The sequence below is a fragment of the Gorilla gorilla genome, chromosome 19, assembly GCF_029281585.2.
Source record: "Gorilla gorilla gorilla isolate KB3781 chromosome 19, NHGRI_mGorGor1-v2.1_pri, whole genome shotgun sequence".
Classification (NCBI taxonomy): domain Eukaryota; kingdom Metazoa; phylum Chordata; class Mammalia; order Primates; family Hominidae; genus Gorilla; species Gorilla gorilla.
In genome coordinates this window covers 113,722,647-113,794,735 of record NC_073243.2, presented here as the reverse complement: position 1 = coordinate 113,794,735, position 72,089 = coordinate 113,722,647, and positions in this window count along the sequence as shown.

Sequence of the window (72,089 nt, the reverse complement as noted above, 5' to 3'; positions counted from 1 at the left end):
CTATCTGTATATAAATGGAAATATCTACACTGCTATCTCAATAAACATGGAAATAACTACACCGAAATCTCTATAAACATGGAAACAACTACACCGCCATCTCAATGAACATGGACATATCTACACCGACATTTGTATGAACATGGACATATCTACACCGCCCTCTGTATCAACATGGAAATATCTACACCGCTTCTGTATGAACATGCATATATCTGCACCGCTATCTGTATATCAACGGAAATATCTACACTGCCATCTCTATAAACATGGAAATAACTACACTGTTATCTGTATAAACATGGAAATATCTACACCGCCATCTCTATGAACATGGAAATATCTACACCGCCATTTGTATGAGCATGGAAATATCTACACCGTCATCTCTATGAACATGGAAATATGTACACCGCCATGTCTATGAACATGGAAATATCTACACCGCCATCTGTATCAACATGGAAATATCTACACCGCTATCTGTATGAACGTGGAAATATCTACACCGCTATCTGAATGAACATGCATATATCTACACCGCTATCTGTATATTAATGGAAATATGTACACTGCTTTCTCTATAAACATGGAAATAACTACACTGCTATCTGTATAAACATGGAAATATCAACACCGCCAACTCTATGAACATGGAAATATCTACACCGCCATTTCTATGAACATCGAAATATCTACACCGCCATCTGTATGAACATGCAAATATCTTCACCACCATCTGTATGAACATGGATATACCTACACTGGCATCTGGATGAACATGGAAATATCTACACCGCTATCTGCGTGAACATGGAAATATCTACAGAACTATCTGCATATACGTGGAAATATCTACACAACTTTTTCTATATACATGGAAATAACTACACCACTATCTCTATAATATTCGAAATATCAGCACGGCCATCTATATGAACATGGAAATATCTACACCGCCATCTGTAGGATCATGGAAACATCTACACCGCCATCTGTAATTAGATGGAAATATCTACACCGCTATCTGTATAAACAAGAAAATATGTACATCGTTATCTGTATAAACTTGGAAATATCTGCACGGCTATCAGTATAAACATGGAAATATCTACAACGCTGTCTCTATAAACTTGGAAATATCTGCACCGCTATCTGTATGAACATGGAAATATCTACACTGCTATTTGTATAAAATTGGTATTATCTACACCGCCATCTCTATAAACATGGAAATATCTACACCGCTAACTGTATGAACATGGAAATAACTACACTGCTATCTGTATGAACATGGAAACTTCTACACCCCTATCTGTATGAACATGGAAATATCTACACAGCTGTCTGTATGAACATAGACATATCTACACAGCTATCTGTATATAAATGGAAATATCTACACTGCTATCTCTATAAACATGGAAATAACTACAACGCCATCTCTATAAACATGGAAATAACTACACCGCCATCTCTATGAACATGGACATATCTACATCGCCATTTGTATGAACATGGAAATATCTACACCGCCCTCTGTATGAACATGAAAATATATACAACGAAATCCGTAAGAACATGGAAATATCTACACCGCCATCTCTATGAACATGGAAATATCTACACCGCCATCTCTACAAACATGGAAATATCTACTTCGCCGTCTGTATGAACTTGTAAATATCTTCACCGCCATCTGTATGAACATGGAAATATCTACACCGCTATCTGTCTGAACATGGAAATATCTACACCGGTAACTGTATGAACATGGAAATATCTACACCGCTGTCTGTATGAACATAAAAATATCTACACAGCTATATGTATATAAATGGAAATATCTACACTGCTATCTCTATAAACATGGCAATAACTACAATGCCATCTCTATAAACATTTAAATAACTACACCGCCATCTCTATGAACATGGAAATATCTACACCGCCATTTGTATGAACATGGAAATATCTACACCGCCATCTGTATGAACATGGAAATATCTACACCGCCATTTGTATGAACATGGAAATATCTACACCGCTATCTGCATGAACATGGAAGTATCTATACCGCCGTCTGCATCAACATGGATATATCTACACCGCCATCTGGATGAACATGGAAATAGCTACACCGCTACATGTATGAACGTGGAAATATCTACGCCACTATCTGTATGAACATGGAAAAATATACACCGCTATCTGTAAGAACATGGAACTATCTACACCGCTATCTGTATGAACATGGAAATATCTACACAGCTAACTGCATATACATGGAAATATCTACACAGCTTTCTCTATAAACAAGGAAATAACTACACCGCTATCTCTATAAACATGGAAATATCTACACCGCCATTTGTATGAACATGGAAATATCTACACTGGCATCTCTATATACATGGAAATATCTACACCGCGATCTGTATAAACATGGAAATATCTATACCGCTATCTGTATAAACATGGAAATATTTACAACGCTGTCTCTATAAACATGGAAATATCTACACCGCTATCTCTGTAAACATGGAAATATCTACACAGCTATGGGTATCAACATGGAAGTATCTACACCGCTATCTGTGTAAACATGGAAATATCTAAACTGCCCTCTGTATCAACATGGAAATATCTACACCGCCATCTCTATAAACATGGAAATATCTACACCGCCATCTGTATGAACATGGAAATATCTACAATGCCATCCGTATGAACATGGAAATATCTACACCGCTGTCTCTATGAACATGGAAATACCTACACCGCCGTCTCTGTCAACATGGAAATATCTACATCGCCATCATTATGAACTTGTAAATATCTTCACCGCCATCGATATGAACATGGAAATATCTACACCTCTATCTGTCTGAACATGGAAGTATCTACACCGCTGACTGTATGAACATGGAAATATCTACAACGCTATCTGTATGAATATGGAAATATCTACACCGCTATCTCTATGAACATGGAAGTATCTACACCGCTACCTGTATGAACATGCAAATATCTACACAGCTATCTGTATATCAATGGAAATACCTACACTGCTATCTCTATAAACATAGAAATAACTACACTGCTATCTGTATAAACATGGAAATATCTACACTGTCATCTCTATGAACATTGAAATATCTACACCGCCATTTCTATGAACATGGAAATATCTACACCGCCATCTCTATGAACATGGAAATTTCTACACCGCCATGTCTATGAACATGGAAATATCTACACCGGCATCTGTATCAACATGGAAATATCTACACCGCTATCTGTATGAACATGGAAATATCTACACTGATATCTGTATGAACATGGAAATATCTACACCGCTATCTGTATGAACATGGACATATCTACACCGACATTTGTATGAACATGGACATATCTACACCGCCCTCTGTATGAACATGGAAATATCATCAACGCAATCTGCTTGAACATGGAAATATCTACACCGCCATCTACATGAACATGGAAATATCTCCACAGCTAACTGCATATACATGGAAATATTTACACTGATTTCTCTATAAACAAGGAAATAACTACACCGCTATCTCTGTAAACATGGAAATATCTACACCGCCATTTGTATGAACATGGAAATATCTACACTGCCATCTCTAGGAACATGGAAATATCTACACCGCCATCTGTATAAACATGGAAATATCTATACCGCTATCTATATATACATGGAAATATCTACAACGCTGTCTCTATAAACATGGAAATATCTACACCGCTATCTGTATAAACTTGGAAATATGTACAACGCTATGTGTATCAACATGGAAATATCTACACCGCTATCTGTGTAAACATGGAAATATCTAAACCGCCCTCTGTATAAACATGGAAATATCTAAAACGCCATCTTCATAAACATGGAAATATCTACACCGCCATCTGTATGAACATGGAAATATCTACTCTGCCATCGGTATAAACATGGCACTATCTACACCGCCATCTGAATAAAGATTTAAATATCTACACAGCTATCTGTATAAACATGGAAATATCTACACCGCTATCTGTATAAACATGGAAATATCTAGTTCGCTATCTCTATAGAGATGGAAATATCTACACCGCTATGCCTATTAACATGGAAATAACAACACCACAATCTCTATAAACATGGAAATATCTACACCGCCATCTGTATGAACATGGAAATATCTACACCGCCATCTGTATAAACATGGAAATATCCACACAGCCATGTGTATAAACATGGAAATATCTACACCGCTATCTGTATAAACAGGGAAATATCTCCACCTCCATCTCTATAAACATGGAAATATCTACACTGCCATCTGTATGAACATGGAAATACTTACACCGCCATCTGTATAAAGATGGAAATATCTACACCGCCATCTGTATAAACATGGAAATATCCACACCGCTATCTGTATCAGGATGGAAATATGTACACCACCATCTGAATTAACATGGAAATATCTACACCGCTATCTGTATAAACGTGGAAATGTCTACACCGCTATCTCTATAAACATGGAAATATCTACTCCGATATGCGTTCTAACATGGAAATAACTACACAGCTATCTCCATAAAGGTGGAAATATCTACACTACCATCTATATAAAGATGGAAATATCTACACCGCCATCTGTATAAACATGGAAATATCTACACCGACACCTATATAAACATGGAAATATCTACACTGCCATCTGTATAAAGATGGAAATATCTACACAGCTATCTGTATAAACATGGAAATATCTACACCGCTATCTTTATAAACATGGAAATATCTACACCGCTATCTGTATAAACACGGAAATATCTGCACTGCCATCTGTATAAACATGGAAATATCTACACCACCATCTGTCTGAACATGGAAATATCTACACCGCTGTCTATTTAAATGTGGAAATGTGTAAATCGCTATCTGTATAAACATGGAAATATCTACACCGCTATCTGTATAAACATGGAAATATCTGCACCACAATCTCTACAAACATGGAAATATCTACACCGCCATCTGTATAAACATGGAAATATCTACACCGCCATCTCTAAAAACATGGAAATAACTACACCGCCATCTGTATGAACATGGAAATATCTACACCGCCATCAGTATGAACATGCAAATATCTCCACTGCCATCTGTATAAACATGGCACTATCTACACCGCCATCTGAATAAAGATTTAAATATCTACACCGCTATCTGTATAAACATGGAAATATCTACATCGCTATCTCTATAGACATGGAAATATCTAAACCGCTATGCCTATTAACATGGAAATAACTACACCGCTATCTCTATAAAAATGGAAATATCTACACCGCCATAGGTATAAACATGGAAATATCTACACTGCCATGTGAATAAACATGGATACATCTACACCGGTATCTGTACAAACATGGAAATATCTACACCTCCATCTCTATAAACATGGAAATATCTACACTGCCATCTGTATGAACATGGAAATATTTACACCGCCATCTGTATAAAGATGGAAATATCTACACCGCCATCTGTATAAACATGGAAATATCTACACCGCTATCTGTATCAGGATGGAAATATCTACACCACCGTCTGTATTAACATGGAAATATCTACACAGCTATCTGTATAAACGTGGAAATGTCTACACCGCTATCTCTATAAACATGGAAATATCTACTCCGATATCTGTATAAACAAGGAAATATCTACACCTCTATCTCTATAAACATGGAAATATCTACACCGTTATGCATATTAACATGGAAATAACAACACAGCTGTCTCTATAAAGGTGGAAATATCTACACTACCATCTCTATAAACATGGAAATATCTACACCGCCATCTGTATAAAGATGGAAATATCCACACAGATATCTGTATAAACATGGATATATCTACACTGCCATCTGTATAAACAAGGAAATATCTACACCGCCATCTATATAAACATGGAAATATCTACACCACCATCTGCATAAACATGGAAATATCTACCCCACCATCTCTATAAACATGGAAATATCTACACAGCTATCTGTATAAACATGGAAATATCTACACCGCTATCTGTATGAACATCGAAATATCTACACCGCCATGTCTATGAACATGGAAGTATCTACACCGCCATCTGTATGAACATGGAAATATGTACACTGCCATCTGTATAAAGAATGAAATATCTACACCGCCGTCTGTGTAAGGATGGAAATATCTACACCGCCATCTGTCTGAACATGGAAATATCTACACCGCCGTCTGTATAAAGATGGAATTATCTACACAGCTATCTGTATGAACATGGAAATATCTACACCGCCATCTGTATAAACATGGAAATATCTACACCGCCATCTCTAAAAACATGGAAATAACTACACCGCCATCTGTATGAACATGGAAATATCTACACCGCCATCAGTATGAACATGCAAATATCTCCACTGCCATCTGTATAAACATGGCACTATCTACACCGCCATCTGAATAAAGATTTAAATATCTACACCGCTATCTGTATAAACATGGAAATATCTACATCGCTATCTCTATAGACATGGAAATATCTACACCACTATGCCTATTAACATGGAAATAACTACACCGCTATCTGTATAAAAATGGAAATATCTACACCGCCATAGGTATAAACATGGAAATATCTACACTGCCATGTGAATAAACATGGATACATCTACACCGGTATCTGTACAAACATGGAAATATCTACACCTCCATCTCTATAAACATGGAAATATCTACACTGCCATCTGTATGAACATGGAAATATTTACACCGCCATCTGTATAAAGATGGAAATATCTACACCGCCATCTGTATAAACATGGAAATATCTACACCGCTATCTGTATCAGGATGGAAATATCTACACCACCGTCTGTATTAACATGGATATATCTACACAGCTATCTGTATAAACGTGGAAAAGTCTACACCGCTATCTCTATAAACATGGAAATATCTACACCGATATCTGTATAAGCAAGGAAATATCTAAACCTCTATCTCTATAAACATGGAAATATCTACACCGTTATGCGTACTAACATGGAAATAACTACACAGCTATCTCTATCAAGGTGGAAATATCTACACCGCCATCTCTATAAAGATGGAAATATCTACACCGCCATCTCTATAAACATGGAAATATCTACACCGCCTTCTGTATAAGCATGGAAATATCTACACCGCCATCTGTATAAGGATGGAAATATCTACACCGCCATTTGTCTGAACATGGAAATATCTACACCGCCATCTGTATAAAGATGGAAATATCTACACAGCTATCTGTATGAACATGGAAATACCTACACCGACATCTGTATAAACATGGAAATATCTACACTGGCATCTGTACAAACATGGAAATATCTACACCGCCATCTCTATAAACATGGAAATATCTACACCACCATCTGTTTGAGCATGGAAATATCTACACCGCCATCTGTATAAAGATGGAAATATCTACACAGCTATCTGTATAAACATGGAAATATCTACACCGCTATCTTTATAAACATGGAAATATCTACACCGCTATCTCTATAAACACGGAAATATCTGCACTGCCATCTGTATAAGCATGGAAATATCTACACCACCATCTGTCTGAACATGGAAATATCTACACCGCTATCTATTTAAATGTGGAAATGTCTAAATCGCTATCTGTATAAACATTGAAATATCTACACCGCTATCTGTATAAACATGGAAATATCTACACTGTCATCTGTATAAACTTGGAAATATCTACACCGCCATCTCTATAAAAATGGAAATATCTACACCGCCATCTGTTTGAGCATGCAAATATCTACACCGCCATCTGTATAAAGATGGAAATAACTACACCGCCATCTGTATGAACATGGAAATATCTACACCGCTATCTGTATAAACATGGAAATATCTACACCACAATCTCTATAAACATGGAAATATCTACACCGCCATCTGAATAAACATGGAAATATCTACACCGCCATCCCTAAAAACCTGGAAATAACTACACCGCCATCTGTATGAACATGGAAATGTCTACACCGCCATCTGTATAAACATGGAAATATCTACAATGCCATCTGTATAAACATGGCACTATCTACACCGCCATCTGTATAAGGTTTTAAATATCTACACAGCTATCTGTATAAACATGGAAATATCTACACCGCTATCTGTATAAACATGGAAAAATCTTCATCACTATCTCTATAGAGATGGAAATATCTACACCGCTATGCCTATTTACATGGAAATAACTACAGCGCTATCTCTATAAACATGGAAATATCTACACTGCCATCTGTATGAACATGAAAATATCTACACCGCCATCTGTATAAACATGGAAATATCTACAGAGCCATGTGTATAAACATGGATATATCTACACAGCTATCCGTATTAACATGGAAATACCTACACCTCCATCTCTATAAACATGGAAATATCTACACTGCCATCTGTATGAACATGGAAATATTTACACCGCCATCTGTATAAAGATGGAAATATCTACACCGCCATCTGTATAAACATGGAAATATCTACACCGCTATCTGTGTCAGGATGGAAATATCTACAACACCATCTGCATTAACATGGAAATATCTACACCGCTATCTGTATAAACGTGGAAATGTCTACACCGCTATCTCTATAAACATGGAAATATCTACACCGATATCTGTATAAGCAAGGAAATATCTACACCTCTATCTCTATAAACATGGAAATATCTACAAAGTTATGTGTATTAACATGGAAATAACTACACAGCTATCTCTATAAAGGTGGAAATGTCTAAACCGCCATCTCTATAAACATGGAAATATCTACACCGCCATCTGTATAAACATGGAAATATCTTCACCGCCATCTGTATAAAGGTGGAAATATCTACACAGCTATCTGTATAAAAATGGATATATCTACACCGCCATCTGTATAAACAAGGAAATATCTACAGCGCCATCAATATAAACATGGAAATATCTCCACCACCATCTGCATAAACATGGAAATATCTACACCGCCATCTCTATAAACATGGAAATATCTACCCCGCTATCTGTATAAACATGGAAATATCTACACTGCCGTCTATAAATACATGGAAATATCTTCACCACCATCTGTAAAGACATGGAAATACCTACACCGCCATCTCTATAAACATGGAAATATCTATACCGCCATCTGTATGAACATGGAAATCTCTACACCGCCATCTCTATAAACATGGAAATATCTACACAGCTATCTGTATAAACATGGAAATATCTACACCGCTATCGGTATTAACATCGAAATATCTACACCACCATGTCTATGAACATGGAAATATCTACACCGCCCTCTGTATGAACATGGAAATATCTACACTGCCATCTGTATAAAGATGGAAATATCTACACCGCCATCTGTGTAAACATGGAAATATCTACACCGTCATCTTTATAAACATGGAAATATCTACACTGCCTTCTGTATAAGCATGGAAATATCTACAGCGCCATGTGTATAAACATGGAAATATCTACACCGCTATCTGAATAAACGTGGAAATATCTTCACCGCCATCTCTATAAACATGGAATTATCTACACCGCCATCTGTATGAACATGGAAATATCTAAACCGCCAAATGTATAAACATGCAAATATCTACAGCGCCATCTGTATAAGGATGGAAACATCTACACAGCTATCTGTAAACATGGATATATCTACACTGCCGTCTGAATAAACAAGGAAATATCTACACCGCCTTCTATATAAACATGGAAATATCTACACCACCATCTGCATAAACATGGAAATATCTACACCGCCATCTCTATAAACATGGAAATATCTACCCCGCTATCTGTATAAACATGGAAATATCTACACCGCCGTCTCTAAAAACATGGAAATATCTACACCGCCATCTCTATAAACATGGAAATATCTACACCGCCATCTGTATGAACATGGAAATATCTACACTGCCATCTGTATAAAGATGGAAACGTCTTCACCGCCGTCTGTATAAACATGGAAATACCTACACCGCTATCTGTATAACGATGGAAATATCTACACCACCATCTGTATGAACATTTAAATATCTACAGCGCTGTCTGTATAAACGTGGAAATGTCTACACCGCTACCTCTGTAAACTTGGAAATATCTACACCACTATCTGTATAAACTAGGAAATATCTACACCTCTGTCTGTATGAACATGGAAATATATACTCCGCTATGCCTATTAATATGGAAATAACTACACCTGTATCTCTATAAACATGGAAATATCTACTCCGCCATCTGTATGAACATGGAAATATCTACACCGCCATCTCTATAAACATGGAAATATCAACACCGCCATCTGTATGAACATGGAAATATCTACACAGCCATCTGTATAAACATGGTAGTATCTACTCCACTATCTGTATAAACATGGAAATATCTACACCACCATCTCTATAGTCATGGAAATACCTACACCACAAGCTGTATAAACACGGAAATAACGACACCGCGATCTCTTTAGTCATGGAAATACCTACACCACCAGCTTTATAAACACGGAAATATCTACACCGCGATCTCTATAAAGATGGAAATAACTACACCGCCATCTGAATGAACATGGAAATATCTACACCGCCATCTGTATAAGAATGAAAATATATACACCACCATCTGTATGAACATGCAAATATCTACACCGCCATCTGTATAAACATGGAAATATCCACACAGCCATGTGTATAAACATGGAAATATCTACACCGCCATCTGTATAAACATGGAAATATCTACACCGCCATCTGTATAAACATGGAAATATCTACACCGCCATCTGTATAAAGATGGAAATTTCTACACAGCCATCTGTATAAACATGGAAATATCTACACGGCCATCTGTATGAACATGGAAATATCTGCACTGCTATCTGTATCAAGATGGAAACGTCATCACCGCCGTCTGTATAAACATGGAAATATCTACACCGATAACAGTATAAGGATGGAAATATCTACACCACCGTCTGCATGAACATGTAAATATCTACACCGCTGTCTGTATAAACATGGAAATGTCTACACCGCTATCTCTGTAAACATGGAAATATCTACACCACTATCAGTATAAACAAGGAAATATCTACACCTCTGTCTCTATAAACATGGAAATATCTACACCGCCATCTGTATGAACATGGAAATATCTACACCGCCATCTGTATAAACATGGAAATATCTACACCGCCATCTGTATGAACATGGAAATATCTACACCGCCATCTGTATAAACATGCAAATATCTACACAGCCATGTGTATAAACATGGAAGTATCTACTCCACTATCTGTATAAACATGGAAATATCTACACCGCCATCTCTATAGACATGGAAATAACTACACCACCAGCTGTATAAACACGGAAATATCTACACCGCGATCTGTATAAAGATGGAAATAACTACACCGCCATCTGTATGAACATGGAAATATCTACACCGCCATGTGTATAAGGATGGAAATATCTACAACGCCATCTGTATGAACATGGAAATATCTACACCGCCATCTGTATAAACATGGAAATATCTACACCGCAATCTGTATAATCATGGAAATATCTACACCGCCATCTGTATGAACATGGAAATATCTACACCGCCACCTGTATAAACGTGGAAATATCTTCACAGCCATGTGTATAAACATGGAAATATCTACTCCACTATCTGTATAAACATGGAAATATCTACACCGCCATATCTATACACATGGAAATACCTACATCACCAGCTGTATAAACACGGAAATATCTACACCGCGATCTCTATAAAGATGGAAATAACTACACCGCCATCTGTATGAACATGGAAATATCTACACCGCCATCTGTATAAGGATGGAAATATCTACACCGCCATCTGTATGAACATTGAAATATGTACACAGCCATCTGTATGAACATGGAAATATCTACCCTGCCATCGGTATAAACATGGCACTATCTACACCGCCATCTGTTTAAAGATTTAAATATCTACACAGCTATCTGTATAAACATGGAAATATCTACACCACTATCTGTATAAACATGGAAATATCTACATCGCTATCTCTATTAACATGGAAATATCTACACCACTATCTCTATAAACATGGAAATATCTACACCGCCATCTGTATGAACATTGAAATATCTACACCGCCATCTGTATAAACATGGAAATATCTACACAGCCATGTGTATAAACATGGAAATTTCTACACCGCTATCTGTATAAACATGGAAATGTCTACACCTCCTTCTCTATAAACATGGAAATATCTACACTGCCATCTGTATGAACATGGAAATATTTCCACCGCCATCTGTATAAAGATGGAAATATCCACACTGCCTTCTGTATAAACATGGAAATATATACACGGCTATCTCTATCAGGATTGAAATATCTACACCACCATCTGTATTAACATGGAAATATCTACACCGCTATCTGTATAAACGTGGAAATGTCTACACTGCTATCTCTATAAACATGGAAATATCTACACCGATATATGTATAAGCAAGGAAATATCTACACCTCTATCTCTATAAACATGGAAATATCTACACCGTTATGCGTTCTAACATGGAAATAACTAAACAGCTATCTCCACAAAGGTGGAAATATCTACACTGCCATCTCTAAAAACATGGAAATATCTACACCGCCATCTGTATAAACATAGAAATAACTACACTGCCATCTGTATAGACATGGAAATATCTACACCGCCATCTGTATAAAGATGGAAATATCTACACAGCTATCTGTATAAATATGGATATATCTACACCGTCATCTGCATAAACAAGGAAATATCTACACCGCCATCTATATAAACATGGAAATATCTACACCACCATCTGCATAAACATGGAAATATCCACACCGCCATCTCTATAAACAAGGAAATATCTACCCCGCTATCTGTATAAACATGGAAATATCTACACCGCCGTCTCTAAAATCATGGAAATATCTACACCACCATGTGTATAAACATGGAAATATGTACACCACCATCTCTATAAACATGGAATTATCTACACCGCCATCTGTATGAACATGGAAATCTCTACACCGCCATCTCTATAAACATGGAAATATCTACACAGCTATCTGTATAAACATGGAAATATCTACACCGCTATCTGTATTAGCATTGAAATATGTATACCGCCATGTATATGAACATGGAAATATCTACACCGCCATCTGTATTAACATGGAAATATCTACACGGCCATCTGTACAAAGATGGAAATATCTACACCGCCATCTGTGTAAACATGGAAATATCTACCCTGCGATCTTTATAAGCATGGAAATATCTACACCGCCTTCTGTATAAGCATGGAAATATCTACACCAACATGTGTATAAACATGGAAATATCTACACCGCTATCTGAATAAACATGGAAATAACTACACCGCCATCTCTATAAACATGGAATTATCTACACCGCCATCTGTATGAACATGGAAATATTTACACCGCCAACTGTATAAAGATGGAAATATCTACACCGCCATCTGTATAAACATGGAAATATCTACACCGCCATCTCTATAAACATGGAAATATCTACACCGCCATCTGTATGAACATGGAAATATCTACACCGCCATCTGTATAAGGACGGAAATATCAACACCACCATCTGTATGAACATGGAAATATCTACACCGCCATCTGTATGAACATGGAAATATCTACACCGCCATCTGTATAAGGATGGAAATATCAACACCACCATCTGTATGAACATGGAAATATCTACACCGCCATCTGTATAAAGATGGAAATATCTACACAGCTATGTGTATGAACATGGAAATACCTACACCGCTATCTGTATAAACATGGAAATATCTACACCGCCATCTGTATAAACATGGAAATATCTACACCGCCATCTCTATAAGCATGGAAATATCTACACAGCCATCTGTATGTACATGGAAATATCTGCACAGCCATCTGTTTAAAATGGAAATATCTACACCGCTAGCTGTATAAACATGGAAATACCTACACCGCTATCTGTATAAATATGGAAATATCTACACCACAATCCATACAAACATGGAAATATCTACACGGCCATCTGTATAAACAAGGAAATATCTACACCGCCATCTCTAAACACATGGAAATATCTGCACAGCCATCTGTTTAAAATGGAAATATCTACACCGCCATCTGTATAAACATGGAAATATCTACACCACCATCTGTATAAACACGGCACTATCTACACCGACATCTGTATAAAGATTTAAATATCTACACAGCTATCTGAATAAACATGGAAATATCTACACCGCTATCTGCATAAACATGGAAATATCTATATCGCTATATCTATAGACATGGAAATATCTACACCGCTATGCCTATTAACATGGAAATAACTACACCGCTAACTATATAAACATCGAAATACCTAAACCGCCATCAGTAAGAACATGGAAATATCTACACTGCCATCTGTATGAACATGGAAATATCTACACAGCCATGTGTATAAACATGGAAACATCTACACTGTCATCTGTAAAAACATGGAAATATCTACACCGCCATCACTATAAACATGGAAATATCTACACCGCCATCTGTATGAACATGGAAATATCTACACAGCCATCTGTATAAAGATGGAAATATCTACACCGCCATCTGTATAAACATGGAAATATCTGCACCGCCATCTGTATAAACATGGCACAATCTACACCGCCATCTGTATATTTAAATATCTACACAGCTATCTGTACAAACATGGAAATATCTACACCGCTATCTGTATAAACATGGAAATATCTACATCGCTATATCTATAGACATGGAAATATCTACACCGCTATGCCCATTAACATTGAAATAACTACACCGCTATCTCTATAAACATGGAAATATCTACACCGCCATCTGTATAAACATGGAAATATCTACACAGCCACGTGTATAAACATGGAAATATCTACACCACTATCTGTATAAATATGGAAATATCCACACCGCCATCTCTATAGACATGGAAATACCTACACCACCAGCTGTATAAACACGGAAATATCTACACCGCGATCTCTATAAAGATGGAAATAACTACACCGCCATCTGTATGAACATGGAAATACATACACCGCCATATGCATAAGGATGGAATTATCTACTCCGCCATCTGAATGAACATGGAAATATCTACACCGCCATCTGTATAAAGATAGAAATATCTACACAGCTATCTGTATGAACATGGAAATACCTACACCGCTATCTGTATCAACATGGAAATATCTACACCGCTATTTGTATAAACATGGAAATATCTACACCGCTATCAGTATAAGGATGGAAATATCTACACCACCATCTGTTTGAACAGGTAAATATCTACACTGTTGTCTGTATAAACGTGGAAGTGTCTACACCGCTATCTCTGTAAACATGGAAATATCTACACCACTATCTGTATAAACAAGGAAATATCTACACCTCTGTCTCTATAAACATGGAAATATCTACACCGCTATGCCTATTAACATGGAAATAGCAACACCGGTATCTCTATAAACATGGAAATATCTACACCGCCATCTGTATGAACATGGAAATATCTACACAGCCATCAGTATGAACGTGGAAATATCTACACAGACATCTGTATAAACATGGAAGTATCTACACCACAATCTGTATAAACATGGAAATATCTACACCGCCATCTCTATAAACATGGAAATACCTACACCACCAGCTATATAAACACGGAAATATCTACACCGCCAACTCTATAAAGATGGAAATAACTACACCGCCTTCTGTATGAACATGGAAATATCTACACCGCCATCTGTATAAGGGTGGAAATATCTACACCGCCATATGTATGAACATGGAAATATCTACACCGCCATCTATATAAAGATGGAAATATCTACACAGCTATCTGTATGAACATGGAAATACCTACACCGCTATCTGTATAAACATGGAAATATCTACAACGCCATCTGTATAAATATGGAAATATCTACACTGCCATCTCTATAAACATGCAAATAACTATACCGCCATCTCTATAAACATGGAAATACCTACACCACCAGCTGTATAAACACGGAAATATCTACACTGCCATCTCTATAAAGATGGAAATAACTACACCGCCATCTGTATGAACATGGAAGTATCTACATCGCCATCTGTGTAAAGATGGAAATATCTACACATTTATCTGTATATACATGCAAATATCTACACCGCTATCTGTATAAACATGGAAATATCTACCCCACAATCTCTATAAACATGGAAATATCTACACCGCCATCTGTATAAACATGGAAATATCAACACCGCCATCTGTATAAACATGGAAATATCTACACCGCCATCTCTAAAAACATGGAAATAACTACACCGCCAACTGTATGAACATGGAAATATCTACACCGCCGTCTGTATAAACATGGAAATATCTGCACCGCCATCTGTATAAACATGGCACTATCTACACCGCCATCTGTATAAAGATTTAAATATCTACAGAGCTATCTGAATAAACATGGAAATATCTACACCGCTATCTGTATAAACATGGAAATATCTACATCGCTATCTCTATAGACATGGAAATATCTACACCGCTATGACTATTAACATGGAAATAACTACACCGCTATCACTATAAACATGGAAATATCTACACAGCCATGTGTATAAACATGGAAATAACTACACCGTCAACTGTAAAAACATGGAAATATCTACACCGTCATCTGTAAAAACATGGAAATATCTACAAAGCCATGTGTATAATCATGGAAATATCTACTCCGTCATCTGTAAAAACATGGAAATATCTACACCGCCATCTCTATAAACATGGAAATATCTACACCGCCATCTGTATGAACATGGAAATATCTACACTGCCATCTGTAGAAAGATGGAAACGTCTTCACCGCCGTCTGTATAAACATGGAAATATCTACACCGCTATCTGTACAAGGATGCAAATATCTACACCACCATCTGTATGAACATGTAAATAACTACACCGCCATCTCTATAAACGTGGAAATACCTACACCACCAGCTGTATATACACGGAAATGTCTACACCGCCATCTCTATAAACATGGAAATATCAACACCGCCATCTGTATGAACATGGAAATATCTACACAGCCATCTGTATAAACATGGTAGTATCTACACCACTATCTGTATAAACATGGAAATATCTACACCGCCATCTCTATAGTCATGGAAATACCTACACCACAAGCTGTATAAACACGGAAATATCGACACCGCGATCTCTATAGTCATGGAAATACGTACACCACCAGCTGTATAAACACGGAAATATCTACACCGCAATCTCTATAAAGATGGAAATAACTACACCGCCATCTGTATGAACATGGAAATATCTACACCGCCATCTGTATAAGGATGGAAATATATACATTGCCATCTGTACGAACATGCAAATATCTACACCGCCATCTGTATAAAGATAGAAATATATACACAGCTATCTGTATGAACATGGAAATACCTACACCGCTATCTGTATAAACATGGAAATATCTACACCGCCATCTGTATAAACGTGGAAATATCTACACCATCTGTATAAAGATGGAAATATCTACACCGCCATCTGTATGAACATGGAAATATCTACACCACCATCTGTATAAATATAGAAATATCTACACAGCTATCTGTATGAACATGGAAGTACCTACACCGCTATCGGTATAAACATGGAAATATCTACACCGCGATCTCTATAAAGATGGAAATAACTACACCGCCATCTGTATGAACATGGAAATATCTACACCGCCATCTGTATAAGGATGGAAATATCTACACCGCCATCTGTATAAAGATTTAAATATCTACACAGCTATCTGTATAAACATGGAAATATCTACACCTCTATCTCTAGAAACATGGAAATATCTACACCGTTATGCGTACTAACATGGAAATAACTACACAGCTATCTCTATGAAGGTGGAAATATCTACACCGCCATCTCTATAAACATGGAAATATCTACACCGCCATCTGTATAAACATGGAAATATCTACACTGCCATCTGTATAAACATGGAAATATCTACACAGCCATCTGTATAAAGATTGAAATATCTACACATCTATCTGTATAAACATGGATATATCTACACGGCCATCTGTATAAACAAGGAAATATCTACACGGCCATGTGTATAAACATGGAAATATCTACACCACCATCTGCATAAACATGGAAATATCTACACCGCCATCTCTATAAACATGGAAATATCTACCCCGCTACCTGTATAAACATGGAAATATCTACACCGCCGTCTCTAAAAACATGGAAATATCTACTCCGCCATCTCTATAAACATGGAAATATCTACACCGCCATCTCTATAAACATAGAAATATCTACACCGCCATCTGTATGAACATGGAAATCTCTACACCGCCATCTCTATATACATGGAAATATCTACACAGCTATCTGTATAAAAATGGAAATATCTACACCGCTATCTGTATTAAATTCGAAATATCTACACCGCCATGTCTATGAACATGGAAATATCCACACCGCCATCTGTATGAAAATGGAAATATCTACACTGCCATCTGTATAAAGATGGAAATATCTACACCGCCACATGTGTAAACATGGATATATCTACACCGCCATCTCTATAAACATGGAAATATCTACACTGCCTTCTGTATTAACATGGAAATATCTACACCGACATGTGTATAAACATGGAAATATCCACACCACTATCTGAATAAACATGGAAATAACTACACCGCCATCTCTATAAACATGGAATTATCTACACCGCCATCTGTATGAACATGGAAATATTTACACCGCCATCTGTATAAAGATGGAAATATCTACACCGCCATCTGTATAAACATGGAAATAGCCACACCGCCATCTCTATAAACATGGAAATATCTACACCGCCTTCTGTATAAGCATGGAAATATCTACACTGCCATCTGTATAAACATGGAAATATCTGCACCGCCATCTCTAAAAACATGGAAATAACTACACCGCCAACTGTATGAACATGGAAATATCTACACCGCCATCTGTGTAAAGATGGAAATATCTACACAGCCATCTGTATAAACATGGAAATATCTACCCCGCTATCTGTATAAACATGGAAATATCTACACCACAATCTCAATAAACATGGAAATATCTACACCGCCATCTGCATAAACATGGAAATATCTACACCGCCATCTCTAAAAACATGGAAATAACTACACCGCTATCTGTATGTACATGGAAATATCTACACCGCCATAGGTATAAACATGGAAATATCTACACTGCCATCTGTATAAACATGGCACTAACTACACCGCCATCTGTATAAAGATTTAAATATCTACACAGCTATCTGTATAAACATGGAAATATCTACACTGCCATCTGTATGAACATGGAAATATTTACACCGCCATCTGTATAAAGATGGAAATATCTACACCGCCATCTGTATAAACATGGAAATATCTACACTGCTATCTGTATCAGGATGGAAATATCTACACCACCATCGGTATTAACATGGAAATATCTACACCGCTTTCTGTATAAACGTGGAAATGTCTACACCGCTATCTCTATAAACATGGAAATATCTACTCTGATATCTGTATAAACAAGGAAATATCTACACCTCTATCTCTATAAACATGGAAATATCTACACCGTTATGCATATTAACATGGAAATAACTACACAGCTATCTCTATCAAGGTGGAAATATCTACAACGCCATCTCTATAAACATGGAAATATCTACACTGCCTTCTGTATAAGCATGGAAATATCTACGCCGCCACCTGTATGAACATGAAACTAGCTACACCGCCATCTATATAAAGATGGGAATATCTACACAGCTATCTGTATAAACATGGAAATATCTACACCGCTATCTTTATAAACATGGAAATATCTTCACCACTATCTCTATAAACATGGAAATATCTGCACTGCCATCTGTATACACATGGAAATATCTACACCACCATCTGTCTGAACATGCAAATATCTACACCGCTATCTATTTAAACGTGGAAACGTCTAAATCGCTATCTGTATAAACATTGAAATATCTACACCGCTATCTGTATAAACATGGAAATATCTGCACCACAATCTCTACAAACATGGAAATATCTACACCGCCATCTGTATAAACATGGAAATATCTACACCGCCATCTCTAAAAACATGGAAATAACTACACCGCCATCTGTATGAACATGGAAATATCTCCACTGCCATCTGTATAAACATGGCACTATCTACACCGCAATCTGAATAAAGATTTAAATATCTACACAGCTATCTGTATACACATTGAAATATCTACACCGCTATCTGTATAAACATGGAAATATCTACATCGCTATCTCTATAGACATGGAAATATCTACACCGCTATGCCTATTAACATGGAAATAACTACATCGCTATCTCTATAAACATGGAAATATCTACACCGCCATCTGTAAAAATATGGAAATATCTACACCGCCATAGGTATAAACATGGAAATATCTACACAGCCATGTGTATAAACATGGATATATCTACACCGCTATCTGTACAAACATGGAAATAACTACACCTCCATCTCCATAAACATGGAAATATCTACACTGCCATCTGTGTGAACATGGAAATATTTACACCGACATCTGTATAAAGAGGGAAATATCTACACCGCCATCTGTATAAACATGGAAATATCTACACCGCTATCTGTATCAGGATGGAAATATCTACACCACCATCTGTATTAACATGGAAATATCTACACCGCTATCTGTATAAACGTGGAAATGTCTACACCGCTATCTCTATAAAGATGGAAATATATACACCGATATCTGTATAAGCAAGGAAATATGTACACCTCTATCTCTACAAACATGGAAATATCTACACCGTTATGCGTACTAACATGGAAATAACTACACAGCTATCTCTATCAAGGTGGAAATATCTACACCGCCATCTCTATAAACATGGAAATATCTACACCGCTTTCTGTATAACCATGGAAATATCTACACCGCCATCTGTATAAGGATGGAAATATCTACACCGCCATCTGTATAAAGATGGAAATATCTACACAGCTATCTGTATGAACATGGAAATACCTACACCGCTGTCTGTATAAACATGGAAATATCTACACTGCCATCTGTATAAACATGGAAATATCTACACCGCCATCTCTATAAACATGGAAATATCTACACCGCCATCTGAGCATGGAAATATCTACACCGCCATCTGTATAAAGATGGAAATATTTACACAGCTATCTGTATAAACATGGAAATATCTACACCACAATCTCTATAAACATGGAAATATCTTCACCACAATCTCTATAAACATGGAAATATCCACACCGCCATCTGTATAAACATGGAAATCTCTACACCGCCATCTCTATATACATGGAAATATCTACACAGCTATCTGTATAAAAATGGAAATATCTACACCGCTATCTGTATTAAAATCAAAATATCTACACCGCCATGTCTATGAACATGGAAATATCCACACCGCCATCTGTATGAAAATGGAAATATCTACACTGCCATCTGTATAAAGACGGAAATATCTACACCGCCATATGTGTAAACATGGATATATCTACCCCGCCATCTCTATAAACATGGAAATATCTACACTGCCTTCTGTATTAACATGGAAATATCTACACCGACATGTGTATAAACATGGAAATATCCACACCACTATCTGAATAAACATGGAAATAACTACACCGCCATCTCTATAAACATGGAATTATCTACACCACCATCTGTATGAACATGGAATTATTTACACCGCCATCTGTATAAAGATGGAAATATCTACACCGCCATCTGTATAAACATGGAAATAGCCACACCGCCATCTCTATAAACATGGAAATATCTACACCGCCTTCTGTATAAGCATGGAAATATCTACACTGCCATCTGTATAAACATGGAAATATCTGCACCGCCATCTCTAAAAACATGGAAATAACTACACCGCCAACTGTATGAACATGGAAATATCTACACCGCCATCTGTGTAAAGATGGAAATATCTACACAGCTATCTGTATAAACATGGAAATATCTACACCGCTATCTGTATAAACATGGAAATATCTACACCACAATCTCAATAAACATGGAAATATCTACACCGCCATCTGCATAAACATGGAAATATCTACACCGCCATCTCTAAAAACATGGAAATAACTACACCGCTATCTGTATGTACATGGAAATATCTACACCGCCATCTGTATAAACATGGAAATATCTACACTGCCATCTGTATAAACATGGCACTAACTACACCGCCATCTGTATAAAGATATAAATATCTACACAGCTATCTGTATAAACATGGAAATATCTACACTGCCATCTGTATGAACATGGAAATATTTACACCGCCATCTGTATAAAGATGGAAATATCTACACCGCCATCTGTATAAACATGGAAATATCTACACCGCCATCTCTATAAACATGGAAATACCTACACCACCAGCTATATAAACACGGAAATATCTACACCGCCATCTCTATAAAGATGGAAATAACTACACCGCCTTCTGTATGAACATGGAAATATCTACACCGCCATCTGTATAAGGGTGGAAATATTTACACCGCCATATGTATGAACATGGAAATATCTACACCGCCATCTATATAAAGATGGAAATATCTACACAGCTATCTGTATGAACATGGAAATACCTACACCGCTATCTGTATAAACATGGAAATATCTACACCGCCATCTGTATAAACATGGAAATATCTACACTGCCATCTCTATAAACATGGAAATAACTACACCGCCATCTCTATAAACATGGAAATACCTACACCAGCAGCTGTATAAACACGGAAATATCTACACTGCCATCTCTATAAAGATGGAAATAACTACACCGCAATCTGTATTTACATGGAAATATCTACATCGCCATCTGTGTAAAGATGGAAATATCTACACAGTTATCTGTATAAACATGCAAATATCTACACCGCTATCTGTATAAACATGGAAATATCTACCCCACAATCTCTATAAACATGGAAATATCTACACCGCCATCTGTATAAACATGGAAATATCTACACCGCCATCTGTATAAACATGGAAATATCTACACCGCCATCTCTAAAAACATGGAAATAACTACACCGCCAACTGTATGAACATGGAAATATCTACACCGCCGTCTGTATAAACATGGAAATATCTGCACCGCCATCTGTATAAACTTGGCACTATCTACACCGCCATCTGTATAAAGATTTAAATATCTACAGAGCTATCTGAATAAACATGTAAATATCTACATCGCTATCTCTATAAACATGGAAATATCTACACCGCTATGACTATTAACATGGAAATAACTACACCGCTATCACTATAAACATGGAAATATCTACACACCCATGTGTATAAACATGGAAATAACTACACCGTCATCTGTAAAAACATGGAAATATCTACACAGCCATGTGTATAATCATGGAAATATCTACACCGTCATCTGTAAAAACATGGAAATATCTACACCGCCATCTCTATAAACATGGAAATATCTACACCGCCATCTCTATGAACATGGGAATATCTACACTGCCATCTGTATAAAGATGGAAACGTCTTCACCGCCGTCTGTATAAACATGGAAATATCTACACCGCTATCTGTACAAGGATGCAAATATCTACACCACCATCTGTATGAACCTGTAAATATCTACACCGCTGTCTGTATAAACGTGGAAATGTCTACACCGCTATCTCTGTAAACTTGGAAATATCTACACCACTATCTGTATAAACTAGGAAATATCTACACCTCTGTCTCTATAAATATGGAAATATCTACTCCGCTATGCCTATTAATATGGAAATAACTACACCGGTATCTCTATAAACATGAAAATATCTACACTGCCATCTGTATGAACATGGATATATCTACACCGCCATCTGTATGAACATGGAAATATCAACACCGCTAACTGTATGAACATGGAGATATCTACACAGCTATCTGTATATCAATGGAAATATCTACACTGCTATCTCTATAAACATGGAAATAACTACACTGCTATCTGTATAAACATGGAAATATCTACACCGCCATCTCTATGAATATGGAAATATCTACAATGCCATAGGTATAAACATGGAAATATCTACACAGCCATGTGTATAAACATGGATATATCTACACCGCTATCTGTACAAACATGGAAATAACTACACCTCCATCTCCATAAACATGGAAATATCTACACTGCCATCTGTATGAACATGGAAATATTTACACCGACATCTGTATAAAGAGGGAAATATCTACACCGCCATCTGTATAAACATGGAAATATCTACACCGCTATCTGTATCAGGATGGAAATATCTACACCACCATCTGTATTAACATGGAAATATCTACACCGCTATCTGTATAAACGTGGAAATGTCTACACCGCTATCTCTATAAACATGGAAATATATACACCGATATCTGTATAAGCAAGGAAATATGTACACCTCTATCTCTACAAACATGGAAATATCTACACCGTTATGCGTACTAACATGGAAATAACTACACAGCTATCTCTATCAAGGTGGAAATATCTACACCGCCATCTCTATAAACATGGAAATATCTACACCGCTTTCTGTATAACCATGGAAATATCTACACCGCCATCTGTATAAGGATGGAAATATCTACACCGCCATCTGTATAAAGATGGAAATATCTACACAGCTATCTGTATGAACATGGAAATACCTACACCGCTGTCTGCATAAACATGGAAATATCTACACTGCCATCTGTATAAACATGGAAATATCTACACCGCCATCTCTATAAACATGGAAATATCTACACCGCCATCTGTTTGAGCATGGAAATATCTACACCGCCATCTGTATAAAGATGGAAATATTTACACAGCTATCTGTATAAACATGGAAATATCTACACCACAATCTCCATAAACATGGAAATATCCACACCGCCATCTGTATAAACATGGAAATATCTACACCGCCATCTCTAAAAACCTGGAAATAACTACAACGCCATCTTTATGAACATGGAAATATCTACAGCGCCATCTGTATAAACATGGAAATATCTACACTGCCATCTGTATAAACATGGCACTATCTACACCGCCATCTGTATAAAGATTTAAATATCTACACAGCTATCTGTATAAACATGGAAATATCTACATTGCCATCTGTATGAACATGGAAATATTTACACCGCCATCTGTTTAAAGATGGAAATATCTACACCGCTATCTGTATAAACTTGGAAATATCTACACCGCTATCTGTATCATGATGGAAATATCTACACCACCATCGGTATTAACATGGAAATATCTACACCTCTATCTGTATAAACGTGGAAATGTCTACACCGCTATCTCTATAAACATGGAAATATCTACTCCGATATCTGTATAAACAAGGAAATATCTACACCACAATCTCTATAAACATGGAAATATCTACACCATTATTCATATTAACATGGAAATAACTACACAGCTATCTCTATAAAGGTGGAAATATCTACACCGCTATCTCTATAAACATGGAAATATCTACACCGCCATCTGTATGAAGATGGAAATATCCACACAGCTATCTGTATAAACATGGATATATCTACACTGCCATCTGTATAAACAAGGAAATATCTACACCGCCATCTACATAAACATGGAAATATCTACACCACCATCTGCATAAACATGGAAATATCTACACCACCATCTCTATAAACATGGAAATATCTACACAGCTATCTGTATAAACATGGAAATATCTACACCGCTATCTGTATTAACATCGAAATATCTACACCGCTATGTCTATGAACATGGAAATATCTACACCGCCATCTGTATGAACATGGAAATATGTACACTGCCATCTGTATAAAGAATGAAATACCTACACCGCCATCTGTGTAAACATGGAAATATCTACACCGCCGTCTCTATAAACATGGAAATATCTACACTGCCTTCTGTATAAGCATGGAAATATCTACACCGCTATCTTTATAAACATGGAAATATCTACAAAGCTATCTCTATAAACATGGAAATATCTACACTGTCTTCTCTATAAACATGGAAATATCTACACCGCCATCTGTATGAACATGGAAATCTCTACACCGCCATCTCTATAAACATGGAAATATCTACACAGCTATCTGTATAAACATGGAAATATATACACCGCTGTCCATATTAAAATCGAAATATCTACACCCGCATGTTTATGAACATGGAAATATCTACACCGCCATCTGTATGAACATGGAAATATCTATACTACCATCTGTATAAAGATGGAAATATCTACACCGCCATCTGTGTAAACATAGAAATATCTACCCCGCCATCTCTATAAACATGGAAATATCTACACTGCCTTCTGTATAAACATGGGAATATCTACACCGACATGTGTATAAACATGGAAATATCCACACCGCTATCTGAATAAACATGGAAATAACTACACCGCCGTCTCTATAAACATGGAATTATCTACACCGCCATCTGTATGAACATGGAAATATTTACACCGCCATCTGTATAAAGATGGAAATATCTACACCGCCATCTGTATAAACATGGAAATATCTACACCGTCATCTCTATAAACATGGAAATATCTACACCGTCATCTGTATGAACATGGAAATATCTACACCGCCATCTGTGTAAAGATGGAAATATCTACACAGCTATCTGTATAAACATGGAAATATCTACACCGCTATCTGTATAAACATGGAAATATCTACACCACAATCTCAATAAACGTGGAAATATCTACACCGCCATCTGCATAAACATGGAAATATCTACACCACCATCTCTAAAAACATGGAAATATCTACACCGCTATCTGTATGTACATGGAAATATCTACACCGCCATCTGTATAAACATCGAAATATCTGCACTGCCATCTGTATAAACATGGCACTATCTACACCGCCATCTGAATAAAGATTTAAACATCTACACAGCTATCTGTATAAACATGGAAATATCTTCACCTCCATCTCTATAAACATGGAAATATCTACTCCGCCATCTCCATAAACATGGAAATATCTACACCGCCATCTCTATAAACATAGAAATATCTACACCGCCATCTGTATGAACATGGAAATCTCTACACCGCCATCTCTATATACATGGAAATATCTACACAGCTATCTGTATAAAAATGGAAATATCTACACCGCTATCTGTATTAAAATCGAAATATCTACACCGCCATGTCTATGAACATGGAAATATCCACACCGCCATCTGTATGAAAATGGAAATATCTACACTGCCATCTGTATAAAGATGGAAATATCTACACCGCCATATGTGTAAACATGGATATATCTACCCCGCCATCTCTATAAACATGGAAATATCTACACTGCCTTCTGTATTAACATGGAAATATCTACACCGACATGTGTATAAACATGGAAATATCCACACCACTATCTGAATAAACATGGAAATAACTACACCGTCATCTCTATAAACATGGAATTATCTACACCGCCATCTGTATGAACATGTAAATATTTACACCGCCATCTGTATAAAGATGGAAATATCTACACCGCCATCTGTATAAACATGGAAATAGCCACACCGCCATCTCTATAAACATGGAAATATCTACACCACCTTCTGTATAAGCATGGAAATATCTACACTGCCATCTGTATAAACATGGAAATATCTGCACCGCCATCTCTAAAAACATGGAAATAACTACACCGCCAACTGTATGAACATGGAAATATCTACACCGCCATCTGTGTAAAGATGGAAATATCTACACAGCTATCTGTATAAACATGGAAATATCTACCCCGCTATCTGTATAAACATGGAAATATCTACACCACAATCTCAATAAACATGGAAATATCTACACCGCCATCTGCATAAACATGGAAATATCTACACCGCCATCTCTAAAAACATGGAAATAACTACACCGCTATCTGTATGTACATGGAAATATCTACACCGCCATCTGTATAAACATGGAAATATCTACACTGCCATCTGTATAAACATGGCACTAACTAAACCGCCATCTGTATAAAGATTTAAATATCTACACAGCTATCTGTATAAACATGGAAATATCTACACTGCCATCTGTATGAACATGGAAATATTTACACCGCCATCTGTATAAAGATGGAAATATCTACACCGCCATCTGTATAAACATGGAAATATCTACACTGCTATCTGTATCAGGATGGAAATATCTACACCACCATCGGTATTAACATGGAAATATCTACACCGCTTTCTGTATAAACGTGGAAATGTCTACACCGCTATCTCTATAAACATGGAAATATCTACTCTGATATCTGTATAAACAAGGAAATATCTACACCTCTATCTCTATAAACATGGAAATATCTACACCGTTATGCATATTAACATGGAAATAACTACACAGCTATCTCTATCAAGGTGGAAATATCTACAACGCCATCTCTATAAACATGGAAATATCTACACTGCCTTCTGTATAAGCATGGAAATATCTACACCGCCACCTGTATGAACATGAAACTAGCTACACCGCCATCTATATAAAGATGGAAATATCTACACAGCTATCTGTATAAACATGGAAATATCTACACCGCTATCTTTATAAACATGGGAATATCTTCACCGCTATCTCTATAAACATGGAAATATCTGCACTGCCATCTGTATACACATGGAAATATCTACACCACCATCTGTCTGAACATGGAAATATCTACACCGCTATCTATTTAAACGTGGAAACGTCTAAATCGCTATCTGTATAAACATTGAAATATCTACACCGCTATCTGTATAAACATGGAAATATCTGCACCACAATCTCTACAAACATGGAAATATCTACACCGCCATCTGTATAAACATGGAAATATCTACACCGCCATCTCTAAAAACATGGAAATAACTACACCGCCATCTGTATGAACATGGAAATATCTCCACTGCCATCTGTATAAACATGGCACTATCTACACCGCAATCTGAATAAAGATTTAAATATCTACACAGCTATCTGTATACACATTGAAATATCTACACCGCTATCTGTATAAACATGGAAATATCTACATCGCTATCTCTATAGACATGGAAATATCTACACCGCTATGCCTATTAACATGGAAATAACTACATCGCTATCTCTATAAACATGGAAATATCTACACCGCCATCTGTAAAAATATGGAAATATCTACACCGCCATAGGTATAAACATGGAAATATCTACACAGCCATGTGTATAAACATGGATATATCTACACCGCTATCTGTACAAACATGGAAATAACTACACCTCCATCTCCATAAACATGGAAATATCTACACTGCCATCTGTATGAACATGGAAATATTTACACCGACATCTGTATAAAGAGGGAAATATCTACACCGCCATCTGTATAAACATGGAAATATCTACACCGCTATCTGTATCAGGATGGAAATATCTACACCACCATCTGTATTAACATGGAAATATCTACACCGCTATCTGTATAAACGTGGAAATGTCTACACCGCTATCTCTATAAACATGGAAATATATACACCGATATCTGTATAAGCAAGGAAATATGTACACCTCTATCTCTACAAACATGGAAATATCTACACCGTTATGCGTACTAACATGGAAATAACTACACAGCTATCTCTATCAAGGTGGAAATATCTACACCGCCATCTCTATAAACATGGAAATATCTACACCGCTTTCTGTATAACCATGGAAATATCTACACCGCCATCTGTATAAGGATGGAAATATCTACACCGCCATCTGTATAAAAATGGAAATATCTACACAGCTATCTGTATGAACATGGAAATACCTACACCGCTGTCTGCATAAACATGGAAATATCTACACTGCCATCTGTATAAACATGGAAATATCTACACCGCCATCTCTATAAACATGGAAATATCTACACCGCCATCTGTTTGAGCATGGAAATATCTACACCGCCATCTGTATAAAGATGGAAATATTTACACAGCTATCTGTATAAACATGGAAATATCTACACCACAATCTCCATAAACATGGAAATATCCACACCGCCATCTGTATAAACATGGAAATATCTACACCGCCATCTCTAAAAACCTGGAAATAACTACAACGCCATCTTTATGAACATGGAAATATCTACAGCGCCATCTGTATAAACATGGAAATATCTACACTGCCATCTGTATAAACATGGCACTATCTACACCGCCATCTGTATAAAGATTTAAATATCTACACAGCTATCTGTATAAACATGGAAATATCTACATTGCCATCTGTATGAACATGGAAATATTTACACCGCCATCTGTTTAAAGATGGAAATATCTACACCGCTATCTGTATAAACTTGGAAATATCTACACCGCTATCTGTATCATGATGGAAATATCTACACCACCATCGGTATTAACATGGAAATATCTACACCTCTATCTGTATAAACGTGGAAATGTCTACACCGCTATCTCTATAAACATGGAAATATCTACTCCGATATCTGTATAAACAAGGAAATATCTACACCACAATCTCTATAAACATGGAAATATCTACACCATTATGCATATTAACATGGAAATAACTACACAGCTATCTCTATAAAGGTGGAAATATCTACACCGCTATCTCTATAAACATGGAAATATCTACACCGCCATCTGTATAAAGATGGAAATATCCACACAGCTATCTGTATAAACATGGATATATCTACACTGCCATCTGTATAAACAAGGAAATATCTACACCGCCATCTACATAAACATGGAAATATCTACACCACCATCTGCATAAACATGGAAATATCTACACCACCATCTCTATAAACATGGAAATATCTACACAGCTATCTGTATAAACATGGAAATATCTACACCGCTATCTGTATTAACATCGAAATATCTACACCGCTATGTCTATGAACATGGAAATATCTACACCGCCATCTGTATGAACATGGAAATATGTACACTGCCATCTGTATAAAGAATGAAATACCTACACCGCCATCTGTGTAAACATGGAAATATCTACACCGCCGTCTCTATAAACATGGAAATATCTACACTGCCTTCTGTATAAGCATGGAAATATCTACACCGCTATCTTTATAAACATGGAAATATCTACAAAGCTATCTCTATAAACATGGAAATATCTACACTGTCTTCTCTATAAACATGGAAATATCTACACCGCCATCTGTATGAACATGGAAATCTCTACACCGCCATCTCTATAAACATGGAAATATCTACACAGCTATCTGTATAAACATGGAAATATATACACCGCTGTCCATATTAAAATCGAAATATCTACACCCGCATGTTTATGAACATGGAAATATCTACACCGCCATCTGTATGAACATGGAAATATCTATACTACCATCTGTATAAAGATGGAAATATCTACACCGCCATCTGTGTAAACATAGAAATATCTACCCCGCCATCTCTATAAACATGGAAATATCTACACTGCCTTCTGTATAAACATGGGAATATCTACACCGACATGTGTATAAACATGGAAATATCCACACCGCTATCTGAATAAACATGGAAATAACTACACCGCCGTCTCTATAAACATGGAATTATCTACACCGCCATCTGTATGAACATGGAAATATTTACACCGCCATCTGTATAAAGATGGAAATATCTACACCGCCATCTGTATAAACATGGAAATATCTACACCGTCATCTCTATAAACATGGAAATATCTACACCGTCATCTGTATGAACATGGAAATATCTACACCGCCATCTGTGTAAAGATGGAAATATCTACACAGCTATCTGTATAAACATGGAAATATCTACACCGCTATCTGTATAAACATGGAAATATCTACACCACAATCTCAATAAACGTGGAAATATCTACACCGCCATCTGCATAAACATGGAAATATCTACACCACCATCTCTAAAAACATGGAAATATCTACACCGCTATCTGTATGTACATGGAAATATCTACACCGCCATCTGTATAAACATCGAAATATCTGCACTGCCATCTGTATAAACATGGCACTATCTACACCGCCATCTGAATAAAGATTTAAACATCTACACAGCTATCTGTATAAACATGGAAATATCTTCACCTCCATCTCTATAAACATGGAAATATCTACACCGCCATCTGTATGAACATGGAAAAATTTATCCCACCATCTGTATAAAGATGGAAATATCTACACCGGCATCTGTATAAACATGGAAATATCTACACCGCCATCTCTATAAACATGGAAATATATACACCGCCATCTGTACAAAGATGGAAATATCCACACAGCTATCTGTATAAACATGGATATATCTACACTGCCATCTGTATAAACAAGGAAATATCTACACCGCCATCTATGTAAACATGGAAATATCTACACCACCATCTGCATAAACATGGAAATATCTACACCACCATCTCTATAAACATGGAAATATCTACACAGCTATCTGTATAAACATGGAAATATCTACACCGCTATCTGTATTAACATCGAAATATCTACACCGCCATGTCTATGAACATGGAAATATCTACAATGCCATCTCTATGAACATGGAAATATGTACACTGCCATCTGTATAAAGAATGAAATATCTACACCGCCATCTGTGTAAACATGGAAATATCTACACCGCCATCTCTATAAACATGGAAATATCTACAGTGCCTTCTGTGTAAGCATGGAAATATCTACACCGCCATCTGTATGAACATGGAACTAGCTACACAGCCATCTATATAAAGATGGAAATATCTACACAGCTATCTGTATAAACATGGAAATATCTACACAGCCTTGTGTATAAACATGGAAATATCTACACCGCTATCTGTATAAACATGGAAATATCTGCACTGCCATCTGTATAAACATGGAAATATCTACACCGCCATCTGTGTAAACATGGAAATGTCTACCCCGCCATCTCCATAAACATGGAAATATCTACACTGCCTTCTGTATAAGCATGGAAATATCTACACCGACATGTGTATAAACATGGAAATATCCACACCGCTATCTGAATAAACATGGAAATAACTTCACCGCCGTCTCTATAAACATGGAATTATCTACACCGCCATCTGTATAAACATGGAAATATCTACACCGCCATCTCAATAAACATGGAAATATCTACACCGTCATCTGTATGAACATGGAAATATCTACACTGCCATCTGTGTAAAGATGGAAATATCTACACACCTATCTGTATAAACATGGAAATATCTACACCGCTATCTGTATAAACATGGAAATAATTACACCACAATCTCTATAAACATGGAAATATCTACACCGCCATCTGTATAAACATGGAAATATGTACACCGCCATCTCTAAAAACACGGAAATAACTACACCGCCATCTGTTTGAACATGGAATTATCTACACCGCCATCTGTATAAACATGGAAATATGTACACCGCCATCTGTATAAATATGACACTATCTACACTGCCATCTGTATAAAGATTTAAATATCTACACAGCTATCTGTATAAACATGGAAATATCTACATCGCAATCTCTATAGACATGGAAATATCTACACCGCTATGCCTACTAAGATGGAAATAACTACACCGCTATCTCTATAAACATGGAGGTATCTACACCGCCATCTGTATGAACATGTAAATATCTACACCGCCATCTGTATAAACATGGAAATATCTACACAGCCATGTGTATAAACATGGAAATATCTACACCGCTATCTGTATAAACATGGAAATATCTACACTGCCATCTGTATGAACATGGAAATATTTACACCGCCATCTGTATAAAGATGGAAATATCTACACCGCATCTGTATAAACATGGAAATATCTACACCGCTATATGTATCAGGATGGAAATATCTACAACACCATCGGTATTAACATGGAAATATCTACACCGCTATCTGTATAAACGTGGAAATGCCTACACCGCTATCTCTATAAACATGGAAATATCTACTCCGATATCTGTATAAACAAGGAAATATCTACACCTCTATCTCTATAAACATGGAAATATCTACACCGTTATGCGTATTAACATGGAAATAACTACACAGCTATCTCTATCAAGGTGGAAATATCTACACCACCATCTCTATAAACATGGAAATATCTACACCGCCATCTGTATAAAGATGGAAATATCCATTCAGCTATCTGTATAAACATGGATATACCTACACTGCTATCTGTATAAACAAGGAAATATCTACACCGCCATCTATATAAACATGGAAATATCTACACCACCATCTGCATAAACATGGAAATATCTACACCACCATCTCTATAAACATGGAAATATCTACACAGCTATCTTTATAAACATGGAAATATCTACAACGCTATCTGTATTAACATAGAAATATCTACACCGCCATGTCTATGAACATGGAAATATCTACACCGATATCTGTATAAGCAAGGAAATATCTACACCTCTATCTCTATAAACATGGAAATATCTACACCGTTATGCATTCTAACATGGAAATAACTACACAGCTATCTCCATAAAGGTGGAAATATCTACACTGCCATCTCTATAAACATGGAAATATCTACACCGCCATCTGTATAAACATGGAAATATCTACACCGCCAACTGTATAAACATGGAAATATCTACACCACCGTCTGTATAAAGATGGAAATATCTACACAGCTATCTGTATAAACATGGATATATCTACACCGCCATCTGTATAAACAAGTAAATATCTACACCGCCATCTATATAAACATGGAAATATCTACACCACCATCTGCATAAACATGGAAATATCTACACCGCCATCTCTATAAACATGGAAATATCTACCCCGCTATCTGTATAAACATGGAAATAACTACACCGCCGTCTCTAAAAACATGGAAATATCTACACCACCATGTGTATAAACATGGAAATATCTACACCGCCATCTCTATAAACATGGAAATATCTACACCGCCATCTGTATGAACATGGAAATATCTACACTGCCATCTGTATAAAGATGGAAACGTCTTCACCGCCGTGAATATAAGCATGGAAATATCTACACCACTATCTGTATTAGGATGGAAATATCTACACCACCATCTGTATGAACATGTAAATAACTACACCGCTGTCTGTATAAACGTGGAAATGACTACACCGCTATCTCTGTAAACATGGAAATATCTACACCACTATCTGAATAAACAAGGAAATATCTACACCTCTGTCTCTATAACCATGGAAATATCTTCACCGCTATGCCTATTAACATGGAAATAACTACACCGGTATCTCTATAAACATGGAAATATCTACACCGCCATCTGTATGAAGATGGAAATATCTACACCGCCATCTGTATAAACATGGAAATAGCTACACTGCCATCTGTATAAGCATGGAAGTATCTACACCGCCATCTGTATAAACATGGAAATATCTACACTGCCGTCTCTATAGACATGGAAATACCTACATCACCAGCTGTATAAACACGGAAATATCTACACCGCCAACTCTATAAAGATGGAAATAACTACACCGCCATCTGTATGAACATGGAAGTATCTACACCGCCATCTGTATAAGGATGGAAATTTCTACCCCGCCATCTGTATGAACATGGAAATATCTACACCGTCATCTGTATAAATATGGCACTATCTACACCGACATCTGTATAAAGATTTAAATATCTACACAGCTATCTTTATAAACATGGAAATATCTACACCGCTATCTGTATAAACACGGAAATATTTACATCGCTATCTCTATAGACATGGAAATATTTACACCGCTATGCCTATTAACATGGAAATAACTACACCGCTATCTCTATAAACATGGAAATATCTACACCGCCATCTGTATAAACATGGAAATATCTACACCGCAGTCTCTAAAAACATGGAAATAACTACATCGTCATCTGTATGAACATGGAAATATCTACACTGCCTTCTGTATAAGCATGGAAATATCTACACTGACATCTGTATAAACATGGAAATAACTACACCGCCATCTGTATGAACATGGAAATATCTACACAGCCATCTGTATGAACATGGAAATATTTACACCGCCATCTGTATAAAGTTGGAAATATCTACACCACCATCTGTATAAACATGGAAATATCTACACCGCTATCTGTATCAGGATGGAAATATCTACACCACCATCGATTTTAACATGGAAATATCTACACCGCTATCTGTATAAACGTGGAAATATCTACACCGCTATCTCTATAAACATGGAAATATCTACACCGATATCTGTATAAATAAGGAAATATCTACACCTCTATCTCTATAAACATGCAAATATCTACACCGTTATGCGTATTAACATGGAAATAACTACACAGCTATCTCTATAAAGGTGGAAATATCTACACCGCCATCTCTATAAACATGGAAATATCTACACCGCCATCTGTATAAACATGGAAATATCTACACCGCCAAATTTATAAACATGGAAATATCTACAGCGCCATCTGTATAAAGATGGAAACATCTACACAGCTATCTGTAAACATGGATATATCTACACTGCCGTCTGTATAAACAAGGAAATATCTACACCGCCATCTATATAAACATGGAAATATCTACACCACCATCTGCATAAACATGGAAATATCTACACCGCCATCTCTATAAACATGGAAATATCTACCCCGCTATCTGTATAAACGTGGAAATATCTACACCGCCGTCTCTAAAAACATGGAAATATCTACACCACATTATGTATAAACATGGAAATATCTACACAGCCATCTCTATAAACATGGAAATATCTACACCGACATCTCTATAAACATGGAAATATCTACCCCGCTATCTGTATAAACATGGAAATATCTACACCGCCGTCTCTAAAAACATGGAAATATCAACACCACAATTTGTATAAACATGGAAATATCTACACCGCCATCTCTATAAACATGGAAATATCTACACCACCATATGTATGAACATGGAAATATCTACACAGCCATCTGTATAAACATGGAAGTATGTACACCACTATCTGTATGAACATGGAAATATCTACACCGCCATCTCTATAAACGTGGAAATACCTACACCACCAGCTGTATAATCACGGAAATGTCTACACCGCTATCTCTATAAACATGGAAATATTTACACTGCCATCTCTATAAACATGGAAATATCTACACCACCATCTGCCTGAACACGGAAATATCTATACCGCTATCTATTTAAACGTGGAAATGTCTGCACTGCTATCTGTATAAACATGGAAATATCTACACCGCCATCTGTATAAACATGGAAATATCTACACCGCCATCTGTATAAAGATGGAAATTTCTACACAGCCATCTGTATAAACATGGAAATAACTACAACGCCATCTGTATGAACATGGAAATATCTACACAGCCATCTGTATAAACATGGAAGTATGTACACCACTATCTGTATGAACATGGAAATATCTACACCGCCATCTCTATAAACGTGGAAATACCTACACCACCAGCTGTATAAACACGGAAATGTCTACACCGCTATCTCTATAAAAATGGAAATATTTACACTGCCATCTCTATAAACATGGAAATATCTACACCGCCATCTGTATAAACATGGAAATATCTACACCGCCATCTGTATAAACATGGAAATATCTACACCGCCATCTGTATAAAAATGGAAATTTCTACACAGCCATCTGTATAAACATGGAAATAACTACACCGCCATCTGTATGAACATGGAAATATCTACACAGCCATCTGTATAAACATGGAAGTATGTACACCACTATCTGTATGAACATGGAAATATCTACACCGCCATCTCTATAAACGTGGAAATACCTACACCACCAGCTGTATAAACACGGAAATGTCTACACCGCCATCTCTATAAAGATGGAAATAACTACACCGCCATCTGTATCAACATGGAAATATCTACACCGCCATCTGTATAAGGATGGAAATATCTACACCGCCATGTGTATGAACATGGAAATATCTACACGGCCATCTGTATGAACATGGAAATATCTACACTGCCATCTGTATAAACATGGCACTATCTACACCGCCATCTGTATAAAGATTTAAATATCTACACAGCTATCTGTATAAACATGGAAATATCTACACCGCTATCTGTATAAACATGGAAATATCTACACATCCATCTCTATAAACATGGAAATATCTACACCGCCATCTGTATGAACATGGAAATATCTACACTGCCAACTATATAAACATGGAAATATCTACACCGCCATCTGTATGAACATGGAAATATTTACACCGCCATCTGTATAAAGTTGGAAATATCTACACCACCATCTGTATAAACATGGAAATATCTACACCGCTATCTGTATCAGGATGGAAATATCTACACCACCATAGATATTAACATGGAAATATCTACACCGCTATCTGTATAAACGTGGAAATATCTACACCGCTATCTCTATAAACATGGAAATATCTACACCGATATCTGTATAAATAAGGAAATATCTACACCTCTATCTCTATAAACATGCAAATATCTACACCGTTATGCATATTAACATGGAAATAACTACACAGCTATCCCTATAAAGGGGGAAATATCTACACCGCCATCTCTATAAGCATGGAAATATCTACACCGCCATCTGTATAAACATGGAAATATCTACACCGCCAAATGTATAAACATGGAAATATCTACAGCGCCATCTGTATAAAGATGGAAACATCTACACAGCTATCTGTAAACATGGATATATCTACACTGCCGTCTGTATAAACAAGGAAATATGTACACCGCCATCTATATAAACATGGAAATATCTACACCACCATCTGCATAAACATGGAAATATCTACATCGCCATCTCTATAAACATGGAAATATCTACCCCGCTATCTGTATAAACATGGAAATATCTACACCGCCGTCTCTAAAAACATGGAAATATCTACACCACAATTTGTATAAACATGGAAATATCTACACCGCCATCTCTACAAACATGGAAATATCTACACCACCATATGTATGAACATGGAAATCTCTACACCGACTTCTCTATAAACATGGAAATATCTACACATCTATCTGTATAAACATGGAAATTTCTACACCGCTATGTGTATTAACATCGAAATATCTACACCGCCATGTCTATGAACATGGAAATATCTACACTGCCATCTGTATGAACATGGAAATATGTGCACTGCCATCTGTATAAAGATGGAAATATCTACACCGCCATCTGTGTAAACATGGAAATATCTACACCGCCATCTCTATAAACATGGAAATATCTACACCGCCTTCTGTATAAGCATGGAAATATCTACACTGCCATCTGCATAAACATGGAAAAAGCTACACCGCCATCTGTATAAATATAGAAATATCTACACAGCTATCTGTATAAACATGGAAATATCTACACCGCTATCTTTATAAACATGGAAATATCTACACTGCTATCTCTATAATCATGGAAATATTTGCACTGCCATCTGTATAAACATGGAAATATCTACACCACCATCTGTCTGAACATGGAAATATCTACACCGCTATCTATTTAAACGTGGAAATGTCTGCACTGCTATCTGTATAAACATGGAAATATCTACAACGCTATCTGCATAAAGAAGGAATTATCTACACCTCTATCTCTATAAACATGGAAATATCTACACCGCTATGCCTATTAACATGTAAATAACTACACCGCTATCTCTATAAACATGGAAATATTTACACTGCCATCTCTATAAACATGGAAATATCTACACCGCCATCTGTATAAACATGGAAATATCTACACAGCCATCTGTATAAACATGGAAGTATGTACACCACTATCTGTATGAACATGGAAATATCTACACCGCCATCTCTATAAACGTGGAAATACCTACACCACCAGCTGTATAAACACGGAAATGTCTACACCGCTATCTCTATAAACATGGAAATATTTACACTGCCATCTCTATAAACATGGAAATATCTACACCACCATCTGTCTGAACATGGAAATATCTATACCGCTATCTATTTAAACGTGGAAATGTCTGCACTGCTATCTGTATAAACATGGAAATATCTACAACGCTATCTGCATAAAGAAGGAATTATCTACACCTCTATCTCTATAAACAAGGAAATATCTACACCGCTATGCCTATTAACATGTAAATAACTACACCGCTATCTCTATAAACATGGAAATATTTACACTGCCATCTCTATAAACATGGAAATATCTACACCGCCAACTGTATAAACATGGAAATATCTACACCGCCATCTGTATAAACATGGAAATATCTACACCGCCATCTGTATAAAGATGGAAATTTCTACACAGCCATCTGTATAAACATGGAAATAACTACACCGCCATCTGTATGAACATGGAAATATCTACACAGCCATCTGTATAAACATGGAAGTATGTACACCACTATCTGTATGAACATGGAAATATCTACACCGCCATCTCTATAAACGTGGAAATACCTACACCACCAGCTGTATAAACACGGAAATGTCTACACCGCTATCTCTATAAACATGGAAATATTTACACTGCCATCTCTATAAACATGGAAATATCTACACCGCCATCTGTATGAACATGGAAATATCTACACTGCCATCTGTATAAAGATGGAAACGTCTTCACCGCCGTGAATATAAGCATGGAAATATCTACACCACTATCTGTATTAGGATGGAAATATCTACACCACCATCTGTATGAACATGTAAATAACTACACCGCTGTCTGTATAAACGTGGAAATGACTACACCGCTATCTCTGTAAACATGGAAATATCTACACCACTATCTGAATAAACAAGGAAATATCTACACCTCTGTCTCTATAACCATGGAAATATCTTCACCGCTATGCCTATTAACATGGAAATAACTACACCGGTATCTCTATAAACATGGAAATATCTACACCGCCATCTGTATGAAGATGGAAATATCTACACCGCCATCTGTATAAACATGGAAATAGCTACACTGCCATCTGTATAAGCATGGAAGTATCTACACCGCCATCTGTATAAACATGGAAATATCTACACTGCCGTCTCTATAGACATGGAAATACCTACATCACCAGCTGTATAAACACGGAAATATCTACACCGCCAACTCTATAAAGATGGAAATAACTACACCGCCATCTGTATGAACATGGAAGTATCTACACCGCCATCTGTATAAGGATGGAAATTTCTACCCCGCCATCTGTATGAACATGGAAATATCTACACCGTCATCTGTATAAATATGGCACTATCTACACCGACATCTGTATAAAGATTTAAATATCTACACAGCTATCTGTATAAACATGGAAATATCTACACCGCTATCTGTATAAACACGGAAATATTTACATCGCTATCTCTATAGACATGGAAATATTTACACCGCTATGCCTATTAACATGGAAATAACTACACCGCTATCTCTATAAACATGGAAATATCTACACCGCCATCTGTATAAACATGGAAATATCTACACCGCAGTCTCTAAAAACATGGAAATAACTACATCGTCATCTGTATGAACATGGAAATATCTACACTGCCTTCTGTATAAGCATGGAAATATCTACACTGACATCTGTATAAACATGGAAATAACTACACCGCCATCTGTATGAACATGGAAATATCTACACAGCCATCTGTATGAACATGGAAATATTTACACCGCCATCTGTATAAAGTTGGAAATATCTACACCACCATCTGTATAAACATGGAAATATCTACACCGCTATCTGTATCAGGATGGAAATATCTACACCACCATCGATTTTAACATGGAAATATCTACACCGCTATCTGTATAAACGTGGAAATATCTACACCGCTATCTCTATAAACATGGAAATATTTACACCGATATCTGTATAAATAAGGAAATATCTACACCTCTATCTCTATAAACATGCAAATATCTACACCGTTATGCGTATTAACATGGAAATAACTACACAGCTATCTCTATAAAGGTGGAAATATCTACACCGCCATCTCTATAAACATGGAAATATATACACCGCCATCTGTATAAACATGGAAATATCTACACCGCCAAATTTATAAACATGGAAATATCTACAGCGCCATCTGTATAAAGATGGAAACATCTACACAGCTATCTGTAAACATGGATATATCTACACTGCCGTCTGTATAAACAAGGAAATATCTACACCGCCATCTATATAAACATGGAAATATCTACACCACCATCTGCATAAACATGGAAATATCTACACCGCCATCTCTATAAACATGGAAATATCTACCCCGCTATCTGTATAAACGTGGAAATATCTACACCGCCGTCTCTAAAAACATGGAAATATCTACACCACATTATGTATAAACATGGAAATATCTACACAGCCATCTCTATAAACATGGAAATATCTACACCGACATCTCTATAAACATGGAAATATCTACTCCGCTATCTGTATAAACATGGAAATATCTACACCGCCGTCTCTAAAAACATGGAAATATCAACACCACAATTTGTATAAACATGGAAATATCTACACCGCCATCTCTATAAACATGGAAATATCTACACCACCATATGTATGAACATGGAAATATCTACACAGCCATCTGTATAAACATGGAAGTATGTACACCACTATCTGTATGAACATGGAAATATCTACACCGCCATCTCTATAAACGTGGAAATACCTACACCACCAGCTGTATAATCACGGAAATGTCTACACCGCTATCTCTATAAACATGGAAATATTTACACTGCCATCTCTATAAACATGGAAATATCTACACCACCATCTGTCTGAACACGGAAATATCTATACCGCTATCTATTTAAACGTGGAAATGTCTGCACTGCTATCTGTATAAACATGGAAATATATACACCACCATCTGTATAAACATGGAAATATCTACACCGCCATCTGTATAAAGATGGAAATTTCTACACAGCCATCTGTATAAACATGGAAATAACTACAACGCCATCTGTATGAACATGGAAATATCTACACAGCCATCTGTATAAACATGGAAGTATGTACACCACTATCTGTATGAACATGGAAATATCTACACCGCCATCTCTATAAACGTGGAAATACCTACACCACCAGCTGTATAAACACGGAAATGTCTACACCGCTATCTCTATAAAAATGGAAATATTTACACTGCCATCTCTATAAACATGGAAATATCTACACCGCCATCTGTATAAACATGGAAATATCTACACCGCCATCTGTATAAACATGGAAATATCTACACCGCCATCTGTATAAAAATGGAAATTTCTACACAGCCATCTGTATAAACATGGAAATAACTACACCGCCATCTGTATGAACATGGAAATATCTACACAGCCATCTGTATAAACATGGAAGTATGTACACCACTATCTGTATGAACATGGAAATATCTACACCGCCATCTCTATAAACGTGGAAATACCTACACCACCAGCTGTATAAACACGGAAATGTCTACACCGCCATCTCTATAAAGATGGAAATAACTACACCGCCATCTGTATCAACATGGAAATATCTACACCGCCATCTGTATAAGGATGGAAATATCTACACCGCCATGTGTATGAACATGGAAATATCTACACGGCCATCTGTATGAACATGGAAATATCTACACTGCCATCTGTATAAACATGGCACTATCTACACCGCCATCTGTATAAAGATTTAAATATCTACACAGCTATCTGTATAAACATGGAAATATCTACACCGCTATCTGTATAAACATGGAAATATCTACACATCCATCTCTATAAACATGGAAATATCTACACCGCCATCTGTATGAACATGGAAATATCTACACTGCCAACTATATAAACATGGAAATATCTACACCGCCATCTGTATGAACATGGAAATATTTACACCGCCATCTGTATAAACTTGGAAATATCTACACCACCATCTGTATAAACATGGAAATATCTAAACCGCTATCTGTATCAGGATGGAAATATCTACACCACCATAGATATTAACATGGAAATATCTACACCGCTATCTGTATAAACGTGGAAATATCTACACCGCTATCTCTATAAACATGGAAATATCTACACCGATATCTGTATAAATAAGGAAATATCTACACCTCTATCTCTATAAACATGCAAATATCTACACCGTTATGCATATTAACATGGAAATAACTACACAGCTATCCCTATAAAGGGGGAAATATCTACACCGCCATCTCTATAAGCATGGAAATATCTACACCGCCATCTGTATAAACATGGAAATATCTACACCGCCAAATGTATAAACATGGAAATATCTACAGCGCCATCTGTATAAAGATGGAAACATCTACACAGCTATCTGTAAACATGGATATATCTACACTGCCGTCTGTATAAACAAGGAAATATGTACACCGCCATCTATATAAACATGGAAATATCTACACCACCATCTGCATAAACATGGAAATATCTACATCGCCATCTCTATAAACATGGAAATATCTACCCCGCTATCTGTATAAACATGGAAATATCTACACCGCCGTCTCTAAAAACATGGAAATATCTACACCACAATTTGTATAAACATGGAAATATCTACACCGCCATCTCTACAAACATGGAAATATCTACACCACCATATGTATGAACATGGAAATCTCTACACCGACTTCTCTATAAACATGGAAATATCTACACATCTATCTGTATAAACATGGAAATTTCTACACCGCTATGTGTATTAACATCGAAATATCTACACCGCCATGTCTATGAACATGGAAATATCTACACCGCCATCTGTATGAACATGGAAATATGTGCACTGCCATCTGTATAAAGATGGAAATATCTACACCGCCATCTGTGTAAACATGGAAATATCTACACCGCCATCTCTATAAACATGGAAATATCTACACCGCCTTCTGTATAAGCATGGAAATATCTACACTGCCATCTGCATAAACATGGAAAAAGCTACACCGCCATCTGTATAAATATAGAAATATCTACACAGCTATCTGTATAAACATGGAAATATCTACACCGCTATCTTTATAAACATGGAAATATCTACACTGCTATCTCTATAATCATGGAAATATTTGCACTGCCATCTGTATAAACATGGAAATATCTACACCACCATCTGTCTGAACATGGAAATATCTACACCGCTATCTATTTAAACGTGGAAATGTCTGCACTGCTATCTGTATAAACATGGAAATATCTACAACGCTATCTGCATAAAGAAGGAATTATCTACACCTCTATCTCTATAAACATGGAAATATCTACACCGCTATGCCTATTAACATGTAAATAACTACACCGCTATCTCTATAAACATGGAAATATTTACACTGCCATCTCTATAAACATGGAAATATCTACACCGCCATCTGTATAAACATGGAAATATCTACACAGCCATCTGTATAAACATGGAAGTATGTACACCACTATCTGTATGAACATGGAAATATCTACACCGCCATCTCTATAAACGTGGAAATACCTACACCACCAGCTGTATAAACACGGAAATGTCTACACCGCTATCTCTATAAACATGGAAATATTTACACTGCCATCTCTATAAACATGGAAATATCTACACCACCATCTGTCTGAACATGGAAATATCTATACCGCTATCTATTTAAACGTGGAAATGTCTGCACTGCTATCTGTATAAACATGGAAATATCTACAACGCTATCTGCATAAAGAAGGAATTATCTACACCTCTATCTCTATAAACAAGGAAATATCTACACCGCTATGCCTATTAACATGTAAATAACTACACCGCTATCTCTATAAACATGGAAATATTTACACTGCCATCTCTATAAACATGGAAATATCTACACCGCCATCTGTATAAACATGGAAATATCTACACCGCCATCTGTATAAACATGGAAATATCTACACCGCCATCTGTATAAAGATAGAAATTTCTACACAGCCATCTGTATAAACATGGAAATAACTACACCGCCATCTGTATGAACATGGAAATATCTACACAGCCATCTGTATAAACATGGAAGTATGTACACCACTATCTGTATGAACATGGAAATATCTACACCGCCATCTCTATAAACGTGGAAATACCTACACCACCAGCTGTATAAACACGGAAATGTCTACACCGCTATCTCTATAAACATGGAAATATTTACACTGCCATCTCTATAAACATGGAAATATCTACACCGCCATCTGTATAAACATGGAAATATCTACACCGCCATCTGTATAAACATGGAAATATCTACACCGCCATCTGTATAAACATGGAAATATCTACACCGCCAAATGTATAAACATGGAAATATCTACAGCGCCATCTGTATAAAGATGGAAACATCTACACAGCTATCTGTAAACATGGATATATCTACACTGCCGTCTGTATAAACAAGGAAACATCTACACCGCCATCTATATAAACATGGAAATATCTACACCACCATCTGCATAAACATGGAAATATCTACACCGCCATCTCTATAAACATGGAAATATCTACCCCGCTATCTGTATAAACATGGAAATATCTACACCGCCGTCTCTAAAAACATGGAAATATCTACACCACAATTTGTATAAACATGGAAATATCTACACCGCCATCTCTACAAACATGGAAATATCTACACCACCATATGTATGAACATGGAAATCTCTACACCGCCTTCTCTATAAACATGGAAATATCTACACATCTATCTGTATAAACATGGAAATTTCTACACCGCTATGTGTATTAACATCGAAATATCTACACCGCCATGTCTATGAACATGGAAATATCTACACCGCCATCTGTATGAACATGGAAATATGTGCACTGCCATCTGTATAAAGATGGAAATATCTACACCGCCATCTGTGTAAACATGGAAATATCTACACCGCCATCTCTATAAACATGGAAATATCTACACCGCCTTCTGTATAAGCATGGAAATATCTACACTGCCATCTGCATAAACATGGAAAAAGCTACACCGCCATCTGTATAAATATAGAAATATCTACACAGCTATCTGTGTAAACATGGAAATATCTACACCGCTATCTTTATAAACATGGAAATATCTACACCGCTATCTCTATAATCATGGAAATATTTGCACTGCCATCTGCATAAACATGGAAATATCTACACCACCATCTGTCTGAACATGGAAATATCTACACCGCTATCTATTTAAACGTGGAAATGTCTGCACTGCTATCTGTATAAACATGGAAATATCTACAACGCTATCTGCATAAAGAAGGAATTATCTACACCTCTATCTCTATAAACATGGAAATATCTACACCGCTCTGCCTATTAACATGTAAATAACTACACCGCTATCTCTATAAACATGGAAATATTTACACTGCCATCTCTATAAACATGGAAATATCTACACCGCCATCTGTATAAACATGGAAATATCTACACCGCCATCTGTATAAACATGGAAATATCTACACCGCCATCTGTATAAAGATGGAAATTTCTACACAGCCATCTGTATAAACATGGAAATAACTACACCGCCATCTGTATGAACATGGAAATATCTACACAGCCATCTGCATAAACATGGAAATATCTACACCGCTATCTGTATAAGGATGGAAATATCTACACCACCATCTGTATGAACATGTAAATATCTACACCGCTGTCTGTATAAACGTGGAAAAGACTACACCGCTATCTCTGTAAACATGGAAATATCTACACCACTATCTGTATAAACAAGGAAATATCTACACCTCTGCCTCTAGAAACATGGAAATATCTACACCGCTATCTGTATTAAAATCGAAATATCTACACCGCCATGTCTATGAACATGGAAATATCCACACCGCCATCTGTATGAAAATGGAAATATCTACACTGCCATCTGTATAAAGGTGGAAATATCTACACCGCCATCTGTGTAAACAAGGATATATCTACCCCGCCATCTCTATAAACATGGAAATATCTACACTGCCTTCTGTATTAACATGGAAATATCTACACCGACAAGTGTATAAACATGGAAATATCCACACCACTATCTGAATAAACATGGAAATAACTACACCGCCATCTCTATACACATGGAATTATCTACACCGCCATCTGTATGAACATGGAAATATCTACACCGCCATCTGTATAAACATGGAAATATCCACACCACCATCTCTATAAACATGGAAATATCTACACCGCCTTCTGTATAAGCATGGAAATATCTACACTGCCATCTGTATAAACATGGAAAAAGCTACACGGCCATCTGTATAAAGATGGAAATATCTACAAAGCTATCTGTATAAACATGGAAATATCTACACCGCTATCTTTATAAACATGGAAATATCTACACCGCTATCTCTATAAACATGGAAATATCTACACCGCTATGCCTATTAACATGTAAATAACTACACCGCTATCTCTATAAACATGGAAATATTTACAACGCCAGCTCTATAAACATGGAAATATCTACACCGCCACCTTTATAAACATGGAAATATCTACACCACCATCTGTATAAACATGGAAATATCTACACCGCCATCTGTATAAAGATGGAAATGTCTACACAGCCATCTGTATAAACATGGAAATATCTACACCGCCATATGTATGAACATGGAAATATCTGCACTGCTATCTGTATCAAAATGGAAACGTCTTCACCGCCGTCTGTATAAACATTGAAATATCTACACCGCTATGCATATTAACATGTAAATAACTACACCGCTATCTCTATAAACATGGAAATATGTACACCACTATCAGTATAAACAAGGAAATATCTACACCTCTGTCTCTATAAACATGGAAATATCTACACTGCCATCTGTATGAACTGGGAAATATCTACACCGCCATCTGTATGAACATGGAAATATCTACGAAGCCATCAGTATGAACATGGAAATATCTACACCGCCATCTGTATAAACATGGAAATATCTACACAGCCATGTGTATAAACATGGAAGTATCTACGCCACTATCTGTATAAACATGGAAATATCTACACCGCCATCTCTATAGACATGGAAATACCTACACCACCAGCTGTATAAACACGGAAATATCTACACCGCTATCTCTATAAACATGGAAATAACTACACCGCCATCTGTATGAACATGGAAATATCTACACCACCATCTGTATAAGGATGGAAATATCTACACCGCCATCTGTATGAACATGGAAATATCTACACCGCCATCTGTATGAACATGGAAATATCTACCCTGCCATCGGTATAAACATGGCACTATCTACACCGCCATCTGTTTAAAGATTTAAATAACTAAACAGTTGTCTGTATAAACATGGAAATATCTACACCGCTATCTGTATAAACATGGAAATATCTACATCACTATCTCTATAGAAATGGAAATACACCGCTATGCCTATTACCATGGAAATATCTACACCACTATCTCTATAAACATGGAAATATCTACACCGCCATCTGTATGAACATGGAAATATCTACACCGCCATCTGTATAAACATGGAAATATCTACACAGCCATGTGTATAAACATGGAAATATCTACACCGCTGTCTGTATAAACATGGAAATGTCTACACCGCCATCTGTATAAACATGGAAATATCTGCACTGCCATCTCTATAAACATGGAAATATCTACACCGCCATCTGTATAAACATGGAAATATCTACACATCTATCTGTATGAACATGGAAATACCTACACCGCTATCTGTATAAACATGGAAATATCTACACCACCATCTGTATAAACATGGAAATATCTACACTGCCATCTCTATAAACATGGAAATAACTACACCGCCATCTCTATAAACATGTAAATACCTACACCACCAGCTGTATAAACACGGAAATATCTACAAAGCCATCTCTATAAAGATGGAAATAACTACACCGCCATCTGTATGAACATGGAAATATCTACATCGCCATCTGTGTAAAGATGGAAATATCTACACAGCTATCTGTATAAACATGGAAATATCTACACCGCCATCTGTATAAACATGAAAATATCTACACCGCCATCTGTATAAAGATGGAAATATCTACACAGCTATCTGAATAAAATGGATATATCTACACCGCCATTTGTATAAACAAGGAAATATCTACACCGCCATCAATATAAACATGGAAATATCTCCACCACCATCTGCATAAACATGGAAATATCTACACTGCCATCTCAATAAAGATAGAAATATCTACCCCACTATCTGTATAAACATGGAAATATCTACACTGCCGTCTATAAATACATGGAAATATCCACACCACCATCTGTATGAACATGGAAATATCTACACCGCCATCTCTATAAACATGGAAATATCTACACCGCCATCTGTATGAACATGGAAATATCTACACCGCCATCTCTATAAACATGGAAATATGTACACAGCTATCTGTATAAACATGGAAATATCTACACCGCTATCTGTATTAACATCAAAATATCTACACCGCCATGTCTATGAACATGTAAATATCTACACCGCCCTCTGTATGAACATGGAAATATCTACACTGCCATCTGTATAAAGATGGAAATATCTACACCGCCATCTGTGTAAACATGGAAATATCTACACTGTTATCTCTATAAACATGGAAATATCTACACCGCCTTCTGTATAAGCCTGGAAATATCTACAGCGCCATGTGTATAAACATGGAAATATCTACACCGCCATCTCTATAAACATGGAAATATCTACACCGCCATCTCTATAAACATGGAAATATGTACACAGCTATCTGTATAAACATGGAAATATCTACACAGCCATGTGTATAAACATGGAAGTATCTACGCCACTATCTGTATAAACATGGAAATATCTACACCGCCATCTCTATAGACATGGAAATACCTACACCACCAGCTGTATAAACACGGAAATATCTACACCGCTATCTCTATAAACATGGAAATAACTACACCGCCATCTGTATGAACATGGAAATATCTACACCACCATCTGTATAAGGATGGAAATATCTACACCGCCATCTGTATGAACATGGAAATATCTACACCGCCATCTGTATGAACATGGAAATATCTACCCTGCCATCGGTATAAACATGGCACTATCTACACCGCCATCTGTTTAAAGATTTAAATAACTAAACAGTTGTCTGTATAAACATGGAAATATCTACACCGCTATCTGTATAAACATGGAAATATCTACATCACTATCTCTATAGAAATGGAAATACCTACACCGCTATGCCTATTACCATGGAAATATCTACACCACTATCTCTATAAACATGGAAATATCTACACCGCCATCTGTATGAACATGGAAATATCTACACCGCCATCTGTATAAACATGGAAATATCTACACAGCCATGTGTATAAACATGGAAATATCTACACCGCTGTCTGTATAAACATGGAAATGTCTACACCGCCATCTGTATAAACATGGAAATATCTGCACTGCCATCTCTATAAACATGGAAATATCTACACCGCCATCTGTATAAACATGGAAATATCTACACATCTATCTGTATGAACATGGAAATACCTACACCGCTATCTGTATAAACATGGAAATATCTACACCACCATCTGTATAAACATGGAAATATCTACACTGCCATCTCTATAAACATGGAAATAACTACACCGCCATCTCTATAAACATGTAAATACCTACACCACCAGCTGTATAAACACGGAAATATCTACAAAGCCATCTCTATAAAGATGGAAATAACTACACCGCCATCTGTATGAACATGGAAATATCTACATCGCCATCTGTGTAAAGATGGAAATATCTACACAGCTATCTGTATAAACATGGAAATATCTACACCGCCATCTGTATAAACATGAAAATATCTACACCGCCATCTGTATAAAGATGGAAATATCTACACAGCTATCTGAATAAAATGGATATATCTACACCGCCATTTGTATAAACAAGGAAATATCTACACCGCCATCAATATAAACATGGAAATATCTCCACCACCATCTGCATAAACATGGAAATATCTACACTGCCATCTCAATAAAGATAGAAATATCTACCCCACCATCTGTATAAACATGGAAATATCTACACTGCCGTCTATAAATACATGGAAATATCCACACCACCATCTGTATGAACATGGAAATATCTACACCGCCATCTCTATAAACATGGAAATATCTACACCGCCATCTGTATGAACATGGAAATATCTACACCGCCATCTCTATAAACATGGAAATATGTACACAGCTATCTGTATAAACATGGAAATATCTACACCGCTATCTGTATTAACATCAAAATATCTACACCGCCATGTCTATGAACATGTAAATATCTACACCGCCCTCTGTATGAACATGGAAATATCTACACTGCCATCTGTATAAAGATGGAAATATCTACACCGCCATCTGTGTAAACATGGAAATATCTACACTGTTATCTCTATAAACATGGAAATATCTACACCGCCTTCTGTATAAGCCTGGAAATATCTACAGCGCCATGTGTATAAACATGGAAATATCTACACCGCCATCTCTATAAACATGGAAATATCTACACCGCCATCTGTATGAACATGGAAATATCTACACCGCCATCGGTATAAGGATGGAAATATCAACACCACCATCTGTATGAACATGGAAATATCTACACCGCCATCTGTATAAAGATGGAAATATCTACACAGTTATGTGTATGAACATGGAAATACCTACACCGCTATCTGTATAAACATGGAAATATCTACACCGCCATCTGTATAAACATGGAAATATCTACACCGCCATCTCTATAAGCATGGAAATATCTACACAGCCATCTGTATGAACATGGTAATATCTGCACCGCCATCTGTTTGAAATGGAAATATCTACACAGCTATCTGTATAAACATGGAAATACATACACCGCTATCAGTATAAATATGGAAATATCTACACCACAATCTATACAAACATGGAAATATCTACACCGCCATCTGTATAAACAAGGAAATATCTACACCGCCATCTCTAAACACATGGAAATAACTACACAGCCATCTGTATGAACATGGAAATATCTACACCGCCATCTTTATAAACATGGAAATATCTACACCACCATCTGTATAAACACGGCACTATCTACACTGACATCTGTATAAAGATTTAAATATCTACACAGCTATCTGAATAAACATGGAAATATCTACACCGCTATCTGTATCAGGATGGAAATATCTACACAACCATCTGTATTAACATGGAAATATCTACACCGCTATCTATATAAACGTGAAAATGTCTACACCGCTATCTCTATAAACATGGAAATATCTACACCGATATCTGTATAAACAAGGAAATATCCACACCTCTATATCTATAAACATGGAAATATCTACTCCGTTATGCGTTCTAACAAGGAAATAACTACACAGCTATCTGTATAAAGGTGGAAATATCTACACCGCCATGTCTATAAACATGGAAATATCTACACCGCCATCTCTATACACATGGAAATATCTACACCGCCACCTGTATAAACATTGAAATATCTACACCGCCATCTGTATAAAGATGGAAATATCTACACAGCTATCTGTATAAACATGGATGTATCTACACTGCCATCTGTATAAACAAGGAAATATCTACACCGCCATCTATATAAACATGGAAATATCTACACCACCATCTGCATAAACATGGAAATATCTACACCGCCATCTGTATGAACAAGGAAATATCTACACCGCCATCTGTATAAACATGGAAATATCTACACTGTCATCTGTATAAACATGGCACTATCTACACCGCCATCTGTATAAGGTTTTAAATATCTACACAGCTATCTGTATAAACATGGAAATATCTACACCGCTATCTGTATAAACATGGAAACATCTTCATCACTATCTCTATAGAGATGGAAATATCTACACCGCTATGCCTATTTACATGGAAATAACTACAGCACTATCTCCATAAACATGGAAATATCTACACCGCCATCTGTATGAACATGAAAATATCTACACCGCCATCTGTATAAACATGGAAATATCTACACAGCCATGTGTATAAACATGGAAATATCTACACCGCTATCTGTATTAACATGGAAATATCTACACCTCCATCTCTATAAACATGGAAATATCTACACCGCCATCTGTATAAACATGGAAATATCTACAACGCTATCTGTGTCAGGATGTAAATATCTACACCAACATCTGTATTAACATGGAAATATCTACACCGCTATCTGTATAAACGTGGAAATGTCTACACCGCTATCTCTATAAACATGGAAATATCTACACCGATATCTGTATAAGCAAGGAAATATCTACACCTCTATCTCTATAAACATGGAAATATCTACAAAGTTATGTGTGTTAACATGGAAATAACTACACAGCTATCTCTATAAAGGTGGAAATATCTACACCGCCATCTCTATAAACATGGAAATATCTACACCGCCATCTGTATAAACATGGAAATATCTACACCGCAATCTGTATAAACATGGAAATATCTACACCACCATCTGTATAAAGATGGAAATATCTACACAGCTATCTGAATAAAAATGGATATATCTACACCGCTATCTGTATAAACAAGGAAATATCTACACCGCCATCAATATAAACATGGAAATACCTCCACCACCATCTGCATAAACATGGAAATATCTACACCGCCATCTCTATAAAGATGGAAATATCTACCCCGCTATCTGTATAAACATGGAAATATCTACACTGCCGTCTATAAATACATGGAAATATCTACACCGCCATCTGTATAAACATGGAAATATCTACACCGCCATCTGTATGAACATGGAAATCTCTACATCGCCATCTCTATAAACAAGGAAATATCTACACAGCTATCTGTATAAACATGGAAATATCTACAGCGCTATCTGTATTAACATCGAAATATCTTCACCGCCATGTCTATGAACATGGAAATATCTACACCGCCATCGGTATGAACATGGAAATATCTACACTGCCATCTGTATAAAGATGGAAATATCTACACCGCCATCTGTGTAAACAGGGAAATATCTACACCGCCATCTCTATAAACATGGAAATATCTACACTGCCTTCTGTATAAGCATGGAAATACCTACACTGACATCTGTATAAACATGGAAATAACTACACCGCCATCTGTATGAACATGGAAATATCTACACAACCATCTGTATAAACATGGAAGTAAGTACTCCACTATCTGTATGAACAAGGAAATATCTACACCGCCATCTCTATAAACGTGGAAATACCTACACCAACAGCTGTATAAACACGGAAATGTCTACAGCGCCATCTCTATAAAGATGGAAATTACTACACCGCCATCTGTAGGAAGATGGAAATATCTACACCGCCGTCTCTAAAAACATGGAAATATCTACACCACCATCTGTATAAACATGGAAATATCTACACCGCCATCTCTATAAACATAGAAATATCTACACCGCCATCTGTATGAACATGGAAATCTCTACACCGCCATCTCTATAAACATGGAAATATCTACACAGCTATCTGTATAAACATGGAAATCTCTAAACCGCTATCTGTATTAACATCGAAATATCTACACCGCCATGTCTATGAACATGGAAATATCTACAATGCCATCTGTATGAACATGGAAATATCTACACTGCCATCTGTGTAAAGATGGAAATATCTACACAGCTATCTGTATAAACATGGAAATATCTACACCGCTATCTGTATAAACATTGAAATAATTACACCACAATCTCTATAAACATGGAAATATCTACACCGCCATCTTTATAAACATGGAAATATCTACACTGCCATCTCTAAAAACATGGAAATAACTACACCGCCATCTGTTTGAACATGGAATTATCTACACCTCCATCTGTATAAACATGGAAATATCTACACCGCCATCTGTATAAATATGGCACTATCTACACCGCCATCTGTATAAAGATTTAAATATCTACACAGCTATCTGTATAAACATGGAAATATCTACATCGCTATCTCTATAGACATGGAAATATCTACACCGCTATGCCTACTAAGATGGAAATAACTACACCGCTATCTCTATAAACACGGAGGTATCTACACCGCCATCTGTATGAACATTTAAATATCTACACTGCCATCTGTATAAACATGGAAATATCTACACAGCCATGTGTATAAACATGGAAAAATCTACACCGCTATCTGTATAAACATGGAAATATCTACACCTCCATCTCTATAAACATGGAAATATCTACACTGCCATCTGTATGAACATGGAAATATTTACACCGCCATCTGTATAAAGATGGAAATATCTACACCGCGTCTGTATAAACATGGAAATATCTACACCGCTATCTGTATCAGGATGGAAATATCTACACCACCATCGGTATTAACATGGAAATATCTACACCGCTTTCTGTATAAACGTGGAAATGTCTACACCGCTATCTCTATAAACATGGAAATATCTACTCCGATATCTGTATAAACAAGGAAATATATACACCTCTATCTCTATAAACATGGAAATATCTACACCGTTATGCGTATTAACATGGAAATAACTACACAGCTATCTCTATAAAGGTGGAAATATCTACACCAACATCTCTATCAACATGGAAATATCTACACCACCACCTGTATAAAGATGGAAATATCCACACAGCTATCTGTATAAACATGGATATATCTACGCTGCCATCTGTATAAACAAGGAAATATCTACACCGCCATCTATATAAACATGGAAATATCTACACCACCATCTGCATAAACATGGAAATATCTACACCACCGTCTCTATAAACATGGAAATATCTACACAGCTATCTGTATAAACATGGAAATATCTACACCGCTATCTGTATTAACATCGAAATATCTGCACCGCCATGTCTATGAAGATGGAAATATCTACACCGCCATCTGTATGAACATGGAAATATGTACACTGCCATCTCTATAAAGAATGAAATATCTACACCGCCGTCTGTGTAAACATGGAAATATCTACACCGCCATCACTATAAACATGGAAATATCTACACTGCCTTCTGTATAAGCATGGAAATATCTACACCGCCATCAGTATGAACATGGAACTAGCTACACCAGCATCTATATAAAGATGGAAATGTCTACACAGCTATCTGTATAAACATGGAAATATCTACACCGCTATCTTTATAAACATGGAAATATCTACACCGCTATCTGTATAAACATGCAAATATCTGCACAGCCATCTGTATAAACATGGAAATATCTACACCACCATCTGTCTGAACATGGAAATATCTACACCTCTGTCTCTATAAACGTGGAAATGTCTAAATCGCTATCTGTATAAACATTGAAATATCTACACCGCTATCTGTATAAACATGGAAATATCTGCATCACAATCTCTACAAACATGGAAATATCTACACCGCCATATGAATAAACATGGAAATATCTACACCGCCATCTGTATAAACACGGAAATATCTACACAGCCATCTGTATAAAGATTGAAATATCTACACAGCTATCTGTATAAACATGGATATATCTACACGGCCATCTGTATAAACAAGGAAATATCTACACGGCCATGTGTATAAACATGGAAATATCTACACCACCATCTGCATAAACATGGAAATATCTACACCGCCATCTGTATGAACATGGAAATATCTACCCTGCCATCGGTATAAACATGGCACTATCTACACCGCCATCTGTATAAAGATTGAAATATCTACACAGCTATCTGTATAAACATGGATATATCTACACGGCCATCTGTATAAACAAGGAAATATCTACACGGCCATGTGTATAAACATGGAAATATCTACACCACCATCTGCATAAACATGGAAATATCTACTCCGCCATCTCTATAAACATGGAAATATCTACACCGCTATCTGTATAAACATGGAAATATCTACACCGCCGTCTCTAAAAACATGGAAATATCTACACCACCATCTGTATAAAGATTGAAATATCTACACCGCCATCTCTATAAACATGGAATTATCTACACCGCCATCTAAATAAACATGGAAATATCTACACCGTCATCTGTATGAACATGGAAATATCTACACTGCCATCTGTGTAAAGATGGAAATATCTACACAGCTATCTGTATAAACATGGAAATATCTACACCGCTATCTGTATAAACATGTAAATAATTACACCACAATCTCTATAAACATGGAAATATCTACACCGCTATCTGTATAAACATGGAAATATCTACACCGCCATCTCTAAAAACATGGAAATAACTACGCCGCCATCTGTTTGAACATGGAATTATCTACACCGCCATTTGTATAAACATGGAAATATCTACACTGCCATCTGTATAAACATGGAAGTATCTACTCCACTATATGTATAAACATGGAAATATCTACACCGCCATCTCTATAGACATGGAAATACCTACACCACCAGCTGTATAAACACGGAAATATCTACACCGCGATCTCTATAAAGATGGAAATAACTACACCGCTATCTGTATGAACATGGAAATATCTACACCGCCATCTGTATAAGGATGGAAATATCTACACCGCCATCTGTATGAACATGGAAATATCTACACCGCCATCTGTATGAACATGGAAATATGTACCCTGCCATCGGTATAAACATGGCACTACCTACACCGCCATCTGTTTAAAGATTTATATATCTACACAGCTAACTGTATAAACATGGAAATATCTACACCGCTATCTGTATAAACATGGAAATATCTACATCACTATCTCTATAGACATGGAAATATCTACACCGCTATGCCTATTACCATGGAAATATCTACACCACTATCTCTATAAACATGGAAATATCTACACCGCCATCTGTATGAACATGGAAATATCTACACCGCCATCTGTATAAACATGGAAATATCTACACAGCCATGTGTATAAACATGGAAATATCTACACCGCTGTCTGTATAAACATGGAAATGTCTACACCTCCATCTCCATAAACCTGGAAATATCTACACTGCCATCTGTATAAACATGGAAATATATACACCGCTATCTCTATCAGGATTGAAATATCTACACCGCCATCTGTATTAACATGGAAATATCTACACCGCTATCTGTATAAACGTGGAAATGTCTACACCGCTATCTCTATAAACATGGAAATATCTACACCGATATCTGTATAAGCAAGGAAATATCTACACCTCTATCGCTATAAACATGGAAATATCTACACCGCCATCTGTGTAAACATGGAAATGTCTACCCCGCCATCTCTATAAACATGGAAATATCTACACTGCCTTCTGTATAAGCATGGAAATATCTACACCGACATGTGTATAAATATGGAAATATCCACATCGCTATCTGAATAAACATGGAAATAACTTCACCGCCGTCTCTATAAACATGGAATTATCTTCACCGCCATCTCAATAAACATGGAAATATCTACACCGTCATCTGTATGAACATGGAAATATCTACACTGCCATCTGTGTAAAGATGGAAATATCTACACAGCTATCTGTATAAACATGGAAATATCTACACCGCTATGTGTATAAACATGGAAATAATTACAACACAATCTCTATAAACATGGAAATATCTACACCGCCATCTGTATAAACATGGAAATATCTACACCGCCATCTCTAAAAACATGGAAATAACTACACCGCCATCTGTATGAACATGGAAATATCTACACCGCCATCTGTATGAACATGGAAATATCTACACTGCCATCTGTATAAACATGGCACTATCTACACCGCCATCTGTATAAAGATTTAAATATCTACACAGCTATCTGTATAAATATGGAAATATCTACACCGCTATCTGTATTAACATGGAAATATCTACACATCCATCTCTATAAACATGGAAATATCTACACTGCCATCTGTATGAACATGGAAATATTTACACCGCAATCTGTATAAAGTTGGAAATATCTACACCGCCATCTGTATAAAGATGGAAATATCTACTCCGTTATCTGTATCAGGATGGAAATATCTACACCACCATCGATATTAACATGGAAATATCTACACCGCTATCTGTATAAACGTGGAAATGTCTACACCGCTATCTCTGTAAACATGTAAATATCTACACTGTTATGCGTATTAACATGGAAATAACTACACAGCTATCTCTATAAACGTGGGAATATCTACAGCGCCATCTCTATAAACATGGAAATATCTACACCAACATCTATATAAACATGGAAATATCTACACCACCATCTGCATAAACATGGAAATATATACACTGCCATCTCTATAAACATGGAAATATCAACACCGCCATCTGTATAAACATGGAAATATCTACACCGCCATCTGTATAAAGATGGAAATTTCTACACAGCCATCTGTATAAACATGGAAATATCTACACCGCCATCTGTATGAACATAGAAATATCTGCACTGCTATCTGTATCAAGATGGAAACGTCTTCACCGCCGTCTGTATAAACATGGAAATATCTACAACGCTAACAGTATAAGGATGGAAATATCTACCCCACCATCTGCATGAACATGTAAATATCTACACCGCTGTCTGTATAAACGTGGAAAAGTCTACACCGCTATCTCTGTAAACATGGAAATATCTACACCACTATCAGTATAAACAAGGAAATATCTACATCTCTGTCTCTATAAACATGGAAATATCTACACCGCCATCTGTATGAACATGGAAATATCTACACTGCCATCTGTATATACATGGAAATATCTACACCGCCATCTGTATGAACATGGAAATATCTACACCGCCATCTGTATAAACATGGAAATATCTACTCAGCCATGTGTATAAACATGGAAGTATCTACTCCACTTTCTGTATAAACATGGAAATATCTACACCGCCATCTCTATAGACATGGAAATACCTACACCACCAGCTGTATAAACACGGAAATATCTACACCGTGATCTCTATAAAGATGGAAATAACTACACCGCCATCTGTATAAACAAGGAAATATCTACACCGCCATCTCTAAAAACATGGAAATATCTACACCGACATCTGTATGAACATGGAAATATCTACACCGCCATCTGTATGAACATGGAAATATCTACACTGCCATCTGTATAAACATGGCACTATCTACACCGCCATCTGTATAAAGATTTAAATATCTACACAGCTATCTGTATAAACATGGAAATATCTACACCGCTATCTGTATAAACATGGAAATATCTACACATCCATCTCTATAAACATGGAAATATCTACACTGCCATCTGTATGAACATGGAAATATTTACACCGCCATCTGTATAAAGTTGGAAATATCTACACCGCCATCTGTATAAACATGGAAATATCTACACCGCTATCTGTATCAGGATGGAAATATCTACACCACCATCGATATTAACATGGAAATATCTACACCGCTATCTGTATAAACGTGGAAATGTCTACACCGCTATCTCTATAAACATGGAAATATCTACACCGATATCTGTATAAATAAGGAAATATCTACACCTCTATCTCTATAAACATGCAAATACCTACACCATTATGCGTATTAACATGTAAATAACTACACAGCTATCTCTATAAAGGTGGGAATATCTACACCGCCATCTCTATAAACCTGGAAATATCTACACCGCCATCTGTATAAACATGGAAATATCTACACCGCCAAATGTATAAACATGGAAATATCTACAGCGCCATCTGTATAAAGATGGAAACATCTACACAGCTATCTGTAAACATGGATATATCTACACTGCCATCTGTATAAACAAGGAAATATCTACACCGCCATCTATATAAACATGGAAATATCTACACCACCATCTGCATAAACATGGAAATATATACACCGCCATCTCTATAAACATGGAAAAATCTACCCGGCTATCTGTATAAACATGGAAATATTTACACCGCCGTTTCTAAAAACATGGAAATATCTACACCACAATATGTGTAAACATGGAAATATCTACACCGCCATCTCTATAAACATGGAAATATCTACACCGCCATATGTATGAACATGGAAATCCCTACACCGCCTTCTCTATAAACATGGAAATATCTACACAGCTATCTGTATAAACATGGAAATATCTACACCGCTATCTGTATTAACATCGAAATATCTACAACGCCATGTCTATGAACATGGAAATATCTACACCGCCATCTGTATGAACATGGAAATATGTACACTGCCATCTGTATAAAGATGCAAATATCTACACCGCCATCTGAGTAAACATGGAAATATCTACACCGCCATCTCTATAAACATGGAAATGTCTACACCGCCTTCTGTATAAGCATGGAAATATCTACACTGCCATCTGTATAAACATGGAAAAAGCTACACCGCCATCTGTATAAAGATGGAAATATCTACACCGCCATCTGAGTAAACATGGAAATATCTACACCGCAATCTCTATAAACATGGAAATATTTGCACTGCCATCTGTATAAACATGGAAATATCTACACCACCATCTGTCTGAACATGGAAATATCTACGCCGCTATCTATTTAAACGTGGAAATGTCTGCACTGCTATCTGTATAAACATGGAAATATCTACAACGCTATCTGTATAAAGAAGGAAATATCTACACCTCTATCTCTATAAACATGGAAATATCTACACCGCTATGCCTATTAACATGTAAATAACTACACCGCTATCTCTATAAACATGGAAATATTTACATCGCCATCTCTATAAACATGGAAATATCTACACCGCCATCTTTATAAACATGGAAATATCTACACCGCCATCTGTATAAACATGGAAATATCTACACCGCCATCTGTATAAAGATGGAAATGTCTACACAGCCATCTGTATAAACATGGAAATATCTACACCGCCATCTGTATGAACATGGAAATATCTGCACTGCTATCTGTATCAAGATGGAAACGTCTTCACCGCCGTCTGTATAAACATGGAAATATCTACACCGCTATGCCTATTAACATGTAAATAACTACACCGCTATCTATATAAACATGGAAATATATACACCGCCATCTCTATAAACATGGAAATATCTACACCGCCATCTGTATAAACATGGAAATATCTAAACCGCCATCTGTATAAACATGGAAATATCTACACCGCCATCTGTATAAAGATGGAAATTTCTACACAGCCATCTGTATAAACATGGAAATATCTACACCGCCATCTGTATGAACATGGAAATATCTGCACTGCTATCTGTATCAAGATGGAAACGTCTTCACCGCCGTCTGTATAAACATGGAAATATCAACACCGCTAACATTATAAGGATGGAAATATCTACACCACCATCTGCATGAACATGTAAATATCTACACCGCTGTCTGTATAAACGTGGAAATGTCTACACCGCTAACTCTTTCAACATGGAAATATCTACACCACTATCAGTATAAACAAGGAAATGTCTACACCTCTGTCTCTATAAACATGGAAATATCTACACTGCCATCTGTATGAACATGGAAATATCTACACCGCCATCTATATAAACATGGAAATATATACACCGCCATCTGTATGAACATGGAAATATCCACACCGCCATCTGTATAAACATGGAAATATCTACACTGCCATCTGTATAAACATGGAAGTATCTACTCCACTATCTCTATAAACATGGAAATATCTACACCGCCATCTCTATAGACATGGAAATACCTATACCACCAGCTGTATAAACACGGAAATATCTACACCGCGATCTCTATAAAGATGGAAATAACTACACCGCCATCTGTATGAACATGGAAATATCTACACCGCCATCTGTATACGGATGGAAATATCTACACCGCCATCTGTATGAACATGGAAATATCTACACCGCCATCTGTATGAACATGGAAATATCTACCCTGCCATCAGTATAAACATGGCACTATCTACACCGCCATCTGTTTAAAGATTTAAATATCTACACAGCTATCTGTATAAATATGGAAATATCTACACCGCTATCTCTATAGACATGGAAATATCTACATCACTATCTCTATAGACATGGAAATATCTACACCGCTATGCCTATTACCATGGAAATATCTACACCACTATCTCTATAAACATGGAAATAGCTACAACGCCATCTGTATGAACATGGAAATATCTACACCGCCATCTGTATAAACATGGAAATATCTACACAGCCATGTGTATAAGCATGGAAATATCTACACCGCTGTCTGTATAAACATGGAAATGTCTACACCTCCATCTCTATAAACCTGGAAATATCTACACTGCCATCTGTATGAACATGGAAATATTTACACCGCCATTTGTATAAAGATGGAATTATCTACACCGCCTTCTGTATAAACATGGAAATATATACACCGCTATGTCTATCAGGATTGAAATATCTACACCACCATCTGTATTAACATGGAAATATCTACACCGCTATCTGTATAAACGTGGAAATGTCTACACCACTATCTCTATAAACATGGAAGTATCTACACCGATATCTGTATAAGCAAGGAAATATCCACACCTCTATCTCTATAAACATGAAAATATCTACACCGTTATGCGTTCTAACATGGAAATAACTACACAGCAATCTACATAATGGTGGAAATAACTACACCGCCATCTGTATAAAGTTAGAAATATATACACAGCTATCTGTATGAACATGGAAATACCCACACCGCTATCTGTCTCAACATGGAAATATCTACACCGCCATTTGAATAAACATGGAAATATCTACACCGTTATCTGTATAAGGATGGAAATATCCACACCACCATGTGTTTGAACATGTAAATATCTGCACCGTTGTCTGTATAAACGTGGAAATGTCTACACCGATATCTCTGTAAACATGGAAATATCTACACCACTATCTGTATAAACAAGGAAATATCTACACCTCTGTCTCCATAAACATGGAAATATCTACACCGCTATGCCTATTAACATGGATATAACTACACCGGTATCTTTATAAACATGGAAATATCTACACCGCCATCTGTATGAACATGGAAATATCTACACCGCCATCTGTATGAACATGGAAATATATACACAGACATCTGTATAAACATGGAAGTATCTACACAACTACCTGTATAAACATGGAAATATCTACACCGCCATCTCTATAAACATGGAAATACCTACACCACCAGCTGTATAAACACGGAAATATCTACACCACCATCTCTATGAAGATGCAAATAACTACACCGCCTTCTGTATGAACATGGAAATATCTACACCGCCATCTGTATAAGGGTGGAAATATCTACACCGCCATATGTATGAACATGGAAATATCTACACCGCCATCTATATAAAGATGGAAATATCTACACAGCTATCTGTATGAACATGGAAATACCTACACTGCTATCTGTATAAACATGGAAATATCTACACTGCCATCTGTATAAACATGGAAATATCTACACTGCCATCTCTATAAACATGGAAATAACTACACTGCCATCTCTATAAACATGGAAATACCTACACCACCAGCTGTATACACACGGAAATATCTACACCGCGATCTCTATAAAGATGGAAATAACTACACCGCCATCTGTATGAACATGGAAATATCCACATCGCCATCTGTGTAAAGATGGAAATATCTACACAGCTATCTGTATAAACATGTAAATATCTACACCGCTATCTGTATAAACATGGAAATATCTACCCCACAATCTCTATAAACATGGAAATATCTACACCACCATCTGTATAAACATGGAAATATCTACACCGCCATCTGTATAAACATGGAAATATCTGCACCGCCATCTCTAAAAACATGGAAATAACTACACCGCCAACTGTATGAACATGGAAATATCTACACCGCCATCTGTATAAACATGGAAATATCTGCACCGCCATCTGTATAAACATGGCACTATCTACACCGCCATCTGTATAAAGATTTAAATATCTACAGAGCTATCTGAATAAACATGGAAATATCTATACCGCTATCTGTATAAACATGGAAATATCTACATCGCTATCTCTATAGACATGGAAATATCTACACCGCTATGCCTATTAACATGGAAATAACTACACCGCTATCTCTATAAACATGGAAATATCTACACAGCCATGTGTATAAACATGGATATATCTACACCGTCATCTGTAAAAACATGGAAATATCTACACCGTCATCTGTAAAAACATGGAAATATCTACACAGCCATGTGTATAAACATGGAAATATCTACACCGTCATCTGTAAAAACATGGAAATATCTACACCGCCATCTCTATAAACATGGAAATATCTACACCGCCATCTGTATGAACATGGAAATATCTACACTGTCATCTGTATAAAGATGGAAACGTCTTCACCGCCGTCTGTATAAACATGGAAATATCTACACCGCTATCTGTATAAGGATGTCAATATCTACACCACCATCTTTATGAACATGTAAATATCTACAGCACTGTTTGTATAAACGTGGAAATGTCTACACGGCTATCTCTGTAAACTTAGAAATATCTACACCACTATCTGTATAAACTAGGAAATATCTACACCTCTGTCTGTATAAACATGGAAATATCTACTCCGCTATGCCTATTAATATGGAAGTAACTACACTGGTATCTCTATAAACATGGAAATATCTACACCGCCATCTGTATGAACATGGAAATATCTACACCGCCATCTCTATAAACATGGAAATATCAACACCGCCATCTGTATGAACATGGAAATATCTACAAAGCCATCTGTATAAACATGGTAGTATCTACACCACTATCTGTATAAACATGGAAATATCTACATCGCCATCTCTATAGTCATGGAAATACCTACACCACAAGCTGTATAAACACGGAAATATCGACACCGCGATCTCTATAGTCATGGAAATACCTACACCAACAGCTGTATAAGCACGGAAATATCTACACCGCGATCTCTACAAAGATGGAAATAACTACACCGCCATCTGTATGAACATGCAAATATCTACACCGCCATCTGTATAAAGATTCAAATATCTACACAGCTATCTGTATGAACATGGAAATACCTACACCGCTATCTGTATAAACATGGAAATATCTACACCGCCATCTGTATAAACATGGATATATCTACACCCCCATCTGTATAAAGATGGAAATATCTACACCGCCATCTGTATGAACATGGAAATATCTACACCGCTACCTGTACAAAGATGGAAATATCTACACAGCTATCTGTATAAAAATGGAAATATCTACACCGCTATCTGTATAACATGGAAATATCTACACCACAATCTCTATAAACATGGAAATATCTACACCACCATCTGTATAATCATGGAAATATCTACACAGCCATCTCTAAAAACCTGGAATTAACTACACCGCCATCTGTATGAACATGGAAATATCTACATCGCCATCTGTATGAACATGGAAATATCTACACTGCCATCGGTATAAACATGGCACTATCTACACCGCCATCTGTATAAAGATTTAAATATCTACACAGCTATCTGTATAAACATGGAAATATCTACACCGCTATCTGTATATACATGGAAATATCTACATCGCTATCTCTATAGAGATGGAAATATCTACACCGCTATGCCTATTAACATGGAAATAACAACACCACAATCTCTATAAACATGGAAATATCTACACCGCCATCTGTATGAACATGAAAATATCTACACCGCCATCTGTATAAACATGGAAATATCTACACAGCCATATGTAAAAACATGTAAATATCTACACCGCTATCTGTATAAACAGGGAAATATCTCCACCTCCATCTCCACAAACATGGAAATATCTACACTGCCATCTGTATGAACATGGAAATACTTACACCGCCATCTGTATAAAGATGGAAATATCTACACCGCCATCTGTAAAAACATGGAAATATCCACACCGCTATCTGTATCAGGATGGAAATATGTACACCGCCATCTGTATTAACATGGAAATATCTACACCGCTATCTGTATAAACGTGGAAATGTCTACACCGCTATCTCTATAAACATGGAAATATCTACACCGATATGCGTTCTAACATGGAAATAACTACACAGCTATCTCCATAAAGGTGGAAATATCTACACTGCCATCTCTATAAACATGGAAATATCTACAACGCCATCTGCATAAACATGGAAATATCTACACCGCCATCTGTATAAAGATGGAAATATCTACACAGCTATCTGTATAAACATGGATATATCTACAATGACATCTGTATAAAGAAGGAAACGTCTTCTCCGCCGTCTGTATAAACATGGAAATATCTACACCACTATCTGTATAAGGATGGAAATATCCACACCACCATCTGTACGAACATGTAAATATCTACACCGCTGTCTGTATAAACCTGGAAAAGGCTACACCGCTATCTCTGTAAACATGGAAATATCTACACCACTATCTGTATAAACAAGGAAATACCTACACCTCTGTCTCCATAAACATGAAAATATCTACACCGCTATGCCTATTAACATGGAAATAACTACACCGGTATCTCTATAAACATGGAAATTTCTACACCGCCATCTGTATGAACATGGAAATATCTACACCGCCATCTGTATAAACATGGAAATATCTACACAGCCATCTGTATAAACATGGAAGTATCTACACCACTATCTGTATAAACATAGAAATATCTACACCACCATCTCTATAGACATGGAAATACCTACAACACCAGCTGTATAAACACGGAAATATATACACCACGATCTCTATAAAGATGGAAATAACCACACCGCCATCTGTATGAACATGGAAATATCTACACCGCCATCTGTATAAGGATGGAAATAACTACACCGCCATCTGTATGAACATGGAAATATCTACACCGCCATCTGTATAAACATAGAAATATCTACACAGCTATCTGTTTGAACATGGAAATACCTACACCGATATCTGTACAAACATGGAAATATCTACACCGCCATCTCTATAAACATGGAAATATCTACACCGCTATCTGTATAAGGATGGAAATATCTACACCACCATCTGTATGAACATTTAAATATCTACACCGCTGTCTGTATAAACGTGGAAATGTCTACACCGCTATCTCTGTAAACATGGAAATATCTACAACACTATCTGTATAAACAAGGAAATATCTACACCTCTGTCTCTATAAACATGGAAATATCTACACCGCTATGCCTGTTAGCCTGGAAATAACTACACCGGTATCTCTATAAACATGGAAATATCTACACCGCCATCTGAAGATGGAAGTATCTAAACCGCCATCTCTAAAAACATGGAAATAACTACACCGCCATCTGTATGAACATGGAAATATCTACACCGCCATCTGTATAAACATGGGAATATCAACACGGCCATCTGTATAAACATGGCACTATCTACACCACCATCTGTATAAAGATTTAAATATCTACACAGCTATCTGTATAAACATCAAAATATCTACACCGCTATCTGTATAAACATGGAAATACCTACATCGCTATCTCTATAGACATGAAAATATCTACACTGCTATGCCTATTAACAAGGAAATAACTACACCGCTATCTCTATAAACTTGGAAATATCTACACCGCAATCTGTATAAACATGGAAATATCTACAACGTCATCTCTAAAAACATGGAAATATCTACAACGCCATCTCTATAGACATGGAAATACCTACACCACCAGCTGTATAAACACGGAATTTTCTACACCGCGATCTCAATAAAGATGGAAATATCTACACCGCCATCTGTATGAACATGGAAATATCTACACTGCCATCTGTATAAGGTTGGAAAATCTACACCGCCATCTGTATGCACATGGAAGTATCTACACGTCCATCTATATAAAGATAGAAATATCTACACAGCTATCTGTATGAACATGGAAATACCTACACCGCAATCTGTATAAACATGGAAATATCTACACCGCCATCTGTATAAGGATGGAAATATCTACACCGCCATCTCTATGAACATGGAAATATCTACACCGCCATCTTTATAAACATGGAAATATCTACACAGCCATCTGTATAAACATGGAAGTATCTACACCACTATCTGTATAAACATGGAAATATCTACCCCGCTATCTGTATAAACATGGAAGTAACTACACCGCCGTCTCTAAAAACACGGAAATATCTACACCACCATCTGTATAAACATGGAAATATATACACCGCCATCTGTATGAACATGGAAATCTCTACACCGCTATCTGTATTAACATCGAAATATCTATACCGCCATGTCTATGAACATGGAAATATCTACACCGCCAACTGTATGAACATGGAAATATCTACACTGCCATCTGTATAAAGATGGAAATATCTACACCGCCATCTGTGTAAACATGGAAATATCTACCCCGCCATCTCTATAAACATGGAAATATCTACACCGCCTTCTGTATAAGCATGGAAATATCTACACTGACGTGTATAAACATGGAAATGTCTACACCGCTATCTGAATAAACATGGAAATAACTACACCGCCATCTCTATAAATATGGAATTATGTACACCGCCATGTGTATGAACATGGAAAGATCTACACCGCCATCTGTATAAAGATGGAAATATCTACACCGCCATCTGTATAAAAATGGAAATATCTACACCGCCATCTGTATAAACATGGAAATATCTACACCGCCATCTCTAAAAACATGGAAATAACTACAACGCCATCTGTATGAACATGGAAATATCAACACCGCCATCTGTATAAAAATGGAAATATCTACACTGCCATCTGTATGAACATGGAAATATTTACACCGCCATCTGTATAAAGATGGAAATATCTACACCGCCACCTGTATAAACATGGAAATATCTACACCGCTTTCTGTATCAGGATGGAAATATCTACACCACCATCTGTATTAACATGGAAATATCTACACCGCTATCTGTATAAACGTGGAAATGTCTACACCGCTATCTCTATAAACATGGAATTATCTTCACCGATATCTGTATAAGCAAGGAAATATCTACACCTCTATCTCTATAAACATGGAAATATCTACACCGTTATGCGTTCTAACATGGAAATAACTACACAGCTATCTCCATAAAGGTGGAAATATCTACACTGCCATCTCTATAAACACGGAAATATCTACACCGCCATCT